General features: G+C 43.0%; 1 protein-coding gene and 1 non-coding gene across 6 annotated transcripts; both read right to left on the bottom strand.

Moving 5' to 3' along the window:
• Positions 1 to 25,131: 25,131 nt before the first annotated feature.
• Positions 25,132 to 65,841, bottom strand: LOC147460020 (dynein regulatory complex subunit 6-like). Of its 5 annotated transcripts, none has more exons than XM_086511169.1 (7): positions 65,764 to 65,841; positions 28,655 to 28,793; positions 28,300 to 28,407; positions 27,972 to 28,049; positions 26,186 to 26,311; positions 25,647 to 25,883; positions 25,132 to 25,498 (listed from the first exon to the last, which is right to left on the bottom strand). In XM_086511169.1, exons 2-7 carry the CDS (start codon positions 28,736 to 28,738, stop codon positions 25,460 to 25,462), a joined length of 672 nt encoding a protein of 223 aa, XP_086367295.1. In that variant the 5' UTR covers positions 28,739 to 28,793; positions 65,764 to 65,841; the 3' UTR covers positions 25,132 to 25,459. The 5 variants fall into 5 exon arrangements, with proteins under 5 accessions (XP_086367295.1, XP_086367298.1, XP_086367294.1 ...); XM_086511172.1 differs by having other exon boundaries at positions 28,655 to 28,786; positions 65,764 to 65,788; XM_086511168.1 differs by having other exon boundaries at positions 65,691 to 65,781.
• Positions 61,618 to 61,718, bottom strand: LOC147460021 (U6 spliceosomal RNA). Its single transcript, XR_015188001.1, has one exon. It is a non-coding gene; the product is annotated as a U6 spliceosomal RNA (small nuclear RNA).
• Positions 65,842 to 72,089: the final 6,248 nt, after the last annotated feature.

Here is a 72,089-nt window from a genome sequence, read left to right as displayed (position 1 = left end):
TCTATCATCGCAAGGAGCTAAAGGACTAATCTGCAACTTGAAACTGATTTAACATGTACCAATTTGGATCCGATGGAACCCAAAATTGACTAGTGGCCTTGTACTATGTTGTTCTAGCACTGTACAATCTCAAAAGTCCAAAATCTTGTTTCTGGGACTCAAAAGTAAATAATCCCGATTATTTACTTTTCTTAGTTTCTATACTTTTTAGGCTTGTTTTGCCAATTATTTACCTTGTTGTGGTCTTTGGACAAGTTTGGTTGAGTTTGATCAAGATTTGTCCAAGTTATCAACTGTTTAGTGTCCGCAGACTCTGATTCCAAGAATCTGGCTTAATTTTCATTTTTGTGATCCAAATTTCACCAAATTTGATTTGTGGAGTCTACTTGATGTGCTTGACCTTATGGTATACTCAGTTGTGCAAAATTTCTCAATTTGGAGCAAAAGTAAATAATCGCGATTATTTACTGCTTTTTTTAAAAGATTTTTTTTCAAAAGTAAATAATCGCGATTATTTACTTTTGGTGATTTTTAGTCATCTGAGCATGTACACTTGTTTAACATATCAATATAAGCCTATGAGTCAAGTTTCACTGAATTTGAACAAGATTTACCAAGTCACACTCAAGTTCTCAACAACCAGTACAGATTTCATTTTTTATCAAGGTTTTGGTCTGTTTTGTGATCCAAACTTCATGAGCCTTCACAAAAGATGTTTGTAATCATGATTAGAGTCTATGGTATCAACCTTGATCAATTTTGAGCCAAAATTCATAATCGCGATTATTAACTTTTGACCTAAAATGACAACTTTTTTCAATTTTTTCCCTAAACAGTCTTTTTATGATCTCTTTTGAGCCTATGAATCAAGTTAAAACCTAATTTGAACAAGATTCATCAAGTCAGACTCAATTTATTGACAATCAGTACAGATTTCAGTTTTTACAAAGTTTTTAGACTATTCTGTGATCCAAATCTTTTGTGCCTTTACAAAAGTTGTTTGTACACATGTAATGAATCACTCGTATCAACCTTGATCAGTTTTGAGCCAAAAGTTCATAATCACGATTATTAACTTTTGACCTAAAATGACAACTTTTTTCAACTTTTTCAGAGGAGAGTCTTTTTATGATCTCTTTTGAGTCTCTGAGTCAAGTTAATACTTAATTTGGACAAGATTCATCAAGTTTGGACAAATTTTTTTCCAATTCTCACTCAAGATTCAAAAAGTCAGTACAAACTTTAGTTTTTACCCAGTTTTTGGTCAGTTTAGTGATCCAAATCTCTTGGGCCTTTACAAAAGTTGTTTGTACACATGCATTGAGTCAATGGTATGAACCTTGGTCAAATCTGAGCTGAAAGTTAATAATCGCGATTATTAACTTTAGGCCCAAAACTGACACTTTTTCGAACTTTTTCACTGGACAGTCTTTTCATGACCTATTTTGAGCCTATGAATCAAGTCAAGACTTAATTTGTCCTAAAATGTCAAGAAAAAGTAAATAATCTGAGTTTTGGCCAACTCTTAAAAATTTTACCTCAAAGTATCCTTCAGCTTACCCACTGGTTCATACTACTTTTAGGCTTACTGTCCAGTTGGATTGACTGGTTTGGAGTCTTTTCGTGCTATTTCTAGCTATAGATTTGAAACTCTGCAACTTCACATAAACAACTCACAGATGATTCGTTTGGAGTGAGCAATCAACTGAAATCCGCCTCGGATCCTACTTACCCTACTCCTAGATTCTCATGCAATGGAGTTGTGGAAAGTGTCCACAAACACTAGTTTTCTTGTTTTTTATGGTTTCTTGAGCATTGATTTTAAGACTTGTCTCGCCTTTCAATCATTCTCCAAATCCTAATCTAAATCTACAATCCTAAAGGCACTCAGCAAGTACAATTACTTCCAAGCTACCTCTACACAGCAAAAGACGACAATCTTAAGCTAAAAGAAAGTTTTACTTTAGGTGAACCTAGAGGAAGTTAATGGACAATTAAACAAGACGCCGTGTTTTCTCTAATTTAGGTCTATTCGTCCCCGACAACGGCGCCAAATGTGGGACGCATGTCTAACCTCACCATCCTATCTTATTGCAGTATTAGCGAGAACCACGATTAATTTGTCAAACCATGGGACGAAGCTGACTTGACTAGTGCATAGAGGCTACAAGAGGTTGTCAATCTCTTGGAAAACAACTAACAACTTGCATCTAACTCAAGCTACACTCAAGTGACTGAAATCACCAAAAGCCAATCGCTCATCGGCAAGCAAATCACATCCGTTACAGCATCAAATGACATCCAAACGTAACAAAACTTCTAGGACAAGTTTATAAGACCTAAGCACACATGCCTATGGCCTCAAACCCCACTTTAGGTCAAGTTCAAAAATCGCGATTATTAACAGCATTAGATTTTTGACCTAGTCGTTCTCGACCCAGAATGCATCTAAATGCTTAGCAATGATGCCCCAATACCCCGCCTATGCTTAGTTTTTGATTTAAAAGTGTAAATTCCTAGTTATGATGAAATTAGGCCACGGTCGGCAACGCCAAAAGCTACGAAATATTGTGAATGGCTTACGTCAATGCGTAGAGCTCTTACCTACGGTTGTAATGCAACAAACGCATTCGCAATGTGACAACCGGAGAGGGAGTAGGAAGCGTGAGAAGGAGAGAAGTGAGCACCATTGACTCACGATGTGTACTTCTTATCCAAAAACTTAATAAAATCTTTACAAAGTTGGCTTTTATACCTTAGCCAAGGTCTAAAATGTGTAATGTCCGGCGCCCAAGACCTTTGAGACTCCACACTTATTGTATCTGCAACCTAGGTACAGTACCAGACATGTTCTTTACAACTTGGAACTCCCATTGAGCCCGTAACACATTAAAATATTACAATGGCTTGAAATAAATCGGGAATTTACAATACGTGACCATTTTGGGAAAATGTATAACTCCAATCTTTACTGCTTCTTCACTTTGATCTTCGATGTGCATCCTTACGTCTTCTACATCGTCTGGCAAAGGCATATCTGCTGAGAATGACTACAAAACCACTACAATCACACACAGCTATATGAAGGACATTGTCGCCCTCAAACTTATCACATGCATCATAAAAAAGCGCATCAGTCTCTTGCTCAACTGATGACTGACCAAGATGTGCATCCCCAGAGATACCACTGTCTGCGTGAACATCACCACAAGACAAATGCACAACCTTCTCTCCATGCAGCACATCCGCAAAAGAGACATGCCTCATCTCTCGCTCCAAATATGGATGCAAATACTCTGAGATTACACCGCCTCGTGTGTCAAAATTATGCAAAGGGTATACCAAACCACTCCTAGAACCTCTTGCTATCACCAGTGATCCCCTATGCATCTGAAATAACCGCTCTCCAAGCAGTACGCAATGTTCACTACTCTGCAACAACTAACGGACTGAAATGAGACTTTGGCTGAGTCCTGGTACATAACGTACATGCAATGCACCGCTAGGCAAAGACATGCATACATCTCTAGCACCCTCTATGTCATATGCTGAACCATTAGCAAACTGCACACAATCAAGTCTCCCACTAGAGAAAGAGCTAAACAAACCACGACGTGGCGTCACGTGAAAAACTGCATGCTCGTCTAGTAGAAAATGTTGTCATGAGTTTTTTGGAGCAAGGGATTGCACATATGTACATATCCATGCATGGTGCATCAAATAAAGGATTGCCCATTTTCCAGAGCCAGGTGGTTACGTGGGGCCCACATGTGTACAGGTAGAACAGCATGTATATAGTGCATCGATTTTCACTATTACCAGTACCAGTGTGTTTTTTCTATAATAATGAGGAGTTGGTAGCGCGTAAAAATTCTCAAGGAAGCTATCCGCGGGCCGACGACATGAGGTAAGCATATACGTCAGATGGCATCTAGTGGCGTCAGGAGGTCGAATGGGGTCAATATTTGCACGTGGATGAGTACAAATACAACGTGGATGTTTTCTTGTGATAATTGTGCAGAAAGGTCATCATGAGGACCATATTTTGGGGCCACTTCACATGGTGGCGGGATGCATTATTGGAAAAAGTTGAGTGCCAGGTGTGCGGATGATGCAAAAAGGTGACAACTATGTACTGCAAGGTCAGTTTTTGGCCTTGTCAGGGTCCGTTTGAGGTCATCTAAAAGGCCAAGGGTGCCCAAGTAATAAAGCTAAGTGTATGAAATGAAAAAACACAGAGAAGACCATAAAAAGTGTGGAGAAGAGAGGAGGAACAACCGCAACTGTGTTTTTGCTCATTTTGGAGCCTGTTTTGGTCGTAAACTGCTCATCCGAGGTCGGATTTGAGCACTTTGACATTGTAGACTAGGGTTTTGGGCTGTTCGAGACGCGATGGCGCTGTCCATTTTTCCAAATACCTCACTGTTTTTCTGTTGTTTTGGTTGTGTAAGTTTCTCCTATGAGCGAAGCTTCTGCTCCAATTTGTGATTGTATCTGGCATATTATACCCATATTGTGTGAGCTGTTTGCCTCATTGGTGTTTGCCCAAGATCTATTGTATCTAAACATCAGAGATTCTTCTCTTTTGAGCTGAGTTTTTTGGGGGTGTGTGTGTCTCTCTCTCTCTCTCTCTGTGGAGTGGATAAACAGACAGTCTCTTTCCTCTCACTACATCGGTGTGTTCCCTATCTTGGCCAGGTGGATTGTGTAAGCCGAGTGGTGCCCCATAGTGTGTGTGTGTGTGTGTGTGTGTGTGTGTGTGTGTATCATTCCAAAAGTGTGTGTCAGGTTGTTATAGAGGCGTTCTGTGTGTTTCCATCCCGCTCACATTCTTTTGGCGCCCCCACGGAGGATCTTCTTCGAGTACCTTCTGATTCGAGCTTCAAGCTTCGATATTCGGGGCTACAGGTTACAGGGACAGGTACAAGTACAGGTGATTCACACAGGTACAGGTAGTTGAAGTTCAGTGATATACTAGCAGTGGTGTCACTTGCAGTTGTTGTGGGTATGCATCATTTGGCGCCTGTTTGAGCTCATTGTCAGCTGGATTGTACGTTACTTGTGGAAACTGCCATTGTACGCCTTTGTGGAGCCATATTTGGCTTTATTTAGCAGTCCCAGTCATTTCTGAAACTTGGTCTAGAAGATAGTCGTTTCTGAGACTTGACTATACGCGATTTGCATTAGCCTTCGTGAGAGGGTCGATAGCGTGAGGTTTTATTGAGCTGGGGGATTCTCAAATGTGGATATCCTTTCGGTGATACAGGTAGCCGCAGCACCCTTTTCGTGACCTCGCCATAGGCTATGTACTAGTGATTCCTAATTGATGCTCGGGTTCTATTGTTGGCAGTTTATGCATACATATACAGTCTATATTTTGGGTTCACGTTGCTCTAATTCTGGGGAAACTCTGCCAAAATTTTTCCAAGTTGTGATGGCTGGTTTTTTGGTCTTTTGAGCCATTTATGCTATTATGCTGCTGAAATTTTGGCAAAATCAGAGGATAAGTCAGGTGTGCCTTCTTGGGAGCTGCATGGTTGGCTTTAATGGATGATCAAAATGGCCCTCAATTCACTCCATTTCATTTAACTCAAAGAATCCAGATAAATGTTCATGTGTCCAGGAAGATTTTTTTCCAGCAGCGCATAGTCTTTATGTTCGGGCCAAGAAGATTAAGAGAGATCCTGGAATGTCCTTTGCCTGTTGTAATTCCGATGATTAACTATGAAAACTCATTTGATGTGCATGTGTTTGTCCTTATCTAAAGTTGAGCTCCATTGAAGTTTCTGGGAATTGAGTCAGTCAAAAGTTTTGGGTTCTTGCACGTGTGTTCGAAGGGGTTCTCAAAGCATTAATCTTGGGTAGCCATGGCTTTCTCTTATCCGGAGTTTCATGGAAGAAGTGATGAAGATGTGGAAGACTTTTTGGAAAAGTGGAGGTTGCCTGCATTAGCAACCAGATTCATGACCCTACACAAATGTTACGTCTTCTCCAAATCTGTTTGAAGAGTGATGCACGAGTTTGGTCCAAAGCATTTGAAGAGGAGTTGCGTGTGGCTGATCCACCTGTAAGATTGAGTTGGGACAATCTAAGGCATGGACTGGAAGTGGAGTTTGTGAAGATAGAAGATCCTGACAAAGTGTGGCAAGAAGTACGGGCTTTAATGCAAAAGGAAGGTGAGCCAGTAGATGCATACATACGTAAGTTCTCATTGGCATGGGAGTGGATGTGCAAGGCTTTAGCACCACAGGTACCCCCACCTGACATGATGAAGAAGGACAGGTTCTTGGCTGGTCTTTGGGAGAATATACGTTGGAGAGGGGAGCTAAAGAAGCCTAGGACATATGAAGATGCACTAGAGGTAGCAAGGAACAAAGAGTGAAAGCTGAGGAAAATGAGTCAGCTAGGAGTAGAGTCTTTGCCCATGAGGTCTGAATTTCAGCCTATGGATTCTTCACAAGGTCGTACGCCAGGGGTTCATCATGAACCAGTGGTTTCTGTTCTCCTCAGGTTATGCCAACAGTGGGGTCACTACAGCAGTGCAAGATGATGGGTTAAGGCAAGACATGAGGCAAGTGGTAGATTTAATGAAGAATCTCAGCCTAAACATGCTAGGTCAAGTGGGAAATAATCGAGGTCGAGGGAGGTTTGCAAATCAGCCAGGAGGTGAAGAAAGGCCCAAGAATGGTGCTCGACAAAGCAATGGTAGGTTCTGGAGGCAGACGCCCACATGTTATAATTGTGGAGAGTTGGGGCACATCAGCCTGCAATGTGATAAGCCACCAAGGATGGGGGGAGACATGTATCCATTGCCAAGACAGGTGCTAACTAGGTCCAATGATTATGGCATCAAAATCAAGGGAGACGAAGGAACCAGTGGATTAACCCAAGAGGAAAAGGGAAAGACAAAAGTGCTAAGTGTAGTCACCTTGGAGAAGGCATGAAAGCTAGAGGATACATTAGTGATGCCTATTGGGAAGAGGACCACAGAGGAAAAGGAAGGAAGAAGTGTCCCAGGTCCTAGTAAGAAGAAGGGACAGATCCATGAAGGCGACGATGTCAAGGCCAAGAGGAAAAGAAGGGCTCGTCGCAAGTTTCATGTTTCAGATTTTCCAATAGGGGATGGGCAACTAAGCTATGACTTCAAGGAGCATCTGACGAGCAGGAAGGCAGATGTTACTTTTGGGTAGCTTATAGAGATGGTGTCTAAGCTAAAGAGACAATGGAAGAAGATGGTTAACCCAATGGAGAAAGAGCCAGAGAGAGGTTCAATAAAGGTGTTGGCATGGATGAGCTACCAGACATTTGTCCAATAGTAGATGTGTGGCACAAAAGAAAAAATATGGGACAAGGTTATGTGGATGGTGGAGCCCAAATATGTGTCATAACACACTCATGCGTTGAGAAGATGGGTCTCACAGTGACTGGGGTGTCAGGCTTCCGGATCAGATTGGCAAACCATCAGAAAGTAAAATGTTTGGGTGTTGTAAAGAGCTTAGAAGTGGAAGCATATGATGCAAAGGCAGTGGTTGATTTTCATGTGATGCCAGCGGGGTTGGGAGCATATCCTATTATATTGGGTAGACCATGGTTACGTGCAGTGGGAGCTGTTCAAGATTGGCGACGCGGTACGATTAGCCTCTATGGAAAGACAGGTGCCAAGAAGCTATATAATATGGACACAACAAAACGATTGGAAGAGGTTTATGAAGATGAAGATGAGTCTAGTGATGAAGAATCTTCCACAGTGACTGATGAGGACAGTGATAGCACTACCAGAAGCGATGAGGATGCTGGTGTCGCATTTCTTTTGATGGACAAAGGGATCCAGGAGTCTGGTTTAGTCGCATTTGTGAATGAGGTTGACGATGAAAGTGAAGGGCCTTATGAAGTGATTGAAGGGATGATGCAAACCAAGGTTGAATTGTCAAAGAAGCAGAAATTGATGACACAAATGATCAGTGGGGAGACCTCTCAACTATGGAGAAGGAGATATATGTACGCATGCTGGCTAGTTTTCCTAATTTGTTCATTACTTCATATGAAGAGATCAGAGGGTTCAAGGGCGAAGAGATGCATATAGAGCTGAAAGAAGGTGCTAAGCCAGTGTGGCAAAGGCTAAGACGGATGGGTCAAGAGCAGATGGAAACCTTGCGGGAAGAGGTGGACAAGCTATTGAAGGCAGGGTTCATAGTCCCTGTGGAGACCACAGAATGGGTGAGTCCTGTAGTAGTCAGTCCAAAGAAGGATGGGAAGTGGAGGATTTGTGTAGATTTTAAACCCTTAAATGCAGCCACTAAGAATAACCCATATCCTCTTCCATTCATTGATCAGATCTTGGATTCAGTGGCAGGTTATGAGAGATACAGTGTGTGTGATGGTTTTTCAGGCTATTTTCAATTGAAGATTACTCTTAAAGATTGCACAAAGACAACTTTTATTACGCCATGGGACTGCTATTGTTACACGGTATTGCCATTTGGGTTGACAAATGGACCATCTTTCTATCAAGAGAGAGAAAATTGGGTGTTGGAACCATTCATTGGTAGTTGTGTTAAAGCTTTTATGGACGACTTTTGTGTCTACAGCAGTAGGGTTGAACACCATGAGAAGATGCAGATGGTATTGGCTCGATATGATGAATGTGGAGGACAACTAAATCCAAAGAAATGTCATCTAGCACAGCCAAGGGTGAAGTTATTGGGCCATATGGTGTCAGAAAATGACATTGAGGCTGATCCAGACAAGGTTAAGTCTATCATTCTTCTTCCATCACCTACGAGTACGAAGCAATTGGCAACCTTTATACACAAAGTGAAGTACATGGTGCGGTTTATTCCATTGTCTTCACAGATTCTTTATCCATTACAACAAGTGGCAAAGCATGATCCATTGCAATGGGATGACAAGTGTGAAGAAGTGTTTCAAGAGGTAAAGGAGGTGTTAGGGGGGTTGTCAGCCATGTAGGCTCCTGATTGGGAGCAAGTGTTTTATGTAAATCCATCAGTAGGGGATGATGCCATTGGGGCCATGCTATTGCAAAAGGGGAAGGGCAGCCATTATATGAGTCCAGTGTATTGTGCAAGCCGAGTGAAGTTGGTACCAGAGAGAAAGTTCTCGGAAGTAGAGCTAGTGATGGCCAGTGTAATATTTGCTTGTCGACGATTTCGTCATTACTTGCGACCACGACCTTTTGTTTTCTTGATGAGTTACGCCTTTTTGCCACAGTTAATTAATGGCACTAACATGTCAAATGTGGTGAAGAAATGGGTAATTGAACTACAAGAGTTTGAGTTCTATTTTCTAGTGGAAGACAGTACAAGAGCTACTCTAGCTGATTTGTTGACCTACAAGGAGAATCCCCTCCTTGTTAAGGAAGAGGTGGTGAGAAAGGTAGTTGAAGAAGTGTCACATATCAGCAATGCACATGTGTTGTTCTTTGATGGCTCATACAGAAAGAGCCATGATGCGGCTTCAGGGGGTATAGCACTTTATGATCCAGAGGGGAAGCTAGTATGCAAGAGAGGGTTCAAATTGGATGCTCATAGTAACAATGAGGCTGAATATGCTACTTTGGAAGTTGGATTACACATTTGTTTGAAGCATGGGGTTCGAAGGTTAATCATAAAAGGTGATGCCTTGTTAGTGGTGAAGCAAGTGCTGGGTGTGTGGAAGAGCAAGAACAACTCATTAAAGGAAATGTGTTTTAGAATTAAAAGCCTGTTAAAAAATTTTGAGGCATGGAGCATCAGACACATTGAACGTGCTCTAAATGGAGAGGCACATGAAGCAGCTCAAAGCATGATTGGGGAGCTATTTGTGTTGAGAACCACTTTACCTCTTTATCATGGCCGGGAAAGTTTGGCTCAAGAAGAGGAGTTTTTGCTAACAGAAATCATTCCAAAGGAGATTCAAAAGTCTAAGAAGTATGGTTTTGTGCGTAGAGCATACAGGTACAAATTGATTGGTGATGTCTTATACATGAAAGGGGCCTCGTGTTGAGACGTGTACCTTGGAGGGAGGAGCTTTACAGAGTGTTGGAAGAGAATCATGAAGGCGCATGTGGCGGCCATTTTTCTCTAAAGATCACTTTGCATAAGATCTTGCAAGAGGGGTATGTCTGGCCTAGTTTGCACAACGATGTTCACCATTGGTGTAGGTCCTGCAATAGGTGTCAATCATTTGGGAAGAGAGTGTTGAAGCCAGAGATACGGAAAACCATTATGGCGTTTGATGTGTTTGAAAAGTGGGGAATTGATGCGATAGGCCCGTTACCTATTACAAGCAGGGGCAAAATCTATATTTTGACAGCGGTGGACTATCTCTCTAGATGGGCAGAGGCTATAGCAGTAAAACAGATCACTGCAAAGGATGTGGCAAAATTTGTGTACGATGAAATATGTTGCAAGTTTGGGGTGCCATTGGAGCTACTTTCAGATAAGGGGCCAGGATTTAGAGCTAAACTACTAGACTTTTTATGGGAAAAGATGAATATTAGGCACCAGCATACCACTCCTTATTATCCACAGTGTAATGGCTTAAATGAAAGATTCAATGGTGAGTTGGTGCAAATTCTTTCAAAAGTGACAGAGCACCAAGGAAAGAATTGGGATTTGGAATTGCCTAGTGCATTATGGGCTTACCGTACTTCGGTGAAGACAAGTACAGGGTTTACTCCATTTCATTTGGTGTATGGAAAGGAAGCACTATTGCCTGTGGAGGTAGAGTTGCCTGCAGTAAAGATGCTAGAGAAGTTGCTTGGGCCGAGAGGCTCTTACAGTTACAAGAGGTTCAGCTGGATAGGATGAGGGCATTGGAGCATTATGGGCAGATGCAGGATAGGGCTTTGGCAAAGATAAATGAAAAGGTCAAAAGTAAGGGTATCAAGAAGCATGAATTGGTTTTGTGCTATAACAGTAAGTTGCACAACACCTTCCAAAAGAAGTTTCAAATTAAGTGGGAAGGCCCTTTCAAGGTAGTGGAGTGTTTTCTGAATGGTACATATCAGTTGGCTAACCTAGATGGGGTTGTACATAAGTCACGGGTAAATGGATTGTGTCTTAAATTGTATCATGCTAGATTAATGATGGTGGAACAAGATGATCTGTCTGTGGGACAAGTAATGTATGTGAGGGATGAGGAGACCTGTGATGCGGCGAGTCTCATATCACTTTTTGCTGCTGCTGATCATGAATGATCTAGCAAGCTAGGAGATGAGCAAATTATGTCAGGAGTTTTTTGGAGCAAGGGATTGCGCATATGTACATACCCATGCATGGTGCATCAAATAAAGGATTGCCCACTTTCCAAAGCCAGGTGGTTACGTGGGGCCCACATGTGTACACGTAGGACAGCATGTATATAGTGCATCGATAGTGCATCGATTTTCACTATTACCAGTACCAGTGTGTTTTTTCTATAATAATGAGGAGTTGGTAGCGCGTAAAAATTCTCGAGGAAGCTATCCGTGGGCCGACGACATGAGGTAAGCAGATGCATCAGATGGCATCTAGTGGCGTCAGGAGGTCGAATGGGGTCAATATTTGCACGTGGATGAGTACAGATACAACGTGGATGTTTTCTTGTGATAATTGTGCAGAAAGGTCATCATGAGGACCATATTTTGGGGCCACTTCACATGGTGGCAGGATGTATTATTGGAAAAAGTTGAGTGCCAGGTGTGCGGATGATGCAAAAAGGTGACAACTATGCACTGCAAGGTCAGTTTTTGGCCTGTTCGTGGTCCGTTTGAGGTCATCTAAAAGGCCAAGGGTGCCCAAGTAATAAAGCTAAGTGTAGGAAATGAAAAAACAGAGATAAGACCAGAAAAAGAGTGGAGAAGAGAAGAGGAACAGCCGCAACTGTGTTTTTGCTCATTTTGGAGCCTGTTTTGGCCGTAAACTGCTCATCCGAGGTCGGATTTGAGCACTTTGACATTGTAGACTGAGGTTTTGGGCCGTTCCGGACACGATGGCGCTGTTCATTTTACCAAATACCTCACTGTTTTTCTTCTATTTTGGCAGTGGAAGTTTCTCCTATGAGCGAAGCTTCTGCTCCAGTTTGTGATTGTATCTGGCATATTTTACCCATATTGTGTGAGCTATTTGCCTCATTGGTGTTGGCCCAAGCTATGAGAGAAGATTTTGCTCCAGTTTGTGATTGTATCTGGCATATTTTACCCATATTGTGTAAGTTTCTCCTATGAGCGAAGCTTCTGCTCCAGTTTGTGATTGCATCTGGCATATTTTACCCATAGTGTGAGTTGTTTGCCTCATTGGTGTTGGCCCAAGCTCTATTGTATCTAAACGTCAGAGATTCTCCTCTTTTGAGCTGAGTTTTTTGGGTGTGTGTGTGTGTGTGTGTGTGTGGAGTGGATAAACAGACAGTCTCTCTCCTCTCACTCCATCGGTGTGTTCTCTATCTCGGCCAGGTGGATTGTGTAAGCCGAGTGGTGCCCCATAGTGTGTGTGTGTGTGTGTGTGTGTGTGTGTGTGTGTGTGTGTGTGTGTGTGTGTGTGTGTGTGTGTGTGTGTGTGTGTGTGTGTGTGTGTGTGTGTGTGTGTATCATTCCAAGAGTGTATGTCAAGTTGTTATAGAGGCGTTCTGTGTGTTTCCATCCCACTCACAACGTGTAGACAATGTGTTATCCCAAGACACAAAGTAGTGTGAAGGCAAGCTAGATTCAAAAGTAACATGCCTGTCACATAATTACTCTCTAGCATATGTCCTCATAGTAGCACCATGCATCTACCTCTTTTGTTGCCTCATACGCCTAAAGCAACGGTGCCTAATATGCCCATCGTGGCCGCAGTGCTAGCATGTCAGTCGCGATCGTGAGCGAGAACCACCTCTAACCTAAAGCATCTCCATATCTATGCCAAAACTATAGTAAACAATGCTCGAGATCACGAGACTCTCCCACCCAAGAGCAAACCACTGTCTCAAGCAAAGAAGGTGAGCGAACGGTCAAGCTCACTAGCCTCTGCAATGGGCATACATATCTTGCAAAATTTTGGCAGAGTCTTCTTTATAACTGGAGCAAAAACTCAATATTAATTGCAATGGAAACAACAACAAATGTCCAACTGGCCAATCCGAGAATGTACTCATTCGAAATCACCTCACAAAGTCATACACAGAGCCAAACTGCTCTAGCCGGAGTATCACTCAACAGTGCTACAAATGACATACATATGTGAGTGAAAAATTGCTGCCAAAATGTGTCAATGAATGAACAATGTGCCAAAAAATCGTAAAATACACAACTCCTCACTCCTACGAGAGTGGGTACAAGAACATCAAACTGTGTCCAAACTCACAAAACCTGTCAATATGAGAGCTAAGCTTGATCACAAACTATGGCAAATAAACTCCATCCACTATCCCACAAAAGTATACACAAAGCAAAATCTCAAGACACTTGCTGTGTCAAAAGCGGTATGCAAGCCAAAACACTGCAGAAGATGTCCTCAACTGCAAATGACAACATCTGTGGAGTACTAGACTCAACCTAGTTGGGAGTCAAAACTGGAAGCTCCAAATGTCCGAGCACTCACAGCTCAAGACAAAAAATACAGAGCGAAACACGCTCACGATGCACCACCGAAAAGGGAAAACACTACACGCAAATCCTAGGTGCTACAGGCAATCGCAAACTCGATCACACCAACGATGCACATAAAATTGCTGGAAAATTTCGCAAGAGTTTCGTCAGCAAAAAGGCTACAAAATCAGTAACCAAAGTGACTGCAGGCTCAAAACCATTAGCAACCAAAGCGCATCAAACCGCACTCCAAATGCATGCATCAATCTCCACACTTTGCATACATCATTGCAAACACCTACAAATCTAGAACACAAATACATGCTCTACCTGTGACTGCCAAAAAACATGCTCGAGAAAACATTTTTGAACTCAAACTGCAATCACATGAGTCTTCCTGAATATTAGACCACACAGATCATACATCATATCCTCCCACCTGTGAGCAAACTTGCAGCCAATACCACTCTCACATCCGAGAGGAACCATGTGCGGAATCCTCGACACACAATAAACAGCTGCTGCTGTAAAAATTTCAAAGGTCAAAATCACTTCAAATGGACATCACCTTTGCGTCCGGAGTGTGCCAAAACCTTAGGTTATACTCTACCCTTGCATAAATCGCATTGCGTATGCAATAGTTATGCAAAAAACATTGTTTTGGAGCTCGAAAAATGACCTGCGGAAATGAAAAAATATGCATTCTTCCTGCAAGTATGGCTGCAAAAAACCAGACACACTTGCAATACACCCTTCTCTCAAGCTTGGGAATGTCCCTCAAGCTTCCATGAGCACAGATCTGGTGGTTGCTCACCGATCTCAATCTTCCATCGAAAGCGAGCTCACCATAGCCGAAAGCTCACTTCTGTGTAGCACTCCATCTGTCGCAAAGCCAAAGCTCTGATACCAATTGTGAGTACGTGAATGCGGTGCGTGTGCAAAGAGAGAGAGAGAGAGAGAGAGAGAGAGAGAGAGAGAGAGAGAGAGAGAGAGAGAGAGAGAGAGAGTACACAGGATGTGGGTGAAGCTCCCAAATCTCATTGTATGAGCACAATGTGAGAATGAGTGAGAGCTCCTTATTCTTTGTATGCATAAATAATAAGAAGATAACTGTGGGCGGTCGAACACTGGCCGACAGACACGGGCAAATCATGGTGAGGCACATCACCTTTACCTAACACAGGGCTCGTCCTCAGCATGGGGTTATTTTGTATGGATGGTTGTTTTTCAACTAATTTTTAAAACTCTCTCTATTGGAGAGAGTATTGAGAGAGAGAGAGAGAGAGTATGTGTGTGTGTGTGTGTGTGTGTGTGTGTGTGTGTGTGTGTGTGTGTGTGTGTGTGTGTGTGTGTGTGTGTGTGTGTGTGTGTGTGTGTGTGTGTGTGTGTGTGTGTGTGTGTGTGTGAGAGAGAGAGAGAGAGAGATGAATGACTTGTAGCAACTCCAACATAGTAAGACAAGCACCCATGTCACAGCATTATCTCGTGAGTCCCTCATCGAGTTTGCATATGCAAGACTGTGAGCTTGTAGGATGCCTACGTCGAGCGAAAGTACCTCTCTCTTGCTTTGAAGGTTTGGTGCAACCTTTGTAGTTTTTTCTCTCATTTATCAAATGAACAAGGTTGATTGCTATAGCCTCTGTATTTTAAGTCTCCATTACGTTGTAAAATCTATTGCATTTTAAAACGCACTAGATTTGGATGTTGACATTATGGTATAGATGTTCCCAAACAATTGTCGTCATTATGAAGGTTGACCAAGCTGCTCCTTACTTATTCACACCATCTACTTGTCCTTTGCTTTGGGAGAGCTAGGCTCAAAAGAAAATATTGATTGGGTGATCGTGGTTGTGCAAGAGTGATTCTTTGAGGCTCTCACAAGATTGAGGCAGAATTGCAACCAAAGTTTAGCTCATTCGAGACAAATGAATATAGGCATGCCATTGCACTTGTTCCTAGCACTATTAATGTACCCGTGTTGGCCCACGTCAATTTTTCTAGCTATTACTTCAAAGTAGACAAAGCTTTTTCAAAAGGAGTACATAAACATAAGGCCACATGTGTAGGCTAGATAGGGAGGGCTACAAGCTAGGAAGATCGGGTATAGGGAGCTGCCAAAGACAAGGATCTATGGACATTGCATGCACAAACAACTTGGGTGAAAATGCTACGTGCTTTAGAACAACTCAATGAAAAAATTGGTACATTCAGACAAACATGGAGAGAGAGAGAGAGAGAGAGAGAGAGAGAGAGAGAGAGAGAGAGAGAGAGAGAGAAAGAGAGATTTGGCATTGCTAAAATGTTGGGGACGCTATTGATCAAAGTTGAAAGGGTGAATGACACATCAGATTCAGGCTCCGCTATGGCATTCTATGAACTTGGGGCTCATATTTATGTTAGTAATTGTTGGTCTTGGAGAACATTACAAAAGGTTGAGAGGTTGAGCAACAAATGTCTCAATACAACATGTATTGTGTATCCTAACTTCAACTCTTGTCTCCACGTTAATATTAGAAGAAGGCATTGTGTCCACTATTTACTGTGCATCGGATTTTGGCACTTTTCTCTCTTGCAACCCTTCAACACTAGCATTTGCTCTGGCCTTGCAGGGCCTCCAAGTATTTTCTCCCATGAGCCTAACAGTACATGTCTTAGGTAGTTTCTCTCTCTGCAAGACTTACTACTACAAGTTGTTGCAAGTATAACAAGAAACCTCTTCCAAAAAAAATGTACTCATCTTTTGTGACCAAAATGATACAAAATGAGCCTTCTTTAAGCTCAAAACTCAGGCAATGTAAATTTTACCTTTTAATAAATACGTGTGTTTTCTTATATCAAGAGAGTACTTGGAGTTTAGAAATTATTTTTACCACATGAGTTCATTATTTTGATAGAAAAGTCCATGTGGTTGAAAGGTTCTATAAACTCATATAAAGATCACCACAATACCATCATGAAGATAGCTTTCTCTTCAAATGAACCTAAAACCACTAGAATGGGGAATACAAAACTTGATTAGAAAGACCACATAGCTCTATGAGATTGAGAAAGTGAGAAAATGTACCTAGTTGTCATGGCTAAATCCTAGTTTTGATTGAAGTCAAAACTAGTGTCACCATCTTTTGGTCCACAAGTACTCACAAGGCTAACCATGTGAGAGAGCACTGTTCACATCCTAGTTAAGTATTTTTCAAGATTCCAACAATTGAATTTTCCATTGAGGTGGTGTATTCCTAGGCTTCTCTTTTACCCTAGCTTTCCTTACTTGGAGGATAGTTTGTAAGTTTTTGAGAAGGTTCAATGATGTAGAAATAGCACCTCTAGATGCAAAAGAAGTCCTTTCCTAAATAAAAAGCTAATATTTTCTAGATAGCCCTCTAGAATAATATTCTAGATGCAAAAGAAGTCCTTTCCTAAAGAAAAAGCTATTATATTCTAGATAGCCCTCTAGAATAATCAATTATCAACAATGCCATAGATTCCTAAAATAAACTGGATGGTGCATGACATTGGCTTGTAGTACAAGCAGCGCAAGAGAGAAATTCTCACACACAATGTGTAATAGACGGCACCTCAAGACTCAATATCACATCATATAAACATATGGCCATACTAAACATGTGTAAGACATGTCAAACAAATGTTACATGCGAATTGATATAATGGTTCAAATTCTTACTAAAGCAATAATCACATTTTTTCTTGCTAGATGCTCACACTTATCTAAGCCCTACAAGGTATTTGTTTGCACTGCCAATATTGGATGATTGCTCAAATTTCTCACTCGCAATTTTGACTCTGCTCGGTTTTCGTTGCTCGCCTTTTTGACTGCCTTGTTTATGACATGCTAATTGCAAGTACTAACATGCAAGATATAAGAGAGATACAAAAATAATTGTCCACATATTTTTCAATGAAACATTTAGGTATTGCAAAGAAAATACTTGGTATAAAAATATCAAGTGATAGGTTGAAGAAAACATTAACACGATCTCAAGATGATTGCATCAAGAAGATACTGGAAAGGTTTGCAATGTAGAATGCAGAACCAGTTTCTACACCTTTGGGTAGTGACTTAATACTAAACAAGGGTATGTGTCCAAAGACAGGAAAAGGAGAGTTTATATATCTAAAGTTCCATATACCGTGGCAATAGGTTCTCTAATGTATGCTATGATCTCGAAAAGGCTAGATGATTGCACATGCAATGGGAGTTGTGGACTAGGTTCATGGAGAATCCAAGTAAAGAACCTTGGCGATCTGTGAAATGAATACTTAGGTATCTAAAAGGGACAAGTACAAATTCTTTATCTTTTGGAGGCACTAGAATTTGTTTGCAAGGATATGCTGATGCATTAAGTACATCACTATGATCGCTACTTAGTAACACATTAATCCTAACAAAGGCATCATTTGGAAAGTGAGTGCAACGAAAAGGAAGGAAGCAATCAAGAGTGTTTCAGAGGGTGAAATGGTGGAAGTATTGTTAGGAGTGACTTGCTTGTCAATATCTTTTGAAGATATCATCAAGGTCAGACAATTAGACACAACACATGTTTTTGAGATTTAGAACTTAGAGAAGATAACAGGTAAAAGATGTAGTGGGGAAAAGATTGGGCGGTTGAAGATGCCAAGGTGGTTGTTGAGACTGCAATGTAGGAATTTCACTACGCAGAAGGTAGGCAAAGCATCAAACTTATGGTGTCTACTTTACAAATTGAAATCAACACATTGAAAGAGAAGGAGGATTGAGAGACAGTGTGTCATCACACTCACTCGTTACAAAATTGGAGGGACAAGTAGGTCTTTGGAGGAAAATTTTTCAAAATCCAAGATAATTTGGTTATGTGTTCATGCATTTCATATTTATGAAGTGTGTCACCACCTATGTACTATGCATCTCATCATGTGTAATATGCAATGTATGCTAGGACATGCCTCTTTGCTATGCATGACATACTAGCATATACCTCTCTACAATGTAGTGAGATGTGTGCTATTTAGCAAGTTCTCTTGAAATGATTAGAGAGACATATGTGTTCTGTGAAATTAGGTAATTGCTATATAGCATATACAAATGAGCCTTGCACTAAACTTCTATGCTAGTTGTGTCACAAAATTGTCAAATATGTAGTAGGGTCTTCTATATACCACCTACCTTATTGCATAACACATATTTTGGAACTATGCAGTAAGGCATTTCCTATATAGCACATACTCACTAGCATAGCTCATGATTGTGTTGTATATACACATAGAAACCCTAATAAATAGCACGTTGGTATGTGCTATCCAAACAGTGTACCAAGGTAGATTCATGTGTCCTATATGTCACATAGCATACCTTATATGAAGGTATGTGCTATTGAAAAAATACTTCTGTTTAAGAAACACGGGTTGTTCTGTATAGCACATACATGTGAAATGAGCAACAAGAGATTGCAAGGTATGTGATACATAGCACTTACCTCTGAAGTGAGCAGCAAGAGATTTCAAGGTATGTGCTATATAGCACATACCTAGGAAGTGAGTAGTAGGAGGGTTAAAGGTGTGTGCTATATAGAACATACATGTGAAGTGAGAAGCATGTATGTTCTATATAGCACATACCTAGGAAGTGAGTAGTAGGAGCTTTGAATGTATGTGATGTATATCACATACATGAAGTTTTCTACCGGATGTATGTCATGCCTATTTAGGACATATAGCTCTTTTTCTTGTTTTAAGGGTGTGGATCAGGTATCCTTAATATTTAAAGCCCTTATTTTGTAGGTGCATATGAAACTCATGGAAAGTTTTTATGTTGAGGCATGTGAGAAAATCAAGTTTTGCACAAGTTTACAACGATCAGCTGAGAATACAATGAGCTTCCCATTGATGTTACACCTTCTCCCATTTATTCATGTGAAGGAAATTTCAAAAACTCTTTTGAGATGTACAAAAGTTGTGATATTTGTGCCATCAACTTTGATGCAGGTGCCTTTGATTGCTTTTCTCTACCATACTAGCATGTATACCACATATTGTGTCTTCTACATATGTGCAAGAGGTACAAAGACTGCGTGGTGAAAGGTTGCCAATAGCTTGTGCCAGAGAGGGAAAATTTAATTTTTGACCTTACAAACACAACCATTAAGATGGAACATATGGATGGTGAGTGTCTTTGTTTTCTCTCACTGATTCATGCTACTTTAAATAACACCGTGCCTTTGATTTGTTAACCCTATCTATGGCTTGTGCTACAGAGAAACTAGAATTTGATTTGGAAAGAAGGGGGACCCAATCATCTAGAACCCCCTCTAAGGAAATTCTTGATATGAGAACCATACATGAAAACGGACTATACAACACCCTTGTCACTAGTAATTATCATTTGATGTTGATGAGCATCATCTTTGCATTTTATTTCATACAATGCCTATGATGTTTTGTTAATATTTAGCTTGTAAAACAATTCTCCATGGTTGGTAAGGGTAGGTTTGATGAGGTAAGCAGTGTTGTAGAGGATGCAGAGCTACCTACACATAATCAATCTAGCATGGCAGAATCATCAATGCTAGAAACCATGGTAGGTGTAATAGAGATTGAGAATGTTGCTACCTTCATCAATGCTCCAAAAAGTTTAGCAACACATTCTCCTTTGTGCAAATAATTTGTTCATGCCAATGGTAAAGTTCAATAATATATGCTGCAATTGAATTTCTTCATTCATGATGTACTTGATGCTTACTTTTCTTTTCTTCAATGTCCCTAGAAAAATTATCCTCGACTGCAGCTAACTGTTCAAACTAAGACATGTGGTTCTTCAAGCAAAGGGGTGGCCTTGATGCTTGTGTGGCATAGATCAAGTGTGACAAGCTCATTGAAGATGGAAGTGTATGATTCAACTACCCATTGGTTTGTATGTACCGCTTTAGTGAATGTACTTTGATTGCATGTCTCATGTGTACTCTATCTTGCTTTGATGTTAGTGTTTGTAAACAAGGCATGTTCAAAATATGAGTATTTGTGTTAAGTGTACAAGTGCAAAAAAAAGGGCATGTGACTCCAACTAGCAATAGAGCAGGGGCTGAATTTGTGGAGGTAAATGTTGTGAGTGTGCGAATGTGGTGCGTGTACGGAGAGTGAGAAGGGGGGAGAGAGAGAGTACACAGTCTCCCAAATCTCATTGTATGAGCACAATGTGAGAGTGAGTGAGAGCTCTTTATTCTTTGTATGTATAAAGAATAAGGAGATAAATGTGGGCCGGTGGACACTGGTCGGTGAGCACGGCAAAGCACGGTGAGGCACACCGCCTTTACCTAACATTATCACACTAAAGTTTTTGTGTTGATAAGTGGCGAGAAGACTAGCCTACAACTAGTATATACAAGAGGTGAGAGAATACGGCTCTCAACCTATGCCCATTGGCTCACTCTGTAACCGCTCCAGTGTAGATGCAACATGCATACCACTAGGGCTAGGGCTACGATGACACTCCTGATGCAGGTATCAAGTGACGACCTGCATGGCTCCACAATGCACAATGCCAGTGTTAGTCATCGTACGACTGACAACTCCCACTGCAAATGCACCAACTGCATAAGCAAGATCTGTAATAAATCATACTAATTTGCAAGAAGTTGTATAATGTGATAGAACCTACATTTGGGAGATGTATACTGGAGATGTATGCAAATGTGTTTGTTTTGAATTATATGTAATAAATCATACTAATTTGCAAGAAGTTGCATAATGTGATAGAACCTACATTTGGGTCTTAGTGGCACGGATAAAAACTAGGATACCCATCAAGTCTAACTAAATGTTGTGTTGTTTCTATGGGTGTAGGTAAGGGCTACTCTCTTTGGTCTCAATTGCTAGGTATTGCTGTCAAAATTTGGCGAAGGGGAAGAAAATAATTGTTGTGTATAGAATATTCTTTTTACTGCAAGGATGGTGACTCGTACCTCCTTGACTCCTTATTTGTACAAAATAATCTATCTAAGATTTTTTGTGAAGATCCCTTGTCCTTTGTCTTGCAATCTTGGTCTTTGAACATGTATATGTTCTTTTGTGTATATTTAAGTGAAAGTAACATAAACACACACAGAGAGCTTCAGCGGAGTAAGATGTAGTTGTGAAGTTATATACTAGCAAAAAAAGAGTATCTTGAGAGCTTCAATGGAGAGCTTGAGTCCACAAAATCATGGATGCACGTGCCCGCGCCCGGAGAGAGAGAGAGAGAGAGAGAGAGAGAGAGAGAGAGAGAGAGCTTCAATGGAGTCAGTTGTAGCTGTGAAGTAAGGGCTAGCAACTTGAGAGATTCAATGGAGTGCTTGGAGGCCATGAATTCATAGCTGTGTGTGCGCGCACCCACATACACATGTCACTTTCATATGTGGCTGACTATTTTGAGAATGGATACTTATTGATATTGAACACTACATGGGTGGTAGGTATAAGTTAAAAAGATTTTAAGTAGGACATGGATAATAATTGATAGGTTTATTGACACCTATAATACATATTCAAAGCTAACAAATATGTTTTCTTGTTTATATGGATACAAGTGAGGACTCTATATTTACTTAAGATCTTTTTGGCTTAGCTGTTATCCATCACTATCGAATCTAGCTTCTTTCACTTCAGAATAAGTTGTTCTATACTATCTTTTATACAAAACACTAGAATGGGGGTGAGACATTCTCACATGTGCCTAAGGAACTTAGAAAGAAACTGGATTTTAAGTCACACAAATGCATCTTCATTGGCTATGGTGCAGATGGAGAGATGGGTTATCGCCTTTGGCAGCTGGAATTTTAAAGAGTTATTTGTAGCTCACAATTAATCTTTAACAAATCAAAGATGCCTAGACAACACGTGAAAGAGATTATCGCAAAGTGAGATTCAAGGACGTAGCCTCAAGTCCAGTAACACATATAGCTACGTCTACTAGCGATGTACCTACCACTAGTAGTGCTCCAAAGAGAGCTAGTGATGCTCTTGAGAGAGCAAAATCCAACATCGAGGAGATCTACACATGTATCTTGTACATGTGAGTGGGTTCAGCCAAGATTAGGCTATCTATTGGTCACTGACTACGGAGAGGCTACCTGCTACCAAGAGACTATTGAGATGGAAGATAGCGTGAAGTGGGAGTCGAAAATATTATGTGAGTATAACTCAGTTATGGAATATGGTCGAGGGGATCAATATGTATAAATTGTGTATATTGCATGCATTTAAGGACTAATTATTGAGCTCCTTATCTGTAAATTTTTTACAAATAAAATGAATCCTTTTTCTATTCAATCTATAAATTTTTTTTCTAGTTCCATTTTATGGTATCCTTCTGTATGTAAAAATGTGAGAAAAAGTGAAATTTAATAACCCCTTCTACTGCACTCATGTGATAGTCACATAATTATTAAGTGACCCCCCGCCCCCCCCCCAAGGGAATATGAAACTTGGAAAATGGCAGACTTCCCCGAAGGCAAACAAGCCTTGCCTTGTAAATAGGTGTATAAGAAGTACACTACAGAAGATCTTGAGCCTAAGTATAAGGCTAGATTGGTTGCTAAAGGTTTCAAGCTAAAGAAAGTCATGGACTTTGATGCGATTTTGTCTCCAGTAATCATTGTGTCTTATGCTTGGACAATAGCCATTGAGGGCATGGAACTTGTTTAGATGGAGGTGAAGACCGCTTTCCTTCATGGGGATCTTGATGTGAGGATGTCTACATGAAGCGGCTAGAGGGTATTGAAGTCAAACCTGAAAAGCCTACAAGGGTAGACTGGTTTGTAGATTTCATAAGGCATTGTATGGATTACAGTAGGACTCAAGGCAATGTAATGCATTGTACATGAAGTTTGACAAGTACATGCAGTCCCAAGGTTATGTAAGGAGCCAGGAAGATCAATGCTTGTATACCAAGAAGTTGAACGATGGTTCACTTACCATTTTGATGCTCTATGTTAATGATATGTTCATCGTTAGAATGCCTAAAGACGAGATTGCCATCTTGAAGAAGTCACTTAACACGCAATTTGCTATGAAGGATTTAGAAAATGCAAGTCCGATTTCTTGGTATGCGTATCAAGAGGGATAGACAAAGTGGAATACTAGAGTTATCTCAGGAAACGTATATCCACAAGGTCTTGCAACATTTTAATATACAATGGGGGAAGCTACATTGAGTACCCCAATGCACGAATATGAAAAAATTAGCAAGAATGATGCTCCCAAAGTCCTATGCTAAGAAAGCAAAAATAGCCAAGGTGCCATATTCTTCAACAGTTGGCAATCTTATATGTACGCCATGGTAGCCATGAGACCAGACATTGCTTTTGTAGTAGGATTTATTAGCAAATTTATGAAAAATCATGGCAGGAAGCATTGAGAAGCGGTGAAGCACATCTTGAGATATCTAAAAGGTATCGTCGATAGGTACAAGTTACGCTTTGGGAACAGTGATGCATCCATTGTGGATTACACAGATGCGGATTATACATGTTGTGCGTATAATCAAAGATCCACGTCTGGCTATGTTTTTCTATTTGTTGGAGCATCCGTGTCATGGAGTTCATGTCTCCAGAATTGTATATCATACTCTACCACAGAGGCAGACTATGTAGCAATTTCTGACGCTAGTAGAAAGGAAGCTATATGGTTAGCTCGCCTAGTGGGAGATCTTGGCATTACTCAGACTTGAGTGTTGCATTGTGATCGTCAAAGTGTGATTGCGTAAGCGAAGAACCCTATGTTTCACTCCAAGTTGAAACACATAGAAATTTGTTATCATGTGATACACAACATATTGGCTAACAAACGCATTCAACTAGTCAAGGTTCATGCGGATGACAACCCTGTAGATGCTCTCACGAAGAGCCTCGCCTCAAAGTGGTTTGCACGTTACATGGAGATGATGGGTGTAGGGTGAAGCCACAGGATTGCACATACATAGGCCACTTGGGCCACGTTAGCCTTCAAGTGGGAGATTGTTAGAGTTCAAGCCAACTGACCGAGCATCCATCAGACTAACCTTATTGTTCTATTCTTTTGATCATATAGAACAATAAAGAGTAGTGAAGCAATTCTCAATCCTCACTGAGAGATCCACCCACATCGTGCTCGTGTCTAATCTTCTTCTCCCTCACACTCATCACGTACCGCGCGCACTTCATTACAGACTATCACTACTATGATTTCAATAATGCACTCAATATAGGAAACAACATAGCATATGATTTTAGGTCAGTTACCATTGTTTCCTTTTTTGCTTTTGTTTTGCTATGGATTCTCTTCCATGAGCATGCATAGTAGGATAAGAGTTGATTATGCATAGATAAATATTTTTTTCATTTGTGAGCTGAGTATGTGTTAATCTTATTGAATCCACAAGTGCATGACTTGTCCTCCAAAGGAAGGGGAGAGAGCGGGGGGGGGGGGAGGAGGGGGAGCTCTTAGTCGTTTTTTGGCAGCTCACTGTCGTTTAGTATATAGAGAGATATGAGCATAGCCACTCTATGTTACAAGGTCCCAAACATCATCTTTCATTTCCTTTTACTATGTATTTTCATTTAAGTACCGTAAAAAAAAGGGTTACAAGGTCCCAAACATAACCTTTCATTTCTTTTTACTATGTAGTTTTCATTTAGGTACCAAGGAAAAGGGTCTCAAGTCAATTAAGTACCATCAGGGGCCAATTTATGCACTATCATGGATCAAACTCACGCCTTGACCATTAAACCCACACTCGTTTGTGCTTAAATTGGGGTATGGTGAAGTGTTAAACTCAATACTATACCATAATTGGCCCCTTTACCCTACTTCGATATGTAATCCATTAAGTCTTTGCTTCTTGGCAATGTCTTACAAACAATTTAAATTAGAGAAAGTCGGAAGGAAAACTTGCTCGACGTGATTTCAACGTGATCATGCTTCGTATTGAGCCACTGGATCATTCGTTGCCTCCTGCATAGATAAAAACATTCTTGATAAAGAGAGGGGGGAGGAAATTTATTATGATCATATTTCTAGTGAGCCCTTGATCAATTGTTAACTCCCTCATAAGTAAGAAAATGAGAGAGAGAGAGAGAGAGAGAGAGAGAGAGAGAGTTACTTCTTGTGAAGGATAATTAGGCAGAACGTCTACATCTTTTAAGTTTGGGCAATGTAGCTCAATTGTTTTCAAATCGAGACTAGAGAGCTCGAGCTTTGAAAGAGCATCACTCCACAATACAAGAATGGAAAGCTTTGGGCAATTCAAAAGGTTGATATCTTTCAATTGCTTTGTGTGCAAGATAACCTTGTTGAGAGAGCCGCACCGATGCAGAGATAGTGTTTCCAGGGCCATCAACTACAAAACAAGACAATATTGGAAAGTTTAGCTTCCATAAAACTGGATTTTAGCACAGTATTTGTTTTAAGAATTAGATTTTTTTGAAATTACCCTTTGTTGCTAACACCAACCTCAACAACTAGTTCAAAACAATTTAACATGTCCAACTCTAAGGTTACAAGATGAATGTCACAACAAACCTTTCCATGTAAGAGGTTCGATGCAACATAATGAATGCTTAATTTGTGTCTATATTGAAACGAATGTCACAACAATGAGACAAGTCGAGAAATTTGATGAATGCAAAAGAAGAGAGTTACCTGCAAAAGAACATATTCAAGCCATTCACAACAAGATAAGTCCAGAGCTATCAAGTGAGGTGTCAGTGTTGCTGGTGAAATGACCACCTTTTTTAGATATCTTGCACCTCTCAACCCAAGCTTCACCTTCAAGAGAAACATGAAAGAGAATTGTATGCATTAATTTGAATATCTCCAAGTTGAGAATACAAATAGCCATGTTAAATTATATGGTACCCATAAGGGGCACTGGTACCAAGTTGAGGATTCAATTAACCATGTTAAAATTCTACAACATAGATAAGGGACACTAGTGGTGGTGAGAATTTATGGGATTCAAATGTGGTAATTGGACAATGCTACAAATCAATTTATGCACTTTTTTTTGGTAAGTTGTAATTCGAAAATGTGAAAACCTTTCAAACTACAAATAGGTTGTATTGGCTAAAAGAAATGTACCCAAATGCAAAATAATTATTAAAAAGTTGGTATTGTAGGTTATGCCCCTTTACAATCAGACTTAGCAAATTTTTGTAATCATAGTTTGTTAAAATGACTGTAGTAGACAAGAAGTAGACGTAACGTGAAGATCATGGTGCTAAGTTTTGTGGGCATTGCACTCCCGCTACCTCAATTGCAACGGTTAGAGAGACGTAGTGTTGTTTACTCCTTGTCCACGTCCTGAATTGTGTCGACTGAGACTTATACACCCGGTTCTATTGACTAATCTAAGCCTATTGGTGGAGTTCAATTCAAATTTGGTCACTCACAAACCCCTCCCATTCCAACCCTCCCTCGTTTATATATAACACGGGGTCCAATTCGCAGAATCAACGGCAGGGGCGAGTGGACGGCCGGGCGCGCAATTTGGGCCGTCGGATCGACGCAATGGGGGGGGGGGGGGGGGGGCAGGCTTTTGATTGCGCAAAGTCGCAATGCTATCAGCAGCTCGCGATAGGGCAGGTGGTTAAGGCTGTGGGCTACGGAGCGGGAGGTCGTGGGTTCGAAGGGGGCGGACGCGCAGCAGGGGACGCTACTTTTTTATTTAACTGGGCATGCGATCAACGGCCAATCTTGCCCCTGCCGTTGATCCTGCGAGTCGTGCCCATGTCAGTTATCAACGAGGCCAACCCTCCCCTCATGAGTGAGGAGCAGTTTAAGAGTGTTGTAGTTTGTAAGCTGGATAACTACTTCTATTGCTGAAAAGACTGGTGTCACCATTACTATGTTTTGTACATGAAACTAGCTATGTCTGATTAACTTCATCTGTATACGAAACTAGTTATGATCCATTAACTTCGTTCGGTTTCAGGGTTGTTGCGCAGCCGTGAACACCCTGATCTCTCTCTCTCTCTCTCTCTCTCTCTCTCTCTCTCTCTCTCACACACACACACACACACACACACAGCTCTTGTTAAACAACTGTAAACAATTTTAAAGGCCTTGGTTGAAAGTAGCATACGGTAGAAATTTAGTATAACAAGGTGAAGGTTCACGTTGGCATTTTAAAACAATACAATGAAAGGGAAGTCGAGCCATGTAAGGCTCTTGAATGTGAAATGAATGGGACCCATTGATAGACTAAAACAAAAGAAGAATTCAATTGTTCACATTAAAAGGTAGATCCAAATTCCAATCAGAGTAGGAAATAATAAAATTTCAAGTATACACCTAACTCTCTTCTCCTCTAAGGCTCGCTTTAGAACGTCGAAAACGTTGAGCATGCATTATGTATGGAGTAATGAACATTAGCACACACTTTTCTTCACTTAGATGCTAGCAAATAGGGGTTGAGCAAAAGACTCACTAGCCTGTCACGGGAAACTTTGAATAAATCTTCAACCAACTCGTTGATGGTGACAGCGTCGGTCCAAAGGATTGATAACTATGTTTTGAATTCAAAAGAAATGAGAAAGGGTTTTGCACATGACAACCACATACAATATACCACAACTAGGGTATAAACTTACCAAGAAAAGATTGCTTTCTTTTTTTAAAAAAACAAGAAGTCTTACAATTGAGCTTTCAAATACATGCCTGAGACATAGCTTTATGTGAGTTATGAACTTCCTTACAAGGTGATTGTTGTGTTGAAGAATACTAGCCATGAAAGCTCAATAATGTCATAATTTTACCTGTTCTAATGATGCGAAAATTTTCTCTCTGAGTTCGATGAAAGAAGAGTGAGCCGCTGGATCTGGTAAAGCTTCAAATGGTCTCTCCCACTTCCCATTGCTTATGGCCTAGTCATGATTTTAATAGCACAAATCAGTCAGGTCTGTGTGTGTGTGTGTGTGTGTGTGAGAGAGAGAGAGAGAGAGAGAGAGAGAGAGAGAAGAAAAAAGAAGAAGAAGAAGAGAATTTTAACGTCGTAGGAAACTATCCCAAGAGACCTTAAAGATCTATCCGACGAGGAGAGTTGAACTCAAGACCTGTTATGAGAGAGAGAGAGAGAGAGAGAGAGAGAGAGAGAGAGAGAGAGAGAGAGACCTTATCCCACCCTTTGTCATGCGGAGGGGCAGCACCTTTCTTTTTTCCTTTTTTACCTTTCTTTCCCTTCTTTTCTTTAGCCATTCTTCATGATAAAAGATTCTTCAATTTGCTCTTGCTTCGAGAGCATGCCTGCACCCTTGACAGAAACCAAGCAGCTTGAGTTAATGGCAATCTCTCTCTCTCTCTCTCTCTCTCCGCATCATCGATTGTACCCTCCCTCCTGTTTTTTGCAGTCAGTGGGATTGTTCAGCCGCTTCCCCAGGGCAGCCGAGCAGCATCAATGCGTCTTTCTTTGCACAAGGGCACGGTCGTCAGTTCTTTTCCGGGGGGGGGGGGGGGAGGGGCGCCCATAAGCCTGTGCTTCCCTTGCTTCATTGATGTTGCAGCACCATCTAGCGCGATATAATACCTTCACTGCTGCATGCGTGGTGCTGCATGCAGCTGAACTGCTCTAGCAGCCGTCAGCAGAATTCTAAGTTAATTACGCGTTGTGTCACACGCTTTTGCAAGCCTGCTGAATTCACAAATACCTGCCGTGCCACTGCTCTAGCAGCCATCAGCATTGCTTACTGTTTTGAGGACAGGATACATTCTATCTGTAGCCACTCCGTGCCTAAATCCAGTGCTGCTGCCGTGGCATCTTTCAGGTTCAGCTTTCACACGACCGTTGTGCTAAGTCTCTATGCAAACGCTCTCCTATTGTCACTGAGACCCAAATGTCAGTTTTTAGGCGATGGACACCAGACTTCTACATCGAGGAGTTTGATTGCTAGCAACGGATCTGTCAGGTGCAACGAAAGGGTTTAAGGATTTTAACTCGGAACTATTACTTCACACAAACACAAGGTTACGTTACTTCATTTGAGAGAGAAATTGAATTGAACACAATGAAAGAGAGACAGCAAAGGAAGAGGACACCGCATGTCAAGTCCCAACCACCCTCAAGGGCCCCCTTGCTCTATTGCCAGTATGTTGAATACTTCATGCTGATGTTGATATGATGCAACAACAATGGGCTGATCTTATGCAAAAACACTGGGTTGAACTGATGCAAAAACGCTAGGCTGAACTGATGCAAAACGCTGATGATGTTTTCCCTCTTTATTTCTTCTTTTCTTTTCCCTCTTTTTTTTCTTCTTTTCTTTTTTCCTCAAATGAATTAAAAGCTGGTTCGGCTATCCCAACTAGTTCTTTTGTGCAGCTTACGCAATAGTTCTATCTTTTTCGGTAAGTGACCTGGCATTCTCATATCTAGCTTGTCTTCTTGCACCTGGAATCACTTGCTACGAAAATGATCCCACGTCTATTCCGGAGAAGGTAGAAGTATTTCCGCGCAGTGCACAGCTGGAGTTGCATAGTAACAACCCACACCGTTACATCTAGCCGAGTATTTAGGCGAAGGGAAAATACCCACCCCCCCCCCCCCCCCCCCCCCCTTTTTTTTGTCTATTCATATGGCATCATTTTCTCAATATTGGTGAAAAGACTTGCCTGTGAGACAAGCGTCAGCTTGTCAAGTCATAAGAAAAAGAGGTCTCTGTACGAGGAGGGAATCAAAATGTTGGCCATGGAAACGCTAGGTGCTGAGGTGCTATGGGCATTGGATGCCCCTGCGGATACTGGGTTTTGATGATCCTTGAAGACTCTTTTATAGGTTTTTTTGCCATTTGCCCTACCTACTTTTTATAAATGTCATGTCAAAGTCAATTATTTATAAATGACTTAATTGACTATTCATATGCCTATATGCTTAATTGGTTGTATTGTGCAAGTGAGGGTATGCAACTATGACCTGCCTGATCATGCACGTCCTTCTAGAGGCTCACAAGGTGCCAGGCTACATCCTAAGCTAACTAAAATTGATGCTTATCTGTACCAATAGCTTGTCCACGTCGTTCAAGTGCAATGCGCACACTCCTTGATGCTGATTTTTCCTTGCAAGCAAGTACTACCACCTGAATGGTCCTATCATGAAAACATCGAGGTGAAGATGAAAGGTGAGGGGGGTGCTCGGAGGTATTTATAATGGTTCCATGTTGTCGGAAGTGGATGCACACTACATGCGAATGCGAATGCGGAAGAGAATAGGATCCTTTCTCTATATCCACATACAAGACAAGGAGATCTTAGTACTCGATCTATATTTTTGTGTATCCGATGCCGATCTTCGTTCATGAGGATGAGATTATGCCTTAAGGGTGTCCAAGTCATAGAGATGAAGATGGAAGCACACCCGATGTGCGATGGACTAAGGGTGGGAGTGGCTAATAAGTCCCAGGGCAAGGGCACAAAACTTCTTTGAAGAACAAAAATTCTGAGATAGGTTCCTTGGGTTGGGTCCTTGATTCTTCCCTTGAGTTCACGAAGCCAAATCAAGTCCAGAACTCTGATACCAATGTCAGGTGTTGTGAAAGGGTTTAAGGATTTTAACTCGGATCTAGAACTTCGCACAAACGCAAGGTTACTTTACTTCACTTGAGAGAGAAACTTAATTGAACACAATGAAAGAGAGAGGCGCGCGCACGTGCGTGCACGCACACATAGATGACACCCCATGTCAGGTCCCAACCACCCTCAAGGGTCCCCTTGCTCTATTGACAGCGCAAGCACTTGCTTTAGATTACTTACACAATGCTTGTACAATGGTTAAATGTTGAATGCTGAATACTTCGTGTTGGTGATGATCTGATGCAAAAACGCTAGGAAAGATGCTTCCTTGGTTGATGCAAAGGTACTGGTGCTACCTACGGGATCGGCAAAGGGGTTGTTGCCCGTATGAGAGAGATTGATACATGAAGTGTGGATGGCAATCTGTTGTTTGTTGATTAGAGTGGGCATTCATGATGGGTTCGTAACGTGGGGGACAATTGCAAGGCTTCTGCAATTTCCGGGATCACACACCCTTTTTCAAGGCTTTCCGACAAATCCAGTCTTCATACTCACTTACTTAGGATATAGACCGTGCACTCTACAGATGATCCTAGATGCAGGTCACGAGTTGGACTTCTACCAATGGAAGATAGTTTTCACTACGATATGCAGCATCACACTTTGGACCATGTGGAAGGCTCGATGTGCTCACATTCTGGGCTCACAGTCCTCCCTTACATCCACCATTTTGATAACCATTTGGACTGAGTTGTTGCATACTCTTCGCAATCAATGGGATACTTTAGCCGGCTCCTCCAGGGCAACGGAGCTGCGTCGATGCACCCTTCTTCACACATGGATGAGATCGCCAGTTCTTTTCAATCAGGATCATGCCCACATGACATGACAATATGCACCTCCCCAATGGTTCATTTTACACTCATCATACAGACCACCTTGACATTTACATAGCCTACACATTGCTACGTTGCTTCATCTGGGTGATAGTCCATTGAGCATCTCCAGAGGTCTCTTTTGTACAACCCCTTTTTTTGCCAAAAAATAGAGAAAAACCCCATGATATCACCAAGAGAGATACCTAAGGAAACCATAAGGGGACCAGCAATTGGAGCAAACAAGGAGATATCAACCAGTATAGAGGACAGTCCACTTGTTGAAGGTAGCTATTGAAATCCTGCATATAAACTCTAGGGACCACCATATAAAATCCTAGTGACGAACCACCATATAAAACCCCGGTTATAGATAACCTAGAAGAAAGTAGAGTGCCAACCCCAAGGATCACAACATCCCAAAACCAACAAAAAAAAAACATGACAAAAACCTGAAAAACAAAAGCCAAATACAATCACAACAAGAAAAAAAAGAAACAAGGAAACAAAATATGAAAACACAAAAGCAAACGAAAAACTCATACTCAAAAAACAAAACTAGCAACCATAGGAAACAGGAGATCCGTCTAGCTATATGCAGCTCCCGGAGTGTTGATGAATAATGTCTCATATATGCATGTGAAAGACCCTCCTACAACCAACTTTGCAACCAAGAGGCTGCTCTCTCTGCTACCTGACTAGAGGTAGTGGCCAACCAGGTGCTTTTGGCTACTATGTAATACATCAAGTCTTGCTCGAGTTCTTGCATCATCCAGTTGGAGAGGTTGATCCGGAATTTTTTGTGGTCAAGGCGAGACATTCTGGCCAAAGTTTCTTGGTAGGTCATTACTTTACCTTGCTCTCAAGGAGGGTTGGGGATCATTGACCCCCCACGACAGAGTAGAGCCCTCCTTGGGAAGCTCATTGTCAGAGGCCTCCTTCTAGGGAAGGAGCCCTGAAAGGAGCTGTTGCTTCATTGGATTCGTGCCAGGGGTCCCATAGACGGGTAGCCCATGGAGCCCTTCCACCCGCTCCATTTTCACAGAGATGCGCAAAGTGGACCTGAGAAGGAATGGGACGACCGTTTTGCTTTGAGCTTGCTTTGATCTTGGGAGCAATTGCGTAGTGGCCTTGAGCAGCACCAACCCACATGCATTAAGGAGTGTTTAACGTAGCCACCTACATGCAACCCCTTGGTTAGCACACAGTGAGGTCACATGGTTGGTAGTTAACCCCATGTCTCTTGGGGTCCCATGGCAGAGGGTCCAGCCCCCACTTTTGGGAATTGGTTGCAATTTACAGCACTACCTGAGGAGGTTCAAGGCTTCAACTGCGAGATATGAGGGGTGCACACAACATGTGTCAAGATGTTATGGAGGCCATCCCGACACAATGGCACACCCCTCTTGAGCCGGCGGCTCCATGGGGACTTTCACTCGACTCGAGGTCCTCATTGCAGTTAGGGCTTGCTCACACACACGTTTCTACATATAGGCTGCATTGTCAGGCCGCCCACTTCTGAGCCGGCCGTCCACCTTGTCCGGGCCCCCTCATATATTCCTATTTTTTCTTGTTGGGTCGTCGGAAATTTTTATCGGGCCTTGCCCTACCTCGCCTTGGGCACCTATATATGGGGCCAAGGGGTACCCACTTCCACATCTCATCACACAGAGATCATCTAATGTATTGACAGGGTCTTCTGCTCATGGTAGTCACGGGAGGCTGATCGCCCCCTCCACCATCTCTGGCGTTTGTGTTCTCTCTCTCTCTCTCTCTCTCTCTCTCTCTCTCTCTCTCTCTCTCTCTCTCTCTCTCTCTCTCTTCCTTCTGCACACGGGCACTCTCATAGCGCACCCCACCCCCCAAACCCCCCCCCCCCCCCCCAGCACTAGCGCTAGCGCTAGTGGGAGGGACACTTTGCCTTCAAAAGAAATGGGTCTTGAGATGCGCGCGGGAACAAGCCCTTAGGCAACTGCCACGTCAGCACCACGAGAAACTGTTGTCAACAGCCATGGCCACCACCGCCTCCAACAGCGTCACCAAAACCACCCGGCAATGCCCAAAGCCGCCTCTGCCGGCCTACAACAGCGGGGCCATGGCAATGAGCTCCAAGCCCACTCTTCAAGTCATTATCCCAAATGAGGCCACGCTTTAGACTATATAGCCTTCGCTTGTCTGTACTACCTCCGCATATGGGATTTTTCAAGTGCCACGTGTCACTCCTAGGGGTGGCCATCCTCCAAGAGCCTCAGAAGGCCACTTTAAAAAAACTCCAAAAATCAATTTCTTCCCCAATTTCAATTGCTTGTCACTTATTGCCTAAGATTCCAATCACCGAATCATTAAATCCTCCTCCAAGCCTGCACACCGAGCTACGCTTCCCGCCATTTTCTCTACACCTTGACATTCCGACGGCCTCGAACAACGCACACCAAATTGTCACTGCCGACTTCGACCGATTGTAACTTTGCACTTCGATCTCTGATTGACGTGCCATAAATTCCTATGGCCTTCACACACCGCATATTTGGCATACAAACCCTGGCGAGGCTGCAAAACCTTCGGATGGCACACTGACCGAGGCGACCAAACTGGTATGGAACTGGCCCCCAGTGAAGGCCCCCAATGAAACTTAAATTACAGTATCTTGGCAGCCAGAAGTCTCATATATGAACACTTCAAACATACTCTCTTTTGGCACCCTTAAGACAATTTTTGGCTCTTTAAAGCTGCATCTGGCATACATTTGGTATAAAATTAGCTTGTTATCAAGCCCTGGCCACTGGTCAATAATCATGTAGACTTCAATCAAGCACAATGTGCATCCTTCTGATCTTTTTCTCATCATGGAAGTGGAGTTGCACGACATCGGTGGTTCTTAGTGAAATTCAAGAACTATCCGGCATTGGATGCAAAGTGGATGGAGGAGGAGGACCTAGGAGATACTCCTCAGATTTTGGAACTTTACCTCTAGGCTTTCGGATTAGTTGCGTCTATTCCAAAAGATCCCGCAGATCAGCCAGGTTGAATCTGGTGCAGACGGGACTGCACGAGAGGGGAGTCACTCCACTCCTTTGTCACAGATTGCCTGGATTAAATAGAGTCGCCGATTTCCCTTTGAATTTCAGGAATACTGTTGTGCTGACAATATTCTGTTGTATGACTTCATGATTAAGGAAACTGAAAATGACAATTCCCGAACTTGAATATGATTGATGTGTACTCTCTCATGTGATTTTGTCTGAGTGCAAGATTGAAAGACGAAATGACTGCAACATTTCGATCTTGAGAATCCATAGACATGAAGAACCGGGGCGCACTTCACTTGCGCTACGTGGACATGTTCTGCCACAGTCTAGCATAATCCAGAAGCTTAGGATTAAGCCTAGCACCTTTGTGAGCCTCTAGCAGGACGTGCATGTCCAAGCCAGTCATAGTTGCATACCCTCTCTTGCACAGGAAAGCATTCCATAATGCAAGCATTTTACCGCATGAACCACCTCTTATAGGTCATTTATTAATAAGTGACTTCCATTTACCCTTGTTGGAAAGTAGGTAGGGCGAATGGCTAAGAAACTATATAAGAAACCCATTGGGCGCTCAGTAGAAGCAGAAGAAGCACGGACACAAGGAGACAAGCACCCAACAGTCAGGCAACACCACAGGAGCCCTAGCGTTTCCTCCGGACAAGATCAGCGTTTTCAGCCAGCATCGCCAGCATTTCAGATCAGACCAGTGTTTTTTGATTCAGCCTCAGATGAGTTCATCGTTTTCAGATTCAGATCAGATCAGCGTTTTCAGATTCAGATCAAATCAGTGTTTTCAGATTTCAGATCAGATCAACATTTTTAGATTTCAGCCTTGACATCGTCGTTGTCGTCGCGACACCGTCGTCGTCATCGTCAAGTACCACAACATAAGTACCCATAAGCATCAACATCTCAGCATCCAATCATTGTACCAGCATTTGTGCAAGAATAAAGAAAGTACTTGCTCTGGCAATAGAGCAAGGGGGCCCTTGAGGGTTGGGACCAGACATCCCTATGTCGTCTCTTTTCTCTCTCTTGTCTCTCTCTTTCTTCCAGTTCAGTTCAGTCTTTCAAGTGAAGTATAGTGTCCCTTGTGTTTGTGCGGAGTACTAGATCCGAGCTAAATCCATAAACACTTCCGCTGCACCTGACATTGGTATCAAAGCTTTGTGCGTACTTCGACTTCGCAAAATCAAGGGAAGAACAAAGAACCATCAAGAACCCAAGCAGAACCAAGAACCTCGAACCTCTCCCGGTTTTTTTTCCTTAAGAATCTTCGAGTCTTGATCATGGACTTGTTAGCTCCCATCTTCATTGCCATGTCTGTCACAAACCGGTGACGTGGCATATGCCCGGACACAAAGGCAGTAGACCCGGACACACTCACGGGCGGTAGTGACACGTGGCAGCCTGCCCGAAAAACCAGCTACACTGCTGACGTGGCAGGTCCGTGATTTGCGACGCGAAAAGCAGGACAGACTACGAAAAATTGCTTTTGCGTTGACTTGCTAATGACGTGGCAAAGCATACGGGAAAACCCTGCTTTAGCGCTGGCTGAACTTTACGAAAGCTGAATTAGAAGATTTTCGACTCATTGCTTTATTTTTTACAAGCTTTTTAAGCTTACTGCTGTTGGGGCTCTGCTTTTGGGCATTCCTTGTAACCTTCAAATACGAGGGCAGGGCCCTCACTTCTCGGAGCATCAGGACGTAGAGTCTAAGAGTGAGAACCCTCCCACTCTCTTGTACTTTGAACACAGATTAATACAAAAAAAAATACCGAAAGGGGCGCCAGTCTTTGGGGCCAATGTCTCTAGGCACGGAACTCCGCCGCACCATGTTGAATCAATTGTGAAAATTGTAAACTGTTCTGAAGTGAATCTCTGCTGTTGCGGTAGAATCTCGACTTGGAGTGTCCAAGTTTGTTACAGTGGTATCAGAGTGCGGCCGATTTCTCTTCTACCGGGAATTCGATCCTTTTCTCGCGGCACTTATGGATTCCAACAACGAACACTCAACTTCCTCTGCATCTGGGGATGCAGGAAGAGATTACGAAGAAGATTCTCACGAAGAGTACGGCCCGCCTCACTCTACTCAGGTGGAGATTGAAGAGATGGAACGTCGACAATTGGTTGACGACGCGACAAAGATGATGATCAACCTTGCGAACGATTTGAAATTTGCAAAATTTTTGACTCAGACATCCTTCGACAAAGTGCACACCCAATGCAGAAGGCCACAGAGCCACCCCTCAAACCGGCACTCTGTAAACCTCCCACTCTGAGGAGGTTTATAGAGCAAGAATTGGAAGAGGTGGTTGATACACGGATTACTCAGCTTTTTGACGCGAACAACAAAGCCAAAAAGCACGACAAAAAGCAGAAGAAAGGAACTGACTCCCCGGGTTATTTAAGTCATCAATCTACTTTTGCATCGGCAAGAAAGCAGAAGAAGCATGTGCGATTTGAAGGAGTATCCAGTTCTTCTTCTCCTTCTTCTTCTTCTTCTTCTTCTTCTTCTTCTTCTTCTTTTGACAGTTCTTCTAGCTCTTCTGACTCAAGCGAAGAAGACAGGAAAGGGAAAAAGCGAAGCAAAAAGCAAAGCTTTGGAAAGGGCAAGAAAAAGGCAAAGAAGCCCAAGTTTTGTTACCATATACATGTGGTAGTGATGTGTGTGAACACACTAGGACCGCCGGGGCATTTTTTCCCTCTTTAGGAGGTTTTTTCCCCCGTGCATTGTATATACGCCCATCACTCTAGGGCTATCTATCTTTCCATTGCACACTAAGTAACACACTCTCTATTGTGTGCCTTGAGCTTCCTTCGTCTTCTCCAAGCTGTGTGTGTTTCTCTGCAACCCTAATTCCAACAATTGGTATCAGAGCAGGTCACGTCCTCCCGGGCTTAGTCGCCAGCTGCTCCAGCACACGCCTGCTCACTTTCTCCAATTTCAGTGAGCTTTGGCGAGCGTTCGCAGGTCGACAAAAATTTTGGGATAGCTCGAAGAGCTTGGTCTGCTCAGAATTTTGATTTGGGCTCATTTCGGCCTCCGTTTCCACTACAGGCAGTACTGCACAGGCTATTTCGTCATTTTGTGCAGAATTTCTGTCAGTGCCGTTTTCTGCATAACAGGTGCCTTATAGTCTTCTACAGTTTGTGCTATATAGCACAAGTTGTTCCCGCTCCATTTCTCCTATTTTCGGGCAGTTTTCACATCAGGTGCAGCATTTACCATGGCTGACAACAACAACACAGATGTGTTCAAGATGTTTGCTGCTTAGGACAGGTTGGATGGGGACAACTACCCTATGTGGGCTTATATCATGCAACATGTTCTTGTGTCAAAGGGTGTCTGGAACATTGTGCAAGGCTTGATGTACGTCCTGGTTCTGAGGATGTAGGCGATGTTGAGGATGTTGCAGGTCTTGCTGCAAGGATTGCAGCTGTTAGAGTTGTTTTGCCTACGGTAGAACAAGCTCGTTGGGATGTTAAGGATGCGCAGGCTCATGCATTGATTGCGTTGTCTGTGAAGCGCACCATTGTTCCTCACATCCGTTCAGCAAAATTTGCAAAACAGGCTTGGGATATTTTAGCACGTCTTTATGCAAGCCGCAATGAGACTAAAATTGCTTTGCTGCGTAAAGAGCTGGAGTCGAAGATTATGCATGAGGAAGATGATATGGACACTTTCCTTGCTAGTGTCAAGGATATCAATGAGCAGCTTATTTCTGCAGGTGAAGTCATTTCAGATAGTTCCCTTGTGCAGACTGTTCTTGATGCCATATCAGATTCCTACCAGACTTTTGCTAGTACTTGGAGACTGATGACCCAAGGAAATCCTGAAGTTGTCAAGTTTGATGCATTATGCACATTGCTGTTGCAAGAGTCACTTTCCAGAAAAAACAGGACTAGGCAACGTGCAGTTGAACAGGCTTTTATTGCTTCTCAAAGAAAGGGTGGTAACAGTAATGCAGCCACTTCTTATGGTTCTGCTGCGAGTGGCAAAAATTCTGTTCTTAATGCTTCTGCTGGCAGCACTTCGTCTGGCAATTCTGGTGATAAGGGCAAAAAGATGCGTTGCCATTATTGTAAAGCCAATGATCACTTGATCAAGTCGTGTCCTAAGTTGAAGGCCAAAGAGGTTAAGAAGAAAGAGTGTGGTTCCACTGCAAATGCTGGTTCCACTACAACTGCAGCCATTGTTGAGTCTTCTGTGAAAGGAGACTGTAATGCTGATGTTGATGCAGAATGGGCTTTTAGCGCAGAGTGCACTTACAATCCTGCTGTCCATGATGCATGCTTGTCAGTTGCTGCAAATTCACATGTGTGGTATTTCGACAGTGGTGCTACAAAGCACATTACCTCACATCGTGAATTGTTTACCTCTCTCGAGTCTGTCCCTCATGGGAATTCAGTCACTTGTGCCAACAACGCCTCTTATCCAGTTCAGGGAGTTGGAAAGATTATGCTCACTGCTGCTAATGGCAGTTCCTTCACACTTGTTGATGCACTTTATGTACCTGGGATCAAGAAGAATCTCTTGTCTGTATCCGCACTTGCTAGACTTGGACTTGTAGTCAAATTTGTGGATGACAGATGTACAGTTCATGATCTCAGTTTTGGTGATGAAATTGTTGCATCTGGGCTTTTGTGCCGTGGGCTGTATAAGCTCACTTTGTATGACAAGTGTGGACAAAATTTTGCAAATGCTGTTGCAGATTCAAGGGCTATTTCAGATGCAAAACTTTGGCATGCACGTTTTGGTCATCTGAATTTTGCCAGTTTGCTACGTTTGCAGAAATCTGATATGGTTGCTTCTTTGCCACCTCTTGAAGCACCTGTCAAACATGTTTGTGAAGGCTGTATTTTGGGTAAGATGCAGCGTTCTAAATTTCCAAAGGATGGTTCAGTTCGGGCCACATGCAGGTTGCAGCTTGTGCATAGTGATGTTTGTGGGCCCATGCAAACTCCGTCCTTGGGCAATTACCTGTACTTCGTGACTTTCATTGATGATTACTCCAGGCATGCATGGGTATTTCCGCTTAAAGTGAAGTCCGAAGTTTTTACGTGCTTCAAACAATTTCTGGCTATGGCTGAAAATGTCTCGAAATGTACTATGGGCACCCTCCGTTCTGATCGAGGGGGGGAGTATATGTCTCATGAATTTAATGCATTTCTGGCTAGTCGTGGGATAAAACACCAATATACAGTGCCTTATACACCTCAGCAAAATGGTGTTGCTGAGAGGAAAAACAGGTCACTGACGGAAATGGCACGATGTATGGTCAAAAGTCAAGCTTTGCCGCATTCTTTTTGGCTTGAGGCCATGATGTGTGCCACTTATGTACTTAACAGGTGTCCTACGAAAGCTTTGCAGTCTATTACTCCATATGAAGCATGGCATGATAGAAAGCCTTCTATTGAACACATGCGTGTTTTTGGCTGTTTGGCATAGGCTTTGGTGCCACAAGTGCAGCGCAGAAAATTGGATGATAAGACTGTCAAATGTATTTTTGTTGGTTATAGTGCTGAAAGCAAAGGTTACAGGTTGTATCATCCGCAAACAAAACGTATTCTGGTTTCACGAGATGTAGTGTTTGTGGAAGATTCTGTTCAGCCCTTGCTGTCATGTACTAGAGACAGTAATGTAAGCTCACAGAACATTTATGACACTTTGTTGCCTCTTTTCAGTGGTGGAAATACGAATATAAGTTCCAATGAGGTAAATGTACAGTCTATGGGGGTTTCTGAAAATGTTTTAGATCAGCCTATTACTGATGCAGATGTACATGATGTACTTGATGAGGAAAGGGCTGAAAATGAGCAGGCTAGAGATATGCCAAAATGGCTGGTGCACACTTTGCGTGACAGTAAATTGGATGCACCTTTGTCTAGTCGTACTCGTTCAGGCTCTCGCCATGCATCTTATGCATCAGATTGTTATGCTTTGGCAGTGTCTAGCTTACATGATGGTGAGGAGCCTCTGACTTTTGATGAAGCACAAAATTCAGAAAATTGGATGTCTGCCATGCAATCAGAATATGATGCACTTATAGAAAATGACACATGGATTTTATGTGATTTGCCTCCTGGCAAAAAGGCCATTGGTACGAAGTGGGTTTACAAGTTGAAACGCAAGCCGGATGGTGAGATTGATCGCCATAAGGCTCGACTTGTTGCAAAGGGTTATGCACAGCAAAAAGGCATAGATTATGAAGAGACTTTTGCTCCCACTTGTCATATGACTACTGTGCGTTTTCTATGTGCATTGGCAGCTCATTTTGGTTGGGATGTACATCAATCAGACATTGTTACTGCTTTCTTGAATGGCGACATATTTGAGGAAGTTTATGTAACGCAGCCTCGCAGTTTTGTCATAAAAGGACAAGAGGACAAAGTGTGCAAATGTAACAAGGCTTTGTATGGGTTGAAGCAATCTCCTCGTGCTTGGTATGAGAAAGCTGACACTCATTTGGTCAAACAAGGCTTTCGTAACAGTCCAACAGAAAGCACAATGTATGTAAAGTGTGAGGGTGATGTATTTCTCATCGTGGTTCTTTATGTTGATGATTTCCTTATCACTGGACCAAATGAGAGACATATTGCTGAATTTAAGGCTGATTTGAATGCTACTTTCAAGATGAAAGATTTGGGGCTGTTGCATCATTATTTCGGTATACAGTTTAAGCAGTGTGATGGTGGTATTGCCTTGTGTCAGAAAAGTTACATAGAGACATTGCTATGTAAGTTTGGACTTGAGGATTGCAAACCTATTGCCACTCCCATGGAAACAGGTTTGAAGTTGAGTCTACATGATGCTGGTGATCCTGCTGATGTCACTCTTTACCAAACTGCTGTTGGCTGCCTCATTTATGTATGCAACACGAGGCCGATATTCAGTTTGCAGTCTCACAAGTCAGCAGATTTATGCATAGCCAAGGGTCTAAGCATTGGTAGGCTGTCAAGAGGATTTTCCGCTACCTTAGTGGCACTTTACATCTTGGCTTGTTTTATCCCAAGGGGGGACCATTGCCGCCAGACTTACATGCTTTTTCGGACTCAGATTTGGCTGGTTGTTTTGACACGCGAGTGTCCACAAGTGGTTTTTGTTTCATGCTTGGTAGTTCATGTATATCATGGTTGAGCAAGAAGCAACCTACTGTGGCCACTTCGAGTTGTGAGGCTGAGTACAGGGCAGTCTTCACAGCTACGGTTGAGTGTGTATGGCTCAGACGCCTTATGGCTGATTTGGGTGTTGGACAGGACACTGCCAACACTATCTACACTGACAGTCAGAGCGCATTGGCAGTTGCGAGGAACCCAGTTTTTCATGCTCGCACAAAGCACATTGAGGTGCATTACCACTATGTCAGGGAGAGGCTCTCAGCAGGAGAGATCAGCTTAGCTTATGTGCCAACACAGGACAACCTTGCAGATCTTTTCACAAAGGCATTGTCTCGTGAGAAGCTTGAAGCTTTCCGCAAAGCTTTGGGCTTACTCCCCTTTGTGGACTGATCCTGTCCTCAGGGCATGGCACTTCCCTTTACTCATGTGCCAGCTCTCGTTCACCGCATCACTCCAGGGGGGATTTGTTAGCATATACATGTGGTAGTGATGTGTGTGAACACACTAGGACCGCCGGGGCATTTTTTCCCTCTTTAGGAGGTTTTTTCCCCCGTGCATTGTATATACGCCCATCACTCTAGGGCTATCTATCTTTCCATTGCACACAAAGTAACACACTCTCTATTGTGTGCCTTGAGCTTCCTTCGTCTTCTCCAAGCTGTGTGTGTTTCTCTGCAATCCTAATTCCAACAATTGGTATCAGATTCTGACAGTTCTATAGAGGACTCGTCTTCAGATAGTTCGGACTCCGACGATCACGAATTTTACGCAAAGAAGAAGCATTTCTATAAAGCCTACGGAGATCCGAGATCACTGCTTAGAACAAAAGTCAGATTCTATTCAAGAACTGATCGGTCATGCGAATCGGGGTTTTGCCATACATTCAGGCAGTCTGACTTACCCCACAGATGAGATCATGACTTAGAGAACTGAACAGACTTCTAATAATGAAAGTAGAAAGAAGAAGAGCCCCCAAGAAAAGAAAGATAAGGATGCACGACCCCGGCTCACTCTTCGGGAGAGAGCCAACTACATCAAAGAGGAGAAGTGTTTTGGATGCGGGGAACATGGGTACATCTCCGCGAAGTGCCCTAAAAAGGCACAAAAAGAACAAGATGAAGAAAGACCAAAGAGTTCGAAAGCAACTGAGGAACGTGGACGAAAAGGCAAGATGAAAGCAAGACTGGTTCCAGATTGCGTGGGTACTAACCCAAGCACGATTGATGAAAGTACAGAACTTTGCCGAGCTTGGGGCAAAGTGAAAGATCAAGAAGCCCTGATTTTCTTTGGTGGAGGAGCCAAGGCCAACTTCATTTCACCTGAATTAGCGGCGCGGCTCGAGATTACACCCGATCGGATGGGACCACAAGCAAAGGCAATTCTAGCGGCACCCGACAGGGACGTGGCCATTACACCTATCATTGGCAAACTTCGGTTGCATTGTCAGGGGTATTTGGGCATGAGGACTTCTACATAATGCCCTTGGAAGGTTGTGATGTCCTCCTAAGAGTCCCTTGGTACCATAAGAACAACGCCGTGGTCTATTGGGCAAAGAAAGCGACATTGACTACTGAAAAGGGCCGAACCATTGTACTTGATGTGAAACTTAAGGGCGAGTCTGTCCCTATTGTATCGGCTCCGACCGTTTCAAAATTAATGAAATCCAATCTATTTGTTTACTCGATCTTTTTAAAAGAGTTGAATGATGAACATAGAACAAATATGTCGGAACTTGATAAAGGACGCCAAGATTTTCTCCAAACTCATGCCGATTGCTTTTCTGAGGGCCTGCCAAGCGAGTTGCCACCAGCTCGTCCTGAGGATCATACCATTGATTTGATACCTGGAAGCACACCACCGAACCGGCCACCTTATCGTGTGAGCCGAGCCCAGAATGAAGAGATTATGAAGCAAGTGAAAGACCTTTTAAAAAGAGTCTTATTCAGCCGAGTACTTCACCTTACTGCTCTCCGGTGTTGTTGGTTTTGAAGAAAGACGGATCTTGAAGAATATGCATTGATTATAGAGCTCTCAACAAAATCACCATCAAGAACAGATTTCCAATTCCTAAGATCGATGATATTCTAGACCGACTACAGGGATCCTCTTGTTTCAACAGGATCGATTTGAAGAGCGGATATCATCGGATCCGAATCGCGTCGGGAGATGCCTACAAGACAGCTTTTTGGACGACCTTCGGTTTATTTGAATTTTGGTCATGCCTTTTGGCCTTACCAATGCTCCAACGACCTTTACCCGAATGATGGACGGGATTTTCAGAGAGTACAGATCTTTTATGGGCACTTTCTTTGATGACAGTATTGTCTTCTCCAAGGATGAGGCAGAACATAGAGAACATCTGCTACAGGTCTTTCAAGCATTGCGGGATCACAAATTGGTAATTAATGCAAGAAGAGTGAATTTTTCCTACCAGAGATACACTTTTTGGAACACATCGTCTCAGCAGCAGGAGTGCAGATGGATCCGGCCAAGATTGGGACTATACGTGATTGGCCCGATTTGAAGAATGTCCATGAAGATAGAAGCTTCTTGGGCTACTACCGGCGGTTCATTAGAAAGTTTGCAGAGGTTGCTTCCCCTTTGCATATCTTGACACAGAAAGGAGTCCCTTTCTCGTGGGGACCCACAGAGGTGACTGCCTTTCAAACATTGAAAGAGAAATTGACTACAGGATCAATTTTGACTTTGTCGGGCTTGAAGAAGTCATTCGAAGTATATCGTGATGCTTGTGGTCGTAGTCTGGGTGCGGTCTTGAAGCAAGAAGGCCATGTCATTGCCTATGAGAGCCGATTGTTTTCAAGGCCGAAATTGACAGCACAGATATATGAGAAAGAGCTTTTGGCGGTTATCCATGCTCTTACTCAGTGGCGACATTACCTACTCGGAGCCGATTTTACGGTCTTCACAGATCACCAGAGTCTACGCTACTTCTTGTCATAGAAGCAGCTATTGGAAAAGCAGATGCGGTGGGCAAACATCTTGTCACAGTTTCACTTCCAAATTGTCCATGTTCAGGGACAGAAGAACTTGGTGGCAGATGCTTTGTCTCGGAAGCCGTTGGTCTTGGCTGTTTCCGCGATACATCATAGAAGCTTCGAGGATATGGTCGATCAGTATGCCAGAGATCCACGTTTTGCAGATGTATTCGGTCGAATACAGAATGGGGAGGTAGTAGCGGGATATTCCATTCGGGATGGCTACTTGATGAAGAAAACGATGTTGTGCATTACACAACCGTTGAGGGAAAAGGTTCTAACCGAATGCCACTGTCCACCATTTACGGGTCACCGCGGCATTGATACCACCTTGAAAGGTGTGGAGAAATACTTCTTTTGGCCGAGACTCAAGAAGGATGTGGACGATTTTGTACGCAGTTGCTTGGTATGCCAGAAGGACCAGTTTGACAGGCATAAAGCACAGGGATTGTTACAGCCTTTACCCATTCCCACCCGCCCCTAGGAAAGTATTGCTATGGATTTCATTTTTTATCTCCCGAAGACACAGAGTGGACACGATGGTATCTGGACTGTTATTGACAAATTTAGCAAGCAAGCTCATTTCATTCCAGTGAAGAAAACAGTCAATCCGGATCATTTAGCGAGACTGTTCATTGCCTAGATATTCAGATTACATGGCATGGCTGAGATAATTGTCTCTAACAGAGATCCTCGATTCACGAGTTTGTTTTGGAAGGCGATTTGGGAGAACATTGACACACGGTTGTAGTTCTCGTCATCTTTCCACCCGTAGACAGATGGGCAATCTGAGATTGCAAATTTAGTCGTCCTGGATTTATTGAAGTCTTACATTTCGGATCAGAAGACTCAATGGGAAAAGTATTTTCCCTTGGTGAAATTTGCCTACAATAACACAATTCACTCTTCGACGGGGAAGGCGCCATTTGAGATTATTGAAGGTGCTCCGAAGGTTCCACCCTTCTTAAGCACGAAAGATAAGATTTTTGAAGCCGACCAGTACACGAGGGACTTGGACACTACTTTTGCCAAGGTCCGGGAGGCTTTGCAGAAATCTCAAGAAAGACACAAAAAGGCAGTAGATTGACATCGTTGCGATTTGAAATTAAAGGAGAACGATTGGGTGCTCTTACGTTTTGAGAAGGCACGCCTGAGAAAGAAAAAGGGAAAGGAGCAGCTTTTTCCAAAGCTCAACATGAGATACTATGGACCTTTCCAGATAAAAGAAAAGATAAATGATGTCTCCCTTAGACTGAAGCTGCCCGATACTTGGAGGATTCACAATGCTTTTCATGTGAGTCTCCTAAAGCCTTTTAAAGGCGATGTGCCTGATGATGGGGAGCCAGATGAGCAACCCGAAGTGGAGGAAAGCGAGGAGATACTCGTTCCAGAACAGATACTGGCACATAAAGATAGAAAGATTAAAGGTAAAGCGATAAGGCGGTTCTTGGTTAAATTTAAGAACTATCCCGCATTGGATGCGAAGTGGATGGAGGAGGAGAACTTGGCAGATACTCCTCAGATTGTGAACCTTTACCTTGAAGCATTCGGTTTAGCATAGTCTACTCTGATAGAACCCCGATTTCAGCATAGGCGGAATTTGGTGCAGCGGGCTTACACAAGAGGGGAGTCACTCCGCTCCTTTGTCAACAGATTGCCCCGATTTTTTATAATAGTCACTGATCTCCCTATTGGGTTCCAGGGATACTGTGGGCTGACAGTATTCTATTGCAATGACTAAGATTTGGAATTCCCGATAATATGATACTAATTTGTACTTGACTTGTTTAAGTGCAGGAACTGATAGACAAAATGACTGCACCATTTCAATCTGATAAAGTCTCTATAGACATGATTGCAATAAGGATTAGTTAATCGGGCATCTGTGAGGTCCCGACTGGATCTAGATGCGATTGCTAAATACGTTGCCAATTAATCATGGTATGAGATTGGAATGAGTTTTGAATGTGATTTGTCATGTGATGTCCAGTGATGTGACTGTTGATTGATACATGTGCTAGATGTGTTTTTCCTAGTGCGTCGATACTAACAATCAGTGTCTGATAAGGCAGTTTATGGCCTTTGTCTGTTTTGCAGGCGTAATCGAGGGCGATTACAATGCTTTCAAGAGGGGGTTATGTCACAAACCGGTGACATGGCATGTCCGCACACCCAGGTAGTAGACCGAACACACTCACAGGCGGCAGTGACACGTGGCAGCCTGCCCGGAAAACCCGCTGCACTACTGACGTGGCAGCTCCGTGATTTGCGGCGCGAAAAGCGAGAGACTGTACAGAAAACTGCTTTTGCATTGACTTGCTGATGACGTGGCAAAGCATACAGAAAAACCCTGCTTTAGCGTTGGCTGAACTTTACACAAGCTGAATTAGAAGCTTTTGGACTCACTGCTTTAATTTTTTAAGCTTACTGCTTTTGGGGCTTTGCTTTTGGGCATCCCTTGTAACCTTTAAATACGTGGGCAAGGCCCTCACTTCTCAGAGCATCTGAACGCAGAGTCTAAGAGTGAGAACCCTCCCACTCTCTTGTACTTTGAACACAGATTAATACAAAAAGAAATACCGAAAGGGACGCCAATCTTTGGGGCCAATATCTCTAGGCACGGAACTCCGCCGCGCCATGTCGAATCAATTGTGAATTGTTAATTGTTCTGAAGTGAATCTCTACTGTGTCGCGGTAGAATCTTGACTTGGAGTGTCCAAGTTTGTTACAATGTCTTTGAAGGAAGATCGACATCGGATACACGATAACCCTAATCTTGAGTATCAGATCTACTTGTCTCTTATGCAGACATGGAAGGAGTTGAAGACAGGATCCCTAAACCACTTCTACATTCGCATTCGCATTCGCATGTAGCACGCATCCACTTCCGCCGACAAGAAACCCTTGGAAATACCTCCGAGTACCGTTTACCTTTCAGCTTCACCCGCAATGTTTTCACGACAAGACTATTCGAGTAGTCGTACATGCTCGCAAGGCAGAGTCAGCAGGAAGCTTCGTATTCTGCGACAATAGTAAGGCTACCTGATAACTCGTATGGTAGGTGTTTACATCGCACCAGATCTACACCTGTAATACCCACCGGTTTGTTGGTTATGCATCCACATGCATCAGAAGCTGTAACAAACTGCTGACATGTCAAAGCCTAAAGAATGGAGCCAACTTACAGATGTGGCAGAGGGACCTGAACTGTCACAAATTGATGACGTGGTTACCCGAGAGCAGAAACCCTAACCCTAATTTCAGCCAAAAACCCTAATTGCTGAAACCCTAATTCTGGAAACCCTAACCCTAAAACCTGCAAACCCTAATTTTGGAAACCCTAACCCTAACCCTAAGGGCAGCAGGGATATTTCCAAAAATTATGCTAGCTGTACGGATTTTCGTAATTTACGCTGGCAGCTTTTTGGTTTTGCTTTTGGACCAGATGCTTTTAAGTTTGAAGGCTTTTCACTGTAACTGCTTTTTAGGCCAACGGCCTTTAAATATGAGGTTAGGGCTCATTCTCTAGCATGCTTCCTGGCTAAGGTGCAGAGTCTGGAGTATCAGCTTGTATTGTGTTGATGCAATATAAAGAAATACCGAAAGGGGCGCCAAGGTTTGGGGCCAATACTCTCTGGGGTGGAATTCCGCCACTCCGTGTCGCGTGTCATCTCTCTCTATTTCAGTTCAGTTGTTATTGAAGTGCTAAAAGTCTGTTCAATCTATTCTTTTCTATTGGCACGTGGTGCCCGTCTTGTGACAGTGATATCAAAGCATCAGGCATGTGCTTTTCTGAAAGCATACCGGTCCCACAAAAGAGCAGACAGAGCTTTATTTGAGGTATCTTCGCCATCCAACCCGGACTTATTAGCCACTCCCACCCTTACTTCATCGCGCATCGGACGCGCTCCCGTCTTCACCGCTCATGTCTTACAGGGCATAAGCCACTTAAGATCATTTGCAAGAGAAGGATCCAGATTTGTTTCAAGTCACTGTTTTTCTCAAAAGCAATGCCATGCAGATGTTGATGTCTACAGCTACCAAGCAGCATACTCCAAGTACTTGGCAAGCTTTCAAGGAAATTTTTGCCCGAAGTTGTATGGTTTCTGACATCTTCCTTCGGACTACAACTTTTGGCAGAGTGGGGTATCCTGAAATGCTTGCCATGAAAAGCCTAGCACATTAATTTCTCGAAATCTCTCAATAGATGTCTCTTCACGAGCAGATGACCTTGGAGGTTCGGTGTGATTGCTCTATATTGGGACTACCATCGCCGCCAAAGAAACATTGTCTATCCAAGAGCTGATGGACCATGATGTGCTCGGCTACGACCTCATGGAAGGAACCTAACCCTAATTTTTGGTGCAGGTTTCAAGATGAAAAGTCAGTCGACTTTTCGAGCTCGACTGATGTCCAAATTGCTTTTTAAGTTTGAGTTCTGTTTGATCTTGTTTGATGATCTTGTTTGGAATTTGTTTGAAATGGATGGTATCTGTTTTGAACCTGTTTTGGTGCCGATTTGAATTGTTTGACTCTGGTTTGATCCTGATTACAATGATTGGTGATTTTACTCCCGGGTGGAGAAGTGAAAAATACTGTTTTGGTATTATTTGAACCTCGCAACGACGCAGGCGATGCCTGGGGAGCGTTTCATTGTATGTTTGAAAACCTCGGAACGAGCCTCGAGGTAGGCCAATGCCTGGGAGCGTCTCGTTGTATGCTAGAAAACCTCCGAACGACGCAGGCTGATGCTTGGGGAGCGTTTGGTTGTATGCTTGAACCTCCAAGCGACGCAAACTGCGGTCTGGGGAGCGTTTCGTTGTACAGTCATATGAGCTCATGGCCCGGACCTTTTTAGGTTATTTGCGGAGGGAGTGATGAGGTAGTCGTTGAGTAGCTTCATACCACAGACCGTTTGTCTCGGGGGAGTGCTCAGCGGCGTTGTTTGTTGTGTCTTGTAACATGCATATGTGACCATTTGTGTTGCATTGTGATGTGTCAATTACTGAATATTCCTAATTGGATGAGATTGCCTGGGTATGTAAATTTAGTGCATCAAGACACTCGTGGAAGATCAGTACGGTCTGGGTACGATGGCTAATTTTACTACGCCGGAATATCAAGAGTTCCGATCTGGACGAAAGGAGAAGCTAACTCCTTGATCAAAAGAGCAGAAAGGAGAAGCTAACTCCTTAATAAAAAGAGCAAAGTGATTGTCCCGCGGAATGCCCCTCAGAAATTTTTGAGCTAACTTGAGTTGTTTTGCAGATATGCTGTAATCGCGGACGATTACTCTCTTTCAAGAAGGGGAGATGTAACAAACTGCTGACGTGTCAAAGCCTAAAGAATGGAGCCAACTTACAGATGTGGCCGAGGGGCCTAAATTATCATAAAGTGATGATGTGGCTGCCCGAGAGCAAAAACCCTAACCCTAATCTGTCAAAAACCCTAATTCTAGAAACCCTAACCCTACAACCTGTCAACCCTAATTCTAGAAACCCTAACCCTGAAACCTGCAAACCCTAACCCTAATCCTAAGGGCAGCAGGGAGATTTCCGAAAATTGAGTTGGCTGATGACGTGGTAGGCTTTACGGATTTCCGTGATTTACGATGGCAACTTTTTGGCTTTGCTTTTGGACCAGATGCTTTTAAGTTTGAAGGCTTTTCACTATAATTGCTTTTTAGGCCAAGGGCCTTTAAATATGAGGTTAGGGCTCATTCTCTGGCATGCTTCCTGGAGAAGGTGCAGAGTCTCGAGTACCGGCTTGTACTATGTTGATGCAATATAAAGAAATACCGAAAGGGGCGCCAAGGTTTGGGGCCAATACTCTCTGGGGTGGAATTCCGCCACTCCGTGTCGCGTGTCGTCTCTCTCTCTCAATTCAATTGTTATTGAAGTGCTAAAAGTTTGTTTCAGTTTGTTCTTTTCTATTGGAATGTGGTGCCCGTCTTGTGACAAAAGCAGTCAGCATCAGAAGTTTAGATAGAAGTTCGGCAGTTGTGCCTCACCTATAACAGGGGGATGTCACGTGCACACTTCACTTGCGCTACATGGACATGTTCTGCCACAGTCTAGCATAATCCAGTAGCTTAGGACTGAGCCTCGCTCCTTTGTGAGCCTCTAGCAGGACGTGCATGTCCAGGACAGTCATAGTGGCATACCCTCTCTTGCGCAGGAAAGTGTAGCAAACTTGGACACTCCAAGGCAAGAATCAATCACGACGGCACCAAATAACCACTTCAAAACAATTCACAGTTCACAATAGATTTGCACTGGCCCGGCGGAGTTCCGTGCCTAGAGATATTGGCCCCAAAGATTGGCGCCCCTTTCTGTATTTCTTTATGTAATAATCAATTCAAAGTACAAGAGTGGTTCGGGTCTCACTCTCAGACTCTTCGTCCAGATGCTCTGCAGAGTGGGAGCCCAAACCACTTATTAAATGTTTACAAGGGATGCCAAAAGCAGAGCCCCAAAAAGCTTCAAATCAAAAGCCTAAGTAAAAGCAAAGGCTCTTTCCACTCTCAAGCTCTCTCTTGAGTTCTAAAAATAAAGCAAAAGTATTCTCTTTCTTTCTCTCATTCTCATACTTGCGTACAGAAAAGCAAGCTGCGCAATTTACGGAAATTTCCTGTCTGGCGCCGCAAAAAGCGGGATCTTGCCACATCATCATGTCTGTGCTTTTTTCGGGAGTTCAGCCTGCTGCTCTTCTAGGGTTAGGTTTAGGGTTAGGGTTAGGATTTTCTGTTGTTTTTAGGGTTCTGGCAGATTTTAGGGTTTGCAGGTTTTAGGGTTAGGTTTTCCAAAATCAGGGTTTTCAGCAGCAGTCAGGGTTAGGGTTTCTCGAATGCTCTCGGGGCAGACACGTCATCACTTTGTGACATACCCCCCTCTTGAAGCATTGTAATCGCCCTCGATTATGCCTGCAAAACAGACAGAGGCCATAAACCGTCTTAGCAGACACTGACTGCTAGTACCTATGTACTAGGAACACACATCTAGCACATGTACCAATCGACAATCACATCACTAGACATCACAGGACATCACATGACATTCAACATTCATTCAGATCTTAGACCATGATTTATCGGCAATGTAGCTAGCAATTGCATCTAGATCCAATCGGGACCTCATCGATGTCCGATTGACTAACCCCTATTGCAACCATGTCTATTCGAGATCAATCAGACCAAAATGCTACAGTCATTTCATCTATCAATTCCTGCACTTAAAAGAAGTCAAGAACAAATCATATCATAATCAGGAATTCCATTTCATGAAGTCATCCAGCAGAATATTGTCAGCTCTCAGTATCCCTGAAGCTCAAAGAGACATCAGTGACTTTAGTATCAAAATCAAGGCATCTGGGAGCGGAGTAACTTCCCTCTTGTATATCCCACTACACCAGATCTCGATCTCCGGCCAAGCTGAATTCTGGGTTCCATTTGGAGTAGACTATGCTAAACCAAAAGCATCGAGGTAAAGTTTCACAATCTGAGGAGTATCTACTAGGTCCTCCTCCTCCATCCACTTCGCATCCAATGCAGGATAGTTCTTGAACTTAACCAAGAACTGCCTTCGGACTTTACCTTTCTTCGTATCCTTATGTGCCAAAATCTATTCAAGAACAAGGATCTCCTCGTTTTCTTCCACTTCGGGTTGCTCATCAGACTCCCCATCATCATGCACATCACCTTTAAAAGGTTTCAAGAGACCTACATGAAATGCATTGTGAATCCTCTTTTCAGTGATCGGGAAAGGTCCGTAGTATCGCATACTAAGCTTTGGAAAAAGCCTCTCCTTTCCCTTTTTCTTTCTCAGGCGTGCCTTCTCAAAACGTAAGAGCACCCAGTCATCCTCCTTCAATTTCAAGTCGCGACGATGGCGATCCACTGCCTTTTTCTGTCGTTCTTGAGATTTCTACAAAGTCTCACGAACCTTGGCAAAAGCCGTATCTAAGTCTCGCATATATTCATCCGCTTCAAAAATCTTATCTTTCGTGTTTAAGAAGGGTGGAACCTTCGCAGCACCTTCAACAATCTCAAATGGCGCCTTCCCTGTCGAAGAGTGTATCTTGTTATTGTAGGCAAATTCCACCAAAGGTAAGTACTTTTCCCATTGAGTCTTCTGATCCGAGATATAAGACTTCAATAAATCTAAAACCACTGAATTGGCAATCTTGGATTGCCCGTCAGTCTGCGGGTGGAATGATGACGAGAACTGCAACCGCGTGCCAATGTTCTCCCAAATTGCCTTCCAAAACAAACTCATAAATCTGGGGTCCCTGTCGGAGACAATCGTCTCAGGCATGCCATGTAATCTAAAGATCTGGGCCACAAACAGTCTCGCCAAGTGATCCGGCTTAACTGTTTTCTTCACTAGAATGAAATGAGCCTGTTTGCTAAATCTGTCAATAACAGTCCAGATACCATTGTAACCACTCTGTGTTCTCGCGAGATTAAAAATGAAATCCATTGCAATACTTTCCCAGGGGCGAGTGGGTATGGGTAAAGGCTGTAACAATCCCTGTGCTTTATGCCTGTCAAACTTGACCTTCTGGCATACTAAGCAGTTGCGCACAAACTCTTCCACATCCTTTTTAAGTCTCGGCCAAAAGAAGTATCTCTCTACCCCTTTCATGGTGGTAGCAATGCCGCGGTGACCCGTAAAAAGTGGACAGTGGCATTCAATCATAACCTTTTCCCTCAACTGTTGTGTAATGCACAACATGGTTTTTCTCATCAAGTAGCCATCCCGAATGGAATATCCCACTACCGTCTCCCCATCCCGTATCCGTGTGAAAACGTCTGCAAAATCTGTATCTGTGACATATTGGTCGACCGTATCCTCGAAGCTCCTATGATGTATCGCAGAAATAGCTAGAACCAACGGCTTCCGAGACAAAGCATTGCCACCACATTCTTCTGTCCCTGAACATGGACAATCTGGAAGTGAAACTGTAACAAGATGTTCGCCCACTGCATCTACTTTTCCAAAAGCTGCTTCTGTGACAAGAAGTAGCGCAAACTCTGATGGTCTGTAAAGACAGTAAAATCCGCTCCGAGTAGGTAATGCCGCCACTGAGTAAGAGCATGGATAACCGCCAAAAGCTCTTTCTCATAAATCTGTGTTGTCATCTCCGGCCTTGAGAACAATCGGCTCTCGTAAGCAATGACATGGCCTTCTTGCATTAAGACCGCACCCAGACTATGACCACAAGCATCACAATATACTTCAAATGACTTCTGCAAGTCCGACAAAGTCAAAACTGGTCCCGTAGTCAATATCTCTTTCAATGTCTGAAAGGCAGTTACCTCTGTGGGTCCCCATGAGAAAGGGACTCCTTTGGTGTCAAGATATGCAAAGGGGAAGCAACCTCTGCAAATTTTCGAATGAAGCACCTGTAGTACGAACACAGTCCCAAGAAGCTTCTAACTTCATGGACATTCCTCAAATCGGGCAATCACGGATAGTCTGTATCTTGGCCGGATCCATTTGCACTCGTGCTGCTGAGACACTGTGTCCCAAAAAGTGTATCTCTGGTAGGAAAATTTCACTTTTCTTTGCATTAATCACTAACTTGTGATCTCGTAATGCTTGAAAGACCTGAAGCAGATGATCTCTGTGTTCTGCCTCATTCTTGAAGAAAACAATGATATCGTCAAAGAAAGTGCCAACAAATAGCATGTACTCTCGAAAAATCTTGTCCATCATCCGGTTAAATGTCGCAGGAGCATTGGTTAAGCCAAAAGGCATCACCAAAAACTCAAATAACCCAAAAGTCGTCCGAAAAGTTGTCGATTCTAATCTGATGACATCCACTCTTGAAATCAATCTTGCTAAAGCACGAGGATCCCTGTAATCTGTCGAGTATATCATCGATCCTAGGAATCGAAAATCTGTTCTTGATGGTGATTTTGTTGATAGCTCTATAATCGATGCACATCCTCCAAGATCCGTCTTTCTTCAAAACCAACAACACCGAAGAGCAATACGGTGAAGTACTAGGCTGGACAAGACCCTTTTCCAAGAGGTCTTTCACTTGGTTCATAATCTCTTCATTTTGTGCTTGGCTCACACGGTAAGGTGGCCGGTTCGGTGGTGTGCTTACAGGTATCAGATCAATGGTATGATCTTCAAGACGAGCAAGTGGTAACTCGCCTAGTAGGCCCTCTGAGAAGCAATCAGCGTGAGTGTGGAGAAAAATCTTGGCGTTCTTTTGTTCAAGTCAAAACATATTCAACCGTTATCCATCGTTCAGTTCTCTCCCAAAAGAATTGAGTAAAGAAACTGAAGTTCATCAAGTACAATCTTTGAGCCCTTCATTTGTCAAAGTCATTTTCTCGGCCCGATAGTCAACCACGGCGTAGTTCTTGTGATACCAAGGGATTTCAAGTAGAACGTCACTCGCATGCCCTGAACACCCTTGTCATTGCAAACGACTTTAGCCAATGCTCGGTGTAATGGCAACATCCCGTCCGGGTGCCACTCAAACTACCTCCGCCTGTGGCCTCAACCTGTCGGGCGTAGTTCCAAATCGAGCCGCCAATTCCAAGTGAAAAGAAGTTGGCCTTGGCTCCTTCAAAAGAGCTTCCTAATCCTTCACTTTGCCCCAAAAACGGCAAAGTTTGTACTTTCATTCATTTGATTCGGTTCAGGTCCCACGCCATGTGGTACCAAGTTCTGCTTTTTATCTGCCTTTTTTGCCACGCCTCTCAGCTGCTTTAGAACTTTCAGGCCTTTCTTCATCTTGTTCATTCGGTGCCTTGTTAGGGCACTTCGCGGAGATATGTCCATGTTCCCCGCATCCAAAACACTTCCCCTCAGCGAGCTCTCTCCTCAAGGGTCGTGCATCCTTCTTTCCTAGATTGCTCTTTCTCTTTCTACTTTCATTCGCTTAAGTCTGTTCGGCTCGTTGTGTCAGACCTCATCGGTGGGGTAGGTCAGACTGCCAGAGTGAATGGCAAAGCCCCGTTTCGCATGACTCATCAACTCCTGAATAGAAGCTGACTTCTATTCCAAGCAGTGATCTCGGATCTCTGTAGGTAGACCCAAGGTAAACCGCTCAATCTGTTCTCTGAACGAGATCTTCTTGAATGAAGAGGCGGGTAGAAAAGAGCTCCAGAATCTCTCGCAATAAGCATCCATTGTATCTCTCTTGGTCATCCGAAGATGGTTCCAAGCAGCTCGTATATCGCGTTCATACTCTTGCGTCAGCCAAGAAGAAATAAAAAGCTTCTTAAATTTTAGCCATTTAACTAGCACAACCTTGTTTAAAAGAAGCGTGGACCACCAAGTTCGAGCATTCCCCGTAAAATAAGAGGCAGCTCTCCGAATCTTGGAGTGCTCTGAGTAGCGTCCTCCCGCGAAAGCGATGTCAAATTGCTGTATAAAAGACAAAGCCTTCGAAGCATCTTTGTATCCTGAAAAGTTGTCAAATTTGATCGACTGTCCACCTTCCTTAAACTCTCGGACTTTCTTGCTTTTATCTTCCAGAAAGTCATACTGGTTGGCTTTATAAAAATTCTTCTTGTTCGCATAAAAGTTGCCATCATCAGAGTCTGAACTGTCTGTAGACGGGTCCTCTGTAAAATTGTCACTCACTGGCGAGATTTAGACTTCTTTGCCTTTTTCTTGCCCTTTCCGAAGCGTTGTTTCTTGCTTGCTTTTTCCTTTTCTACCTTCTTCGCTCGAATCTGAAGAGCTAGAAGAACTGTCAGAAGAAGAAGAAGAAGAAGAAGAACTGGGTACTCCTTCAAATCGAACACCCTTCTTCTCTTTCTTTGCTTTGTCAAATGTCGACTGACAACCCAAATAACCCGGGAAGTCAATACCTTTCTTCTGCTTTTTGCCGTGCTTTTTGGTTTTGTTATGCGCGTCAAAAAGCTAAGCAATCCGTGCATCAACCACCTCTTCTAATTCCTTCTCCGAATAGGTCTTGTGAGCAGAAGGTTTCCTGAGAGCGGGTTTCGGGGGTGGTGGTGTGGTTTTCTGCCACTGCTCGTGCACTTGCTAAAAAGAAGTCTCGCTCATATATTTTGCCAATTTTGGGTCCTTCGCAAAACTGAGCATCATCTTTGTTGCATCGCGGATCAATTGACGATGCTTCATCTCTCGTTGCTCCGCCTGAGTAGGCCGAGGTGGGCCACTCTCTGCCGGAATCTCCGTTGTGATCCCTGTCCGCATCTCCGGATGCAAAGGAAGTCAACTGGTCCTTGAGTGAAGCCATAGGTGCCACGGAAAAAAAATTGGGATCGGATTTCCCGTAGGAGAGAAATCGGCTCTGATACCACTGTAACACACTTGGACACTCCAAGTCAAGAATCAATCACGACAGCACCAAATAACCACTTCAAAACAATTCACAATTCACAATAGATTTGCACTGGCCCGGCGGAGTTCTGTGCCTAGAGATATTGGCCCCAAAGACTGGCGCCCCTTTCGGTATTTCTTTATGTATTAATCAGTTCAAAGTACAAGAGTGGTTCGCAGACTCTGCATCCAGATGCTCTGCAGAGTGGGAGCCCAAACCACTTATTTAATGGTTACAAGGGATGCCAAAAGCAGAGCTCCGAAAAGCTTCAAATCAAAGCCTAAATAAAAGCAAAGGCTCTTTCCTCTCTCAAGCTCTCTCTTGAGTTCTAAAAATAAAGCAAAAGTATTCTCTTTCTCTGTCTTTCTCATACTTGCGTAGAGAAAAGCAAGCTGCACAATTTACGAAAATTTCCCTGTCTGGCGCCGCAAAAAGCAGGATCCTGCCACGTCATCATGCCTATGCTTTTTTTGGGAGTTCAACTTGCTACCCTTTTAGGGTTAGGGTTAAGATTTTCTATTGTTTTTAGGGTTTCTGGCAGATTTTAGGTTTGCAGGTTTTAGGGTTAGGGTTTCCAAAATTAGGGTTTTCAGCAGCAGTCATGGTTAGGGTTTCCCGTATGCTCTCGAGCAGACACGTCATTAGTTTGTGACAAAAAGCGTATCATTATGCAGGCATTTTACCACGTGAACCATCTCTTATAGGTCATTTATTAATAAGTGACTTTCGTTTACGCTTGTTGGAAAGTAGGTAGGGCAAATGGCTAAAGAACTATATAAGAAACCCATTGGGCGCTCAGTAGAAGCAGAAGCAGCAGGGACAAAAGGAGGCAGGCACCCAGCAGTTAGGCAACACCTCAGGAGCCCTAACGTTATCTCGGGACAAGATCAGCGTTTTCAGCCAGCATCGTCAGCATTTCAGATGAGACCAATGTTTTCTGATTTAGAATCAGATCAGTTCATCGTTTTCAGATTTAGATCAGATCAGCGTTTTCAGATTCAGATTAAATCAATGTTTTCAGATTTCAGATTAGATCAGCGTTTTCAGATTTCAGCCTTGACATCGTCGTCGTCGTCGTCGACACCATCGTCCTTGTCGTCGTCGTCAAGTACCACAGCATCAATACCCATTAGCATCAGCATCTCAACATCCAATCATTGTACCAGCATTTGTGCAAGAATAAAGAAAGTACTTGCTCTGGCAACAGAGCAAGGGGACCCTTGAGGGTTAGGACCCGACATCCCTGCGTCGTCCGTCTCTTTTCTCTCTCTTGTCTCTCTTTCTTTCAGTTCAGTTCAGTCTTTCCAGTGAAGTATAGTGTCCCTTGTGTTTGTGCGGAGTACTAGATCCGAGCTAAATCCATAAACACTTCTGTTGCACCTGATACATGATCGCAATAGAAATTTTCTCATTCAACATCTGTGAGGTTCGGGATGGATCTATATGCGATTGCTAAATACCTTGCCAAGAATCATGGTCTTACATTTTATGTGATTGATATGATGTGAATGTGCACTCACTGAGTCGTCTTTGTGTAAGTGCTAGATTTGTGTTGTCTAGTGCGTCCATACTTAGAGTCAGTGTCTACTGAACTAGTTTATGGCCTCTGTCTGTTTTGCAAGCGTAATCGAGGGTGATTACCATTCTTTCAAGAGGGGGTATGTCACAAATTGATGACGTGGCATACCTAATAAGTGTCCCAACTTATGGGCACCTGCCGACAGGGCCCCTCGAGACACTACAACAAATAAAAGGGCAAGCGGCTGGCTGTACGGAACCCCGAAAATTGCGCTAGTGTTGATGTGGCTGACCGTACGGATTTCTGCAAAACGCGCTGGACTACAGACGTGGCTGGCCGTACGAAATTCCACAAGAAGCGCTGGCTGATTTGGAGCTAGCTTTTGGAGCCACTTGCTTTTGAGTTTGGCAGATTTTCGTGTTTTGCTTTTCCAATGGCCAAGGGCCATTAAATAAGACCCTTGGGCTCTCTCTGGCACACAAGAGCTCACGAGCCTGTGAGCAAAGGAGACCCAAGAGCAACTGTACTTTGCTCAAGCTTTAACACAAAAAGAATACCGAAAGGGGCGCCAGTCTTTGGGGCCAATCTCTCTGGGCACGGAACTACATCGGGCCGCGTCGACTCAATTGAACTGTGAATTAAGTGTGAAGTGTTATAAAGTGATCCTCTCTCATGTGTCGTCCCAGATTCTAGACTTGGGGTGTCCAAGTTTGTTACAAATTGCACATGAGCATAGCCAGTGTCTACTACGTGTAGGCATTGGGGAGTGTTCGTTCCCATACAGTTGCATTAGTACCCAGCCTAGGTATTTATCTACATGTGAATCACACCTCTCTCTCTCTCTCTCTCTCTCTCTCTCTCTCTCTCTCTCTCTCTCTCTCTCTCTCTCTCTCTCTCTCTCTCTCTCTCTCTCTCTCTCTCTCTCTCGTCTATTGCACAACTCTCTTGAAGTAAAAAACTCTCTCTCTCAATTAGTAAAAGGAACCTTGAGTAGGCACTCAGCACTCATCCTAAGCATACACCATCAATCACTTCCGCTGCATATCCATCGAGAAAGCCCTGAAAAAGAGTGTATTACCCCAGAAATCGCAAAATCCATGCAACTATCCCCCACGTCACAAACCCATCCGCCCACTCTCAGCAACAAACAACAAACTGAGTATATGGACAAACCCGAAAACAATGCCTCAAGGACTCATGCCTCAAAGTACATCATTGGCAAGTTGGATCATGACAAATAGTCTCAGCCCAAGTGCCAACAAGCAATCCTACATATATGGCGTATATGGCGGCTGATCCTGATACTCCAAATACATGACCAAAACTATCGTTGGAAGGCTGGAAAATCGCCATACCCCTGATCGACATGGACAGTGAGAAAGGCATCGTATCCTCAAGATGATCCTCCTCCCAAGGGATACATTGTACTCAAAAAAAGGAAAGAGAGACGCCATCAATCTCTAAAGAAGGCCACTGCCAGTCACCAAGGTTCCAATCCAACTCAACAAGTGGCCTTCCCTACCAAATCTCAATCTCTCTCTCTCTCTCTCTCTCTCTCTCTCTCTCTCTCTCTCTCTCTCTCTCTCTCTCTCTCTCTCTCTCTCTCTCTCTCTCTCTCTCTCTCTCTCTCTCTCTCTCTGCGTGTGTGTGTGTGTGTGCGCGCGCACGTGCACACACACAAAAAGTGATGGTATACTATGTACAAAGAGACCGGTGAGGATGCTCAAAGGCCTCACCCCGAGGATGTACAAGGCGGGGAGTACAAAGTGAGTGCTACGCGTACATCAAGGTGGAAAAATGCAAAATGAACCACTAGGGAGGTGTGTAGTGCCATGTGATGTGTCTGGTCCAATCTGAAAAGAACTAAAGATCTTGCCATGTCCTAAGGAAAGAGTATCTACGCCTCTCCACTGCCCTGGAGGAGCCCGTTGAAGTATTCCCACTAGTTGCGAAGAGTATGCAATAGCTTAGTCCAAATAGAGTGGTCCATGTCAAGGAAGACTATGAGCACAACGAGCAATCCACATGGTCCATAAAGTGATGCTACAGAGTAGTAAAAAGAGCATCCCTTTGAGAGAAGTCTGACTTAGACAGTATCTAAAACCATCTGTAGAATGCCCAATCTATATCCCAATGATGTAAGCATGAGAGCTGGATCTATCAGAGAGCCCTAGAGTGTGACCACGGAAATGCAAAAGCCATGCAACTGCCCCCACATCACAAATCCATCATGAACTCCCACTATGATCAACAAACAACAAAACACCCTCCACATTGGTTGAGCATACGAACAAACCTAGAAACAATGCCTCAAGGACTCATGCTACAAAATACATCTTTGGCAAGTCCGATCATGTCCAGTAATCTCAGCCAAGTGTCAACAGGCAATCTTGAATGCACAATCATTTACATGAAATAGCATATCCGGCGGCTGATCCTGATGCTCCAAATGCATGACCAAAACTATCGCGGGAAGGCTCGAGAGATGCGCTGATCTTGCCACCTCTAACTAGCGTGGACGGTGAGCTTGGCACCGTGTCCTCAAGATGATTGTAACGCGCCTCATGATTTTAACATAACAATAGCAAAACAAGAAAACTTTAAAGAGATTAATTAGAGGCATACTTAGGAGAAGAGGCTTCCTATATCTCGATAATCAAGCTACAATTATAATACAAAAGAACTTCTTGAAGGAGCTCATTCCACCAGAATACAAAAACTTTGGACCATTTCTCGATTTGTGTGTCATCCTTGCGTGTGGGCCATGCTACTCTTCTCTATATCGTTCCAATTTTCTCACATGTCCGCAAAGGAACGACCATATTTGATTTGAAGTCGAGATGAAAGGCTTAGAATAAATCTATGATATTCATCCATATATAAATAAAAAACAAATTTGGCATGCAAGCGTTTCCCTAAAGTCAAACTTGACCTAAAGTGAAAAAGCAAGGTGGCATGAAAAAAATAATAATAATAACTCCCGATCGTAGCGACTTCAAGAAAGCGCCTGCAGTGTTACATCAAAAACGCAAAAAAGGCAAACTTTCATGGTTTGTAGTTTTTGATTTGGAGGTCAGAAGAGGGATATATGACACGACTACTGGAAGTCCGTAGTTTTGGAGGAGCCAATCTAGAAGTCCTTTCTCATCATCACCATGGATTCCTTTTCTACTTATTTCTCTACATCAGCATAAAGCCTCTTGTGATTGATATTGAGATTGTAATTGAGATCGAGATTGAGATTGTGACTGAGTGAGAGTGTGACCTACTGTTGCGTACGCAACAAAGAAAATTTTGGGGGTGGTTAGGTGGAATGAGCTCCTTCTAGGCGTTCTTTTGTATCACAGTTGTAGCTTATGTATACCTTCATAAGGTCAGATTAGTCTAAACTTACGAATTATAAGAGGGGATAAAACATTCAGAAAATAACAAAAGCAAGGAACACAAGAAAACAAAAAAGGAAAAACTAAATCACTTTATTTGCTACTAAGAAAAGGTAGATAGAACAAACCATTATTCACTTAAAAATGCTTTTAGAAAAGGCATAAGCAAAATAAGTTAAAGCAACTTACTTGAATAAAACTTGAAACAAGTACTCAACTTTAAACCAACAAAGATAAGACATCTCAAAGACTTTATCCTAGAAATCAGACTCCACACAACAACTTTTACAGGAACAAAATCTTAGATACTAAAGTATGCCAAATACTAGAAATGAATACTACTACAAACCTACCTACAAGAGGCTAAATATAACCAAAGTAGTACAAAGTTCAAAACTTGACAATCTTAGATACTGAAGTATGCTAAATAGTAGAAATGAAAACTACTATGAACCTACCTAGAAGAGGCTAAATATAACCGAAGTTCAAAACTTGACAATATAAGACCTCAACTTCACTACTTGTCCAAATAAGAAGAATAAGATTATCACCTTTTATCATGCATAGCTTGGACAACACCTATGACATCCCTACTCACGTCGTTAGTGCCCACAGGTAGGTGAAGTGCAGAGGTCATTCATTCTTTGAACGTACTCTATAAAACCAATGAACTGAGTTTTTATCATCCTCCGGAGGTGATGGGCATACTCAGCCATGATAAAAGCAAGCGTTTGTCAAGTAAGAGCAACGATACTAAAAACACAAAAGATCTAAACAAAAAATTAGTTTGTTACCAAGTCAAACAACAAGTGGGCTTTTGAGCTCCCCACTTGTATCAAATTTACTGTTGAGTATCTTGAACATTCCAAAGGAAGAAAAATTGAAAATATACTTACTACGACGCAAAAATGGACGAACGTTTTTCATGATTCTTTCGAATGAGTATATCCTTTCTCAACGAGTAAAGAAATAAAATAAGATGGCAAGACTCAACAACAAAAGTCGAGAAAGACGAGAACAAGCTTGATTATCAAGATATAGGAAACCGCTTCTCCTACATATACCTCTATCTTTATCTCTCTAAAGTTCTATTATTTTGCTATTATTCTGTTAAGATCATGAGACGCACTACAATGATTCTCCTCTAAAGGGATACAATGTACTCAAAAAGAAAAGAGAGACTCTATCTAGTATCAGCATCTAAAGAAGACCACTACCACTCACCAGTGGTCATCCCGGCCAAATCCAATACCTCTAAATCGGTGCCTCCTTCGCGGATAACACAAGGTCAACACAAGAGCGGCCCCAAAGAGCCCACCACTCGAACAGGCTTCCAACAAGCATCTAGGCATTGATCAAGCAACACCTCACCTTGAAAAACCAATCTCATGTGGTAGCCATGATGGCCAGTCTCTACAATGTCAAAAACCTGTGTCCCATGTTTCACAATAATCAGGCATCCAGAGTCACGATCATTAAACGGCCAACAGCCATGATGAGAGGGTAACACGGTCTTTCACCCAATGAGGGCCACTCAATGGCACAACCAATGAAGCCTCTGACCAACGACGTAAAGATGTCGTTGGAACATCCTCCCATCTAGCCCAATCAATGTGCATCCTCTCTCCTAGTAGTCGCCCAACACATATGCATTCCCAATAAGTGGTTGCCTCTCTACCTCCTCCAAGCAATAAGATGGGTGTCAAATCAAAGTACGACGCATATCCATCCAAATCCTCAACAAGCAACACGTAAAGGGTTTACAAATGAGACATCTCTCTCTCTCTCTCTCTCTCTCTCTCTCTCTCTCTCTCTCTCTCAACCCCTCTCTCTCTCTCTCTCTCAACCCCTCTCTCTCTCTCTCTCTCTCTCTCTCTCTCTCTCAACCCCTATCAAACCACAAAACCCATGAGAGACCTTCTCCATGGGAAAAGCTGCAGCAGGAGATAGCAAGTCACCAAAGAAACAAGAATTGCTAGTCTCCTAGCTCAACTGCAGGATGTTAGAACAGACAAGAGATTCAAGAAGCAGCCTAGAAGCACGAAGAAAATTCCGAAATGGCATTACAAGAAAACATGGTACCGCAGGTAAAATCTGAAAATTTTGTTAATGAAGCGCTATGAGTTTTGAAGGAAAATGAAAGGGTGAAGAGCCTCGAAAAACTACATCAGAATCACGGGTTTACCAGAAGGCTGGTCAATAGGTACCAATCCAAGTGAACAGCCAGAAGGATACATCATAGATGTAGACATACTCTAAAGAAATTCACAAATGTGGTACCTTTTATAGACCTTGATGAACCACCAACATTCAAATTAAGGTGAAACAGGCCAGAGTTTCCTATTACGATGTAGATGACAAGATCAAGGTTATGAAGAAGACAAGATGGTACATCCGTGTGGATTTCGGATGAGTTAACACTCCTACAACTAAAGAATAGAGCCAAGGAATTGGCCAAAGTTAGAAAAAGCAAGGAAGCAACAAAAATGGGCAGTCTATAGAGGAGGAAAAGCTATTATTGAAGGTTTCAAGAGTCCACCACCCTTTTAAAGACATGGACTTGACACTTGTAACAAAGATGTATCTGATTTGTCCTATGTATTAGTCTACAGAGGAGGAAAAGCTATTATTGAAGATTTCAAGAGTCCACCACCCTTTCAAAGACATGGACTTGACACTTGTAACAAAGATGTATCTGATTTGTCCTATGTATTTGACATTTGTAACAAAGATGTATCTGGTATGTCCTATAGGTCAAATTCGGCCTCCAAAGGACGTTAATATAACCCCCCCCTCTCCCACCGACTCTCTCTCTCTCTCTCTCTCTCTCTCTCTCTCTCTCTCTCTCTCTCTCTCTCTTTGTGTGTGTGGAAAGATCATCTCTATAAATCTAAGTACAATAGAACCCTGGAGATGCTAGAAATAGCCTATCTCGCAGGATGTACAGGGCTGAAAAAAATGATGTGTCTTGACGTTGGGGCTCTTTTCTCTTACAAAACATATGAAAGGGTCTTATCTTTTGATATGATTCATAAATCATGGTTCAATTGTCATGTTTGGATTCATATGCCAGCCTACAATAACATCGACTATGATTTTCTGCTGTGTCAATCCCTGGCAATGGCAATGCCCCTCAGAACTGAGCGTCCCTGATTGAGGGCTCTGACAACTCACATTGGTCAGTTTTGCAAGATCTTGACGCACAGACAGAATAACGCATCTCTGAAGCGATGCCCTCGTAGACCAAAATGTGCCCAAAACGTCAAAACTTCCGTCCCTTTCTTATATCTGTAGCCTTGCCCATGAGTACATTTTTTAATTGTGCCGCGCGCCACACACACACACACACACAGAGACAGAGAGAGAGAGAGAGAGAGAGAGAGAGAGAGAGAGAGAGAGGCCAACCTGATATCGGAACGAGCCCATAAAATGTACACCTCGCAACGCGAGAGAGAGAGAGAGAGAGAGAGAGACCAACCTGATATCGGAGCAACGTTTGCGTTTCAGTTAGGTGATACCTCGTTTTAATTGACTTTGTGAGAAAAAGCCATTCAAGAGATATCTTGCTAGTAGGGGTGCAATCATTCCTTGATGAAGTTTCAGTGGATTGAAGGCCTAGGAATTGGCCACTTGACATGATCTAGGCCATTGCCTTCGAGCCCAATCACACGGCTACAAGCGTTGTTCTTGCTTTTAATAATAAGCTCATGCTTTTTGGCACTCAAAAGCGTTGTCCCTCGTTTTAATTGAGTTTGTGACAAAAAGCCATTCAAGAGATATCTTGCTAGGGGTGCAATCATTCCTTGATGAGCCTAATAAGTTTCAGTGGATTAAAGGCCTAGGAATTGGCTGCTTGTCATGATCTAGGCCATTGCCCTCGAGCCCAATGACACGGCTACAAGCGTGTTCTTGCTTTTAATAATAAGCTCATGCTTTTTGGCACACAGAAGCGTTGTCCCTCATTTCGAAGGTCTGCACAAAGCCAGAAGTGTTAGAGGAAAGCCAAGAAAACTACCATCTACAAGTGATCCTTGTCCATCAAGGGTCATGGAATCCTATGAGCAAAAGAGTGCCATATCATCCTCTAGACCTTCAGACTCGATGATGAGCAATGCAAATCAAGGTGAGAGGTCTGCCCTAAACCAAGGAACGTTAATGTTCATAGCTAATCAAGGTGAGACTAAACCGAAAGCGTATCCCCAAAGACCATATACTCAGCAACCCAAACAACAGAGACCTTTGGGACCTTGTTTCAGATGTGGTGGGAACCATTGGGCTAGAGACTACCCTGAGGACGAACCGAATGTTGTAGTCAATACTCCTCATGTGAAAAAAGGTGAGGGCGGATATTGTGGAGGATACATAATTGAACACTTATACATAGACTATCCTCAAAACCCAGATAAAAAAGGAAAAGTGACAATGTGGAGGTTTTACCATCTTCAAGTGGATCAAACTCAGAGACAAAAATACCATTGAAAACGATAAACAATGTGGAGGTTTTGCCATCTTCAAGTGGATCAAGCTCAGAGACAAAAATACCATTGAAAACGATGACAAGAGCACAAGGAAAACAGAAAACGACAAACGAGAAAGAGGGTTAGTGCAAAACCAATCAGAAAAGCCACACGAGATAGAGTGAGAGCCCAGTATCATAGGAAGTTGAAGGTGTTACCATTTACATGTGGTAGTGATGTGTGTAAACACACTTAGGATCACCAGGGCATTTTTCCCTCACTAGGAGGTTTTTTCCCCCATGCATTGTATGTACGCCCGTCACTCTAGGGCTATCTTATCTTTATATTGCACACTAAGTAATACACTCTCTGTTATGTGCCTTGAGCTTCCTTCTTCTCCAAGCTGTGTGTGCTTTTTTGCAACTCTAATTCCAACAATTGGTATCAGAGCACGTTGCGTCCTCCCGGGCTTAGTCGCCAGCAGCTCCAGCACACGCCTGCTGGGCTCATTTCGGCCTACATTTCCACTACAGTCAATACTGTGCACAGACAATTTCATCATTTTGTGCAAAATTTTTGTTAGTGTTGTTTTTTGCATAACAAGTCCCTTACAGTCTTCTACGTTTGTGCTGTATAGCACGTGTTGTTACCGCCTCGTTTCTCCTCTTTTTAGGCAGTTTTCACATTAGGTGCAGCATTCGCCATGGTTGACAACAACACAGATATGTTCAAGATGTTTGTTGCTAAAATGGGGACAATTACCCTATGTGGGCTTACATGATGCAACATGTCCTTATGTCAAAGGGCGTTTGGAACATTGTGCGGTGTCGGGGGATATGTGTTCGCTACGTGAGCCGGGCAGGCGTCGGGCCTCTGGCTGTGGGAGGTGTGAAAGAGAGAGAACAAGAATAACTGATAACTCTGGCAATCACCGCAATCATCAATTAATTGATTAATACATCTGAGTACAACTTAATCTTTAGCCAAGGCGGGCTGTTAACAGCGCCGTCACTTGGATCATCTGCTAACTAGGAGCTTAAGATCCCGTTTACAAGATTAACCGGGCCAATTACGACATCGGACTTAAGAAAATGCTTAATCAACTTCAGACTGATGTCGGTGATGAGATTCCCTTCTGTCGTTTTATCTGCCTCATTTACCTCATGGATTCTGCAAGCTTCGATTTTGCTCACTGCTTCAATTATCAAGCTTCAATTCACTCCATTAATTGGCATTCTCCTGCTCTAGACCTCTTTGCTTCCTTAATTGCTTCAGTTCCCCGCTCTACTTTCATTCGATGAGCATATTCTGCGTAACTTAAATTCCTCAGTTTGGTTGCCCTAATTCTCTCTCCTTTCTTAACTCGCTTGAGAGAGAGAGAGCCTTGTTCGGTCGTCAGAGCTCTATTCCTTCGAGTCTTGCTTCAAGCCTTGCTTTGAGTCTTGCTCCTTGCCTTTGTCTGTTGAACTAAGTCCGGAGTTCGAGGAGAGAGTGCGAGAGAGAGAAAACCTTCACTTCCTTTGATAGCCGAGGACAAGAGAAGAAGGAGAGTTTTGCCTCCCTTCCGAGCTTCCCCCGCCCCTTTGCTCTCCTTCGAACTTCCCTCACCTCTCCTTGCCTTCGAGTTCCTCTCGCATGCAATAGTCCCTTCCTTACTTTGCTTGGCCGCCTCCTCGTTGCTTAAGCTCCTCCTTCTTCTTCCCTTCGAGACCTCTTTCGAGAGCCTTCATTGCTTTGCTTTTTAATCTCATGCAAAAGTGCCCCCATTAATAGATCGCCCCCTCCCTTAGCAACGACGGCGCCGTCGTCGCTAGGGAGGCGTAAAAACGACCTCCAGCTGACGTGGCAGCCCGACCGTGGAGCGACGCGAAATCCGCCCAAGACAGCTCCGAAATGGCGCGCCATGGCCCACTCAGTGTTTTTCGTCTCTGCCACGATCTCGTCCAAGCACTCCACTGGCGGGCGCAAGTCCCTTTTCCCCTTGCTCGCTACCTGCACGGCACTGATCCGCCATCATCCTCTTCTTTTTGTTTTTCTTTTACACTAAAAAAAACCCTTTCACTAAGTGGGCGGCCAATTCAACTCATTGGGCGGCCATAGCCTTTGTAAGGGCATCCCATTTAGCATACATGTCGGCCAAAGCATTGCCAAGGACGACATCTTTTTCAAGCAGTCCTTGACTGACAATATCATCATGAATTCTGCCAGCCTTCAAGATGCAAGTATAAGTGATTGCATTTGGTGAAAGTCCTTCCCTCTCATTTGGTTAAAACAGTTTGCGTCTTCTAAGCCGCATCCCTTTTTGGCATAATCTGCAATTAATGAGCTCTAACAAATGGAAATTTTGGACTTTGAAGGCTCATCAAACTTATTGCACTTCCGTGAGCACCACACAGATCCCTCCCGGCTAATAACTGTCGTCGATTTGAAATTGCCATAACTTGCCCGTCCGGATTCTGTTTGTCGTGCCGTCACTTCCTATGGACTTCATACGCTGCATTGAACACACACATCACCTGGAAAAGCTCCAAAACCCCCAATTGGCACACTGACCGAGCGGACCGGACTGGCATGGAACCGGCCCCCGGTGAATCTTTAACGGCTCATAACTTGGCAACCGTAACTCCGATCCCTGATCTGAAAAGACTGACGCGCTCATAAAGTGAGCACTTCAGGCCCGTGCATTCATTTCATTTCTGTCACCTCAGCTGCAGTTTCCCAATCCGGTACGGATCTACAATCGACTTAAACTTCAAACTGCCATAACTTCTTCACCGTAGCTCCAATCGACGAGCCGTAAAGACAGGCCGGTAGAGCACTTCTAGCACTGCACTTCTAGATGATAATATCCCATCTGTGCTCAGTTCAAGCATACTCATTTTTGGCATCATTGAGGCATATGTTGGCCCTTTTAAGCCGCATCTGGCATACATTAATCATTAAACTTGGCCTGTTAACAAGCCCTGATCACTGACCATTAAATGTGTAGGCTTCAAAGAAGCTTAGCTTGCATTTCTCTGCTCTTTTTCTCTACATGGCAGCGGAGCTGCATGACATCCACCCCCTCTGAACCTGCACAGCCTCCGGTCTGTGCCAACTATACTTTAATCTGCATCTGCTTTAGGTACCTTAAGCTCTATTCCCATCATCAGACTCACGTAACTAGTAAACATATGAAAAATGAAATAAGGCTTATACCCTATCATCAATGTTCTAGCTCAATCATTAGGTAGTTGTCCATCAAAAATCTCTGAACTGTATCTGTCGTATCTTCAAAGCATTTACTCATGGATAACTTGTTTAGTGAACCCCGCCAGACTCAAGTGCTCCAGTTAATGATGCACACGGCTTGACCATTAAGCTCTCTCTTAAGGAACCCTGTCAACCTCAAGTATGCCTTACTCTGTCTGCACAAGGAATGGCCGTCAAGTCCTTCACTTCAAGTTCTGTTAGCAGAACCAACTCAAAAGATGTGAAGATACTTCATTAATTGTCCAAAGAAGTTAGCTGGAAGCCAACCATGTTATCTTATTGAATGCATAACCAAACACTCGTCTAACGTAGCATAATCTAGAAAACAAAACCTTGCATCATGCAGCCTGCTACATCAAGCATCTGGTATCCTCTACATCTGCAACTTGCACTTTAGTAGCCCTCTGGATCAAATGGGATAATAAGGAATTTCCCACACATTGGGTCTTCATAATATCCACATGAGCATACATTTCCTGTATCAATCAACATCAAGAATTTCTGGTTCAAATATGCTACCCTTGGTGCAAATAGCACGCAATTACTATGCATACTAATCAGTATCCATCCGTATTGAATCTGCTTATGAATATCCTTAGAATCTCCTGGATCAAACACCATCGAGATCACATAGCATTGATGGGCTCCACAATATACTACAGCTTCACCTGAAGCATAGTGTAGCACCCACATCCCGTAAACTGTTGGCAACTTAAGCTAATTACCAGAAAGCATTAAAGATATCTGACTCCCTTTTACTGGCAGCCAAGACATCACTGACATAAGCATCAATAGGAATAACATCCAAATCCAGCTATATCTGGCACATTGTCCAAGCAAATGAAAAATCATCTATACCTTATGCAATATCAAGGATGATTTAGCATCATCACCCCCTCTAGCTTCATAGACATCACAAAAAACTTTGGGAGTCTCTCGACCTGTATCATCATATGAATTTTCACCTGTTGGGTTCTCAGCTTGATCATGAAAAACAACTTTATCTTGTAGATCTTCATCCATAACATCCTCGGGAAAATCACCCGTGGAAGTCTCAACATTAATCAAAACTGTAGGATTTATCTCCTCATGGAGTCCATCTACAAGCATAGATGTAAAATCCCTGTCGATAACCTGTTCACAATCAATATGATCCAAGCAATCTTCATACTCCTCGATATCATCCTATGCTTCCTCATCTGCATCCATGTTACTTAACAATACATTATAGACCTGTAAAAGCTCATCTAGCACCCCCTCTGAAGAGGTATACGCATCAGAAAGCTCTTCTATACTCTCATAAACATCTCCTTCAGATCTAGACAGAAATTCATCGATTATAGCATCCTCTTCTGTGATAGCATCATCTGCAAACATATTGTCAGTAGCAATCATAGGTTCATTGACATCGTTAGGCTCATCCTGTGCTGGGTCCACAATCTTAGTCACTTCATCAGCTACTGTGTATATAATAGCTTTATTTATGCAATCATCTGCAGCAAACATGTTGTCCTGCTCGCCTATAGTGCAAATAGTTTCAGTAATGTCCTGTAGAGGCTCATCTGCTTGATGAACTCCTTCAGAAGAAACCATGTCAAGGTCAGCAGCTTGTGAACCACTTGTTGTACAGTCTATGTCTTCGCTTGAACCATTATTAGAGGTAGCGTCCATGCAAGCAATCTTTGAAAAAAATTCATATAAATCTGTTCCAGCTTTAAATTCATTGTTTACCTTTTCTTCTTTGCTCAAATTAAGCTCCTCTGAAACTGAATCTGCTACTTCCAGCTTAGCATTCTCTTTGGCTTTACTTCTTGCAGAAATATGCGCCCAAAATTCATCATAGTTGAGGATCTGCATCTGATCCCCTTCACCTTTATTGAAGACAACCTTATTTCGTTCAGTAATCTCCTTTATTTCCTGATCTAGAATCCTTGAGCTCTCGTAAATAAATTCCTTTGCAAAATACTCCCACCGTGTGGGATACTCTTCTACCAGTTTTTGAACCTGCTTTTTAAAATCAGAGTTTACAACCTCCTCAAAAGTTGCAATCATCCGATCTTTTGGAACATTTCGGCTCTTCATCTCAACTTCGTAA

The sequence above is a fragment of the Adiantum capillus-veneris genome, chromosome 4 (genome assembly GCF_014529385.1).
Source record: "Adiantum capillus-veneris isolate H3 chromosome 4, ASM1452938v2, whole genome shotgun sequence".
Lineage (NCBI taxonomy): Eukaryota > Viridiplantae > Streptophyta > Polypodiopsida > Polypodiales > Pteridaceae > Adiantum > Adiantum capillus-veneris.
The sequence above is the reverse complement of the archived record's forward strand: the minus strand, read 5'-3'. Positions and strand labels throughout refer to the sequence as shown.

Bases quoted from the DNA above. Each gene is read 5' to 3' on its own strand.
- LOC147460020 (XM_086511169.1), bottom strand. From the start codon at position 28,738: ATGGCTAAAGAAAAGAAGGGAAAGAAAGGTAAAAAAGGAAAAAAGAAA. The intron at 28,050-28,299 runs GTAAAATTATGA...TTCAAAACATAG, and splicing joins TTTTCGCATCATTAGAACAG to TTATCAATCCTTTGGACCGA. The intron at 26,312-27,971 runs GTGAGTCTTTTG...TTTCTCTTGAAG, and splicing joins AAGTTTCCCGTGACAGGCTA to GTGAAGCTTGGGTTGAGAGG.